This window comes from Arachis stenosperma, chromosome 6 (genome assembly GCF_014773155.1).
Source record: "Arachis stenosperma cultivar V10309 chromosome 6, arast.V10309.gnm1.PFL2, whole genome shotgun sequence".
In the NCBI taxonomy this organism is placed as follows: domain Eukaryota; kingdom Viridiplantae; phylum Streptophyta; class Magnoliopsida; order Fabales; family Fabaceae; genus Arachis; species Arachis stenosperma.
In genome coordinates, this window is record NC_080382.1 from 2,724,314 (window position 1) to 2,791,263 (window position 66,950).

Consider the following 66,950-nt stretch of genomic DNA (forward strand, 5'->3'; position numbering starts at 1 on the left):
AAAAAATTATTGTTTTGGTAGATTTAGTTTTTAAATGAGAAAACAAACTTAATTACATCAGTGAAATCTTGACGGTGAGTGATAATTTTAATTAATGTATATGTGTCATTCTAGAATGATGATTGTTGTAAGGAGTTATTATTGTTTCTCAATGATGTGAAGGTGAATTACTCACTTGTGGTTTAGAAGGACCAGAGAATCTCTTTTGGTTAGGAACTTAGGATGCGTAATAGTTTGACATTTATTTAGTTATTCCATCTTTGCGTATAGAAATTGGCTTGGAATGTTGTTGTTCCACGGCAACATCATTAGCCAGATGCCCTTTTCATTGTGTTTAGTTAGATATGTTGGTAATATTTTATAGGGTTTAGTTTAACATAAGGCCATATATGTGTTTTGAAGGCACAAGTTAAAAGTTATCAATTGAGAAAATTTTTGTGAAAAAGATACAATATTTAAGTTGTTAACGTATTTATTATATAGTTGTTAAAATAAAAATTTAAAAACTTTTATTAGTAGTAATCTTTGAGAAAGTCTAAGGGCTAGCACTTAACCAGCAAAAAAAAAATGAGTAATTCTCTATCATTAGATGTCTCACACCATTAAAAACCCTATTGATAGCTACAAATTACAAAATTTGCTGGCCCCTAGCACTCATCGTAATCTTTAATACGTGTCTTTAAACACTTATTAACTAAATCCTATTTTATATTCTCTTATAAATTGATGTGCACTTACTGCAAATATGAGATATTGGTGGTTCATATTTTCTCTAACACTGACAACACAGCATTCTTTTCGCTACAATATCATATAATAAGTTGGAAGTGACATACATATGACTATGAATAACTAGTCTTATTCCTAATTAGGATGTCTTGTCATGTAGTAGTGGTTGCAAAAAATTTCTTCACATTATCTTGGTCCTTATAAAGAGTAGCCATCAATTTATAAACTATTCATAACTCAATGTATTCCATATTTTCAGAACAAGAGATATGATAGTACAAAACAAGTGTCTGATTGTTGAGTTTGGTTATGCAGTGTCACAATGGGCATACCCTATGTTCAACTTGCAAGACAAGGGTACACAACCGGTGCCCGACTTGCAGACAGGAACTCGGAGACATAAGGTGTCTGGCATTGGAGAAGATAGCAGAATCACTTGAACTTCCTTGCAGATACATCTCTCTTGGTTGTCCAGAGATATTTCCATATTACAGCAAACTCAAACATGAGGCTATTTGTAACTTCAGACCATACAACTGCCCTTATGCCGGCTCAGACTGCTCTATCGTCGGAGACATCCCCTACCTTGTCGCTCATTTAAGAGATGATCACAGGGTTGATATGCATTCTGGCTGCACCTTCAACCATCGCTATGTCAAGTCTAATCCCATGGAAGTAGAAAATGCTACTTGGATGCTAACAGTAAGAATAAAATTTTCCACCATATGTTGTTCTACTTCCACTCTTATTCCAATTGATATGGTTGACTCCAAATTTTTTTTTTCATGTCAGGTGTTCCACTGTTTTGGCCAGTATTTCTGTCTCCATTTTGAAGCATTCCAGCTGGGTATGGCTCCAGTTTACATGGCATTCCTCCGGTTCATGGGAGACGAAAGAGAGGCCCGTAACTACAGCTACAGCCTGGAGGTAGGAGGAAACGGACGCAAGCTAACCTTCGAGGGGAGTCCAAGAAGCATCAGAGATAGCCACAAGAAAGTCCGAGACAGCCACGATGGCCTCATTATATACCGTCACATGGCGCTCTTCTTCTCGGGCGGGGACAGGAAAGAGTTGAAGCTGAGAGTGACAGGAAGAATATGGAAAGAGCAGCAGAACCCTGATGGTGGAGTGTGCATTCCCAATCTTTGTACCTAAAGTTCATTGTATTGTATTGTATTGTATCTCTCTAACCTTGCTTTCTAGATGTAGATAATTTTTGAAGTAATCTATGCTTGGAGGTGGTGGCTTTCAACTCAAAATAAATAACCAAGTATATGATCCTACGTGTAACATATGCTAAATTAGTCCCTTGAGACAGTTTTGGTCATTACAAAAGAAAGCAAAATCAAATATGGCACTGCTCATAGGATTTATGAATTAAATTCTGCTACTCATCTCCGTTCTTAAAATGTTTCATATGTTATTCTTGGATAGCTTAATGTTTCAAAGATTTAGTAATATGCTCAAGGTTAGTGTGAACGGAAAGGGTTCAACATATGTTTTATAAGAACAAGAGTTCAAAACATTCATGTGTTATACTTATATATGAAATACGTGACAATTAAAATATATCACATAATATTTTTTCATTTTAATTAAAATGCGATCTTTTTCTACTAAAATTAAGAAGTTTTTTCCTTTCTCCACTTTATCTATCTTTATTTTATATTATCAAATGAAAAAAAAAAACTAGCAACAAAACTTCAATGACTGGCCTTCCGATCGATAGTTTATTATTATTATTTTTTGTTTTTGATGATTCGATCGATAGTTTATTAGAACTTACAATTCCACAACAATTCCACAATATTATGTCGTACAAAAATACTACTGAGTCTAAAAGCCTTGATCTTAATAGATTGAGCAAAATGTGCACCTGCTCGTTTTAGCAATTTCAACTTTTCAAATTGGATTAGGAACAAAGAAATGAGATCAAATAGTATACAATTTTCATCTTTGTTGCTTCTCCCTTTGGTAAGAATTATTAATGGCTTTAATAAATTCGAAGCATTAAAATCCTAATGGAAGGGGACAAGAAAAGAATGGTACCATAAAGAGAACGCAGCGGAAACATAAAAAATAGATAAGGGTTTCCTACTAAACCTCTTAAAAACCCGTTCTTAGCAATCTAGATCACTGGAAGGATTTTCCCTACTAGACCTTCAAAGAACCTGTCCTTGACAACGAATTTATTAAAGCCATTAATTAATTCTTATCACCCTTGGTCTATATTATGCAGTAGACTTTAAACTGAAAAAGGTTGCACCAAACAAGCACACAACAAACTCAGTGCATCATACAACCTTGCCAATAAAGACAGTGTAACCCTTTTTCTGAAATTTAGAGGGAGGAGGCACATTAAATATTCAAGGAGGAGAAGCTTAGTCTCTCTATATATGGCAAATCAATGATAATTTATAAGGCCTCCAGTGCCAGTAGAAGGCACTGAAGAAAAAATTCTAATTAAATTCTATTCGCTCAAGTTGATGCACAATAATAATACAGTGTGCTGACTAAGCAGGTGCTATACTAGATGCTGCATCAGAGCAACTAGTATGTGAAATGAATGATACAGTTTTTTGACAAAAAATGGCAACATAATCAATCCCTTAAGTCCCAACAACACAAGCTTGACAACAGAAACAGGCAACTAAGAAGCCAAGTAGAGCACCAGCAATAACTTGGGATGGAGTGTGTCCTAGAAGTTCCTTCAGCTTCCTTTCACTAATTGGATGCCCTTTGAACAAGTCTGCTACAATCATATTTAGCACCTGTCAGATTACCACGAACAGAACAAATGACAACAGGTTAGAAATCACCTTGATCCTAAGGAACAACAACAATAAAAGTAAAAATGCATAGGACTTTGCAGTTAAAATGAGACAGAGACAGTTTTAATATCTTAGAATTTGACGGGGAAAAACCGCAATAATGGATGTCTAAAACTCAAAAGTCGGTGTTGTAGAACAAACATGGAATGCAAAACATGAAAGATACACATAATGATTCATAACCTAACTACTAACTAGTCACTTAAAATGGAAAGGTCAAAAGAGGTGAATTACAAGAGCTGCCTATTGGCAGAGAAATATGTTTGGTGTCGAAATAAGTAAACTGCAAGTGCAACCTATGACAGAGAGGCAAAGCTAAATTTGGTTGCATAACAAGGAGTCTTGAGGGAGAAAAAACTGGATAGTATCCAGTGGAAGATCTCACCTTTCATTACATTCTCTCTCTCATTTATTTTTGGTCCCACTTATAGAATTAAAGGTGAGAGATTACACTTTATGCTCTCCAGTAACAAAAAAAATGGAGAGGATCCATTTCCGAGTCTTGAGGGGAATTTCCATTTGATCTAAGCGTATGGCGGAATACCATTATCTGCACACAAATATGTTGTTTCTTTAAGCACCTTAACAAGAATGTACTTTCCTACGTTTGTTTATAGGGATAGGACACAAGAAACATAAAATCGTGTTTGACAGATGAGACATAAACAGAGACATTGTGTTCAGAGACACCGAATTAGTATAGAAGCCTGCTACACATACAAGCCTTTTTGGCTTACAAGTTATACAAGTTGCTCCAAGTCCAAGAAAAAAACACGCACTCCTTCAACAACACTTTCACTCTTCGTCTTCTTCCTCAATCAAAACGCAAACCATCAAGAAAAAAACTCGCGCCCCTTCCATAACATGTTCACTCTTCCTCTTCTTCCTCAATCAAAACGCAAACCATCAAGATTCAAGGGACATTCAAAACAAACTACTACGATTTTGCAGAAACGTTCCAACTCCTCGCGAAGAGTAGAAGAAATCAAGAAGAAAAGATACAAATCTCCATAAAAAATCACTAGAAAAAAGAAAGAAACATTATTCAACGTAATGTTTTACTGTTCTTCTAGATTTTTCTTCTAGATTGTCTCTGTCATGTGCCACATCCTTGACCAGCAAAACATTAAAAGATTTCAAGAAGAAATAGACTGTGTCCCTCTGTTTTGGGTAACATTAAAAGATTTCAAGAAAAAATATACTGTCTCCCTCTGTTTTGGGTTTATTTCTTAAATCCTTTGGGTGTATTTCTGTAATCCTTTCTATAACCGTTTGGGTGTATTTCTGTAACCGTTTAGGTGTATTTATGTAATCGTTTGGGTGTATTTCTGAAGTTCCATTATCTTCAAAACGATTTCAAAGCTTGATTTCAGAAACCATGAAAATCGAAAATAAACGAAGCAAAGAGAGAACGCATGAAGGAGATCCAACAAATTTGACAAGAAACTCGAAAAAAGAAACGAAATCTTTTGAAAAATAAAAGTTATATATTTGTGCGTTAATTGATTTGAATTGATTTAAAATTCTGTTAAAAAGGCACGTAACAAGCAGCGCGTTTAATGGGTGAATTTCGTTCAGACTTATAAAGCTTGTAAATGCAAAACACTTGTATGTAGAGATTAATCCATTAGTATATTTTGTATCCATCAAGGACTCAGAGACAGTAAAAAGAGACAAAACTTATTTTTTATTTTTCTTTCATTATTCTTGTTAATTTTTTATAATTATACTTTTTTATTATTATATTTTTCTTCTCAAAATTTTTAAATGAAAAAAAATGATAATAAATTAGATTTTCATAATTTATTCTATTTTATCACCAAACAAAATACAAAAACACTAAATTCTGGGTCTTTTATATTGTCTTGTTCTCAATGTCTTATCTTGTCCTAATCACAGAAACAAGCGACAGCCTAAAGATTCATTTCAGTACAATTCGCTTAGTACAATCACCCGGCAGCCTAAAGGTTCATTTCAGTACAATTCGCTTAGTACAATCACCCGGTAATCAGAAACTAACTAAAGAACTAAAACTCCTAGTTGCCAAGCAAAATAAGTTTCAGATTTAAGATTGTGTTAGAAAACAGCCCAGTTGAACCAACCTAATACTTTATTCCCGATTTCTCATTGAATGAACATCATATAGCTCTAAGTGAACTTAACATTGTTTGCATTACACCCTATATAACCACACTTAAAAAAAAAAAAAAAAAAAAACAACTTTTTAGCTACCAAAGCTAACTTTGCACTCTGCAAACAGTCCTCTTTTCCCGACAAGTTCCATTTTTTCTTTTTTAATTTCTTGTAATCAAATATTTGACAAACAAAGCAAGCACAACTGAAAGTACGAGGTGCAATAAATGCATCTAAATGAAAACAATCTGAGACAGAGAAGAACAAGGGATTACCTCAGCTTGCATGCCAGCATGTCTCCTGACACCAATTGCATCATACATGACAATAAGGCTGAAGCCCAAACACACCGGAAAGAGCGAGTCAGCGACGCCATGACAGAGAGCAACGGAGGTGGTGAGGGCAGTGCAAAGCGCAGAGTGCGAGGACGGCATCCCCCCAGAAGCAAACAAGAGCTTCAAGTCCCACGTCCTCTCCACGAAGAAGTTCAAGAAAACCTTCATCGACTGCGCTATGAGCCACGCCAACAGCCCCGAAACGAAGGTTGGATTCGCCGCCAATGTCGCCACAAAGGGACTTATCCGAAGCTTAGCATTGGCTGTGACGCTCAACAGAGCCACCCCCAACCCTCCTCTGTTCTGAAGGTAGCAACCGTTCCACTCTTCCATTGCTTTGTCTGCATCAGTTGTGCAAGCTTGGAAGATGGAAAGCCACTTGTGGGTGTGCAAAGATGCCACCTTTTTTATCGTTTGCAGCACCCAGATAGGGGTTCTTGGGGAATTCCATGGAGGAGATGTGTAGGAAGAAGAAAGACAAGTGGTGGTGGGTCTGAAGTTGAAGAATGAAAAGGTGGTAGATGGGGAAAGTGGGGTAATTGCGATTGGGGTGCAAGTGAATGAAGTCAGCGAGAGAAGAGAATCCATGGAAGGGGTTTAAGTTCAGTCAGCATTTCAAAAGAAACAAGCATCGAGAGTGAATGAAGGAAGGAATTATTAATGGGATAGATAAGAAGGAATGTAACAGAAAGTTAGAAAGACAGAGGTAGGGCAGATAGAGAAAATTAGGGAACCAGTGACATCTTGTCTTGTTTCTCATTTACATATTCATTTCCCATAAAACAGGTATCATCATAATTTTAAAGCATATTCGATTACTCTCTCGAACGTTTCTAAAAGGATGAAGAATAATGGAGCTGCGGGGAATCGAACCCCGTGCCTCTCGCATGCAAAGCGAGCGCTCTACCATATGAGCTACAACCCCTGTTTGAAATAAAATTTTTAAATTCCATTAATGTGTTTTTAGTTTTGAGTGTAAATCACACCAACTAGGTCACTTAAAAAATAACTGTAATTTTTAACGATTAATTCCATCCGATATTCTACTCTTCTATTAATATTTTTATCCGAAACTAACGGATTTTACTTACTTGTCACAATAGCTGATAATATGTTAAGAAACTATTTTAAAAAAACAAAATGTCTTCTATTGTCTTAATAATACGTTACAGTAAAATAGAACAAATAAATTTTAAAAAAATTAAGAGATATTTAAATTTTTAACTAATTTAAACATAGACACATAAATCTATAATTACAAGCATACAAGTAACGAAAGTAATTGTGTGTTTACATTTACATAATTTACTATATACTATAATATAATCTATCATTTCATTATGTAAACCATCTTATTCCTAATAAATATAATACTAAGGTTTTTGGTAACTTATCCTTTTTTTTGGAAACTAAATAAATTGAGGTACATTCTAAGTAAACGATATTTTTCAAACATAATTTTGTCAAAAATTACTTTTACTATGTTATTTATTTATTGGCGTTTAGGGGTTGAGAACTACTAACATTGTAATAATGAAAACAATAAGATAATTTCTTAAATTATAAATACTTTTTCTTAAACAAAGTAAAGTTACATCTAAAGATTTGGGTAATCTTTACAACCAAATGTAATAATTTTTTGAAGGAAAAAAAAAGGTAACTTTAACAATTATAGCTAGCTACTAATTAAAAATAAGAGTCATTTTTATAGGTATAAATATATAATAAGTCATTTTTAATAATATGCACATTTGGGATCTCTGAAGCAGCATCAAATATGAAAGTAGCAACTTTGAAGAGTTGATCGACAAGGGGATCTAATTGATCATATAACAAAAGTTTTATTCATAACTAGGGTAAAGTGGTAAAGAGTATGAACTATGCATAACTAGGAGGTTTATTGTCAAGTATCTATATATTGGTCTCCAGGACACCAAAATGTTCAGTTTCCAACATATTTATAAGATCACTTTCTAGAATTCCCAAACTTTCTTCATCCACTTCTGAATTCAGAGACTATGTTTTGGACTGAGTGCGAAGGGTGATGCATCTTCCATTTTCAGATACTCTGAAATAGCATTTTTAACACAAGGAATTGCTTCCAGAGCCTCACAAGGAAACTAAATTGATGGCTCAGACTTGAACATTTCCTGTTCAGAAAATAGAACAAGTTATTCTCTGTGAATTTCAAAGATGTTGATATGAACAGTTAAAGTCTTTGCTAATGAATGCCCTTTTCCCTATATGTCTATGGCCTGCTAAACGGTGAAGATTGGACTATAACCTTTTGTTGTGCTATAAAAATCATACCAAATGAGGCAATACTTTTACCCAAACAAATCAGATATTATTTAATATGGCTGAGTATGTACAGTAAACTCAAACTTACAAGAAAGAAATAACGTAAATATTCCAAAAATACAACTTACAGACTTGTTTAATTTTATGAAGATGTTCACAGTTCAAAATACAAAGTGATTATGTAAGTGTGTTACACGTAGTGTTGTTACCAGGCAAATTTCAGGGGTTTCAAAATAAAGATGTAATCCGAAATTCATAACAAGTTACAACAACAAATATTAAAAATAAGGGTCACTTTTATAGGTATAAATGTATAATAAATTATTTTTAACAGTATGCACATTTTGGATCTCTGAAGCAGCATCAAATATGAAAGTAATGCAACCTTGAAGAGTTGATCAACAAGGGCTCTAATTGATTATACAGTAGAAGATTTATTCATAACTAGGGTAAAGTGGTAAAGAGTATGAACTATGCATAACTTGGAGGTTTATTGTCAAGTATCTATATATTGGCCTCCAGGGCACCAAAAATGTTCAGTTTCCAACATGTTCATAAGATCACTTTTTGGAATTCCCAAACTTTCTTCATCCACTTCTGAATTCAGAGACATGTTTTGGACTGAGTGCGGAGGGTGATGACAGAACATACATCCTCCACTTTCAGATACTCTGAAATAGCATTTTCAACACAAGGTATTGCTTCTAGAGCCTCGTAAGGAAACTGCATTAATGGCTCAGGCTTGAACATTTTCTGTTCAAAAAACAGAACAAGTTATTCTCCGTGAATTTCAAAGATATGGATATGAACAGTTAAAGTCTTTGCTAATGAATGCCCTTTTCCCCATATGTCTATGGCCTATTAAACGGTGAAGATTGGACTATAAGCTTCTGTTGTGCAATAAAAATCATACCAAATGAGGCAATACTTTTACCCAAACAAATCGGATATTATTTAATTTGGCTAAGTATGTACAGTAAACTCAAGCTTACAAGAAGAAAATAACGTAAATATTCCAAAACACAACTTACAGACTTGTTTAATTTCATGAAGATGTTCACAATTCAAAATACAAAGTGATTATGTAAGTGTGTTGCACGTAGTGTTGTTAACGTGCAATTTTCAGAGGTTTCAAAATAAGGATGTCATCCGAAATTCATAACAAGTTACAACAACAATTATTGAAATAAGGGTCATTTTTATAGGTATAAATGTAAAATAAGTCATTTTTAACAGTATGCACATTTTGGATCTCTGAAGCAGCATCAAATATGAAAGTAATGCAACCTTGAAGAGTTGATCAACAAGGGCATCTAATTGATCATACAGCAGAAGTTTTATTCATAACTAGGGTAAAGTGGTAAAGAGTATAAACTATGCATAACTAGGAGGTTTATTGTTAAATATCTATATACTGACCTCCAGGCCACCAAAATGTTCAGTTCCTAACATATTTATAAGATCACTTTCTGGAATTCCCAAACTTTCTTCATCCACTTCTGAATTCAGAGACATATTTTGGACTGAGTGCGAACGGTGATGCATCCTCCATTTTCAGATAATCTGAAATAGCATTTTCAACACGAGATATTGCTTTAAGAGCCATGTAAGAAAACTACATTGATGGCTCAGGCTTGAACATTTCATGTTCAGAAAATAGAACAAGTTATCTTCTGTGAATTTCAAAGATTTGGATATGAACAGTTAAATTCTTTGTTAATAAATGCCCTTTTCACTAAATGTCTATGGCCTGCTAAACGATAAAGATTGGACTATAAGCTTCTATTGTGCTATAAAAAACATCCCAAATGAGGCAATACTTTTCCCCAAACGAATCGGATATTATTTAATTTGGCTGAGTATGTACAGTAAACTCAAGCTTACAAGCAGGAAAAAACATAAATATTCCAAAAGACAACTTACAGACTTGTTTAATTTTATGAAGATGTTAACAGTTCAAAATACAAAGCGATTATGTAAATATGTTGCACGTAGTGTTGTTACCAAGCAATTTTTAGGGTTTTCAAAATAAGGATGTAATCCGAAATTCATAATAAGTTACAACAAACAAATATTAAAAATAAGGGTCATTTTTATAGGTATAAATGTATAATAAGTCATTTTTAACAGTATGTACATTTTGGATCTCTGAAGCAGCATCAAGTATGAAAGTAATGTAACCTTGAAGAGTTGATCAACAAGGTTATCTAATTGATAATACAACTGAAGTTTTAATCATAACTAGGGTAAAGTGGTAGAGAGTATGAACTATGCATAACTAGGAGGTTTATTGTCAAGTATCTATATATTGGCCTCCAGGCGACCAAAATGTTCACTTTCCAACATATTTATAAGATCACTTCCTGGAATTCCCAAACTTTCTTCATCCACCTCTGAATTCAGAGACTTGTTTTGGACTAAGTGCGAAGGGTGATGCATCTTCCATTTTCAAATACTCTAAAATAGAATTTTCAATACGAGGTATTGCTTCCAGAGCCTCATAAGAAAACTACATTGATGGCTCAGGCTTGAACATTTTCTGTTCAGAAAACAGAACAAGTTATTCTCCGTGAATTTCAAAGATGCCGATATGAACAGTTAAAGTCTTTGCTAATGAATGCCCTTTTCCCTATATGTCTATGGCCTGTTAAACGGTGAAGATTGGACTATAAGCTTCTGTTGTGCTATAAAAATCATACCAAATGAGCCAATACTTTTACCCAAACGAATCGGATATTATTTAATTTGGCTGAGAATGTACAGTAAACTCAAGCTTATAAGAAAGAAATAACGTAAATATTCCAAAGCACAAGTTACAGACTTGTTTAATTTTATGAAGATGTTCACAGTTCAAATACAAAGTGATTATGTAAGTGTGTTGCACGTAGTGTTGTTACCAGGCAATTTTCAGGGGTTTCAAAATAAAGATGTAATCCAAAATTCATAACAATTTACAACAAATATTAAAAAAAAGGGTCATTTTTATAGGTATAAATGTATAATAAATTATTTTTAACAGTATGCACATTTTGGATCTCTAAAGCAGCATCAAATATGAAAGTAATGCAACCTTGAAGAGTTGATCAACAAGGGCATCTAATTGATCATACAGCAGAAGTTTTATTCATAACTAGGGTAAAGCGGTAAAGAGTATGAACTATGCATAACTCAGAGGTTTATTGTCAAGTATCTATATATTGGCCTCCAGGGCAACAAAACGTTCAATTTCCAAACTTTCTTCATCCACTTCTGAAATCAGAGACATGTTTTGGACTAAGTGCGGAGGGTGATGATAGAACATGCATCCTCCACTTTCAGATACACTGAAATAGCATTTTCAACACGAGGTATTACTTCCAGAGCCTCATAAGGAAACTGCATTAATGGCTCTGGCTTGAACATTTTCTATTCAAAAAACAGAACAAGTTATTCTCCGTGAATTTCAAAGATGTGGATATGAACAGTTAAAGTCTTTGCTAATGAATGCCCTTTTCCTAAATGTCTATGGCCTGTTAAACGGTGAAGATTGGACTATAAGCTTCTGTTGTGCTATAAAAATCATACCAAATGAGGCAATACTTTTACCCAAACGAATCAGATATTATTTAATTTGGCTAAGCATGTACAGTAAACTCAAGCTTACAAGAAGAAAATAACGTAAATATTCCAAAACACAACTTACAGACTTGTTTAATTTCATGAGGATGTTTACAGTTCAAAATACAAAGTGATTATGTAAGTGTGTTGCACGTAAAGTTGTTACCAGACAATTTTTAGGGGTTTTAAAATAAAGATGTAATCCGAAATTCAAAACAAGTTACAAGAACAAATAATAAAAATAAGGGTCATTTTTATAGGTATAAATGTATAATAAGTCATTTTTAATAGTATGCACATTTTGGATCTCTAAAGCAGCATCAAATATGAAAGTAATGCAACCTTGAAGAGTTAATCAACAACGGCATCTAATTGATCATACAGCAGAAGTTTTATTCATTACTAGAGTAAAATGGTAAAAAGTATGAACTATGCATAACTAGGAGGTTTATGGTCAAGTATCTATATATTGGCCTCTAGGGTACCAAAATGTTCAGTTTCCAACATATTTATAAGGTCACTTTCTAGAATTCACAAACTTTCTTCATCCACTTCTAAATTCATAGAAATGTTTTGTACTAAGTGTGAAGAGTGACGATAGAACATGCATCCACCACTTTCAGATACTTTGAAATAGCATTTTCAACACGAGGTATTACTTCCAGAGCCTCATAAGGAAACTGCATTGATGGCTTAGGCTTGAACATTTCCTGTTCAGGAAATAGAACAAGTTTTCTCCGTGAATTTCAAAGATGTGAATATGAACAGTTAAAGTCTTTGCTAATGAATGCCCTTTTTTTCAAAATGTATATGGCATGTTAAACGGTAAAGATTGGACTATAAGCTTCTGTTGTTCTATAAAAATCATACCAAATGAGGCAATACTTTTACCCAAACGAATCAGATATTATTTAATTTGGCTAAGTATGTACAGTAAACTTAAGCTTACAAGAAGAAAATAACGTAAATATTCCAAAACACAACTTACAGACTTGTTTAATTTCATGAAGATGTTTACACTTCAAAATACAAAGTGATTATGTAAGTGTGTTGCACGTAGTGTTGTTACCAGGAAATTTTCAGGGGTTTCAAAATAAGGATGTAATCTGAAACTCATAACAAGTTACAACAACAAATATTAAAAATAAGGGTCAATTTTTTTGGTATAAACGTATTATAAGTCAATTTTAACAATATGCACATTTTGGATCTCTGAAGCAGCATCAAATATGAAAGTAATGCAACCTTGAAGAGTTTATCAACAAGAGCATCTAATTGATCATATAGCAGAAATTTTATGCATAACTAGGGTAAAGTGGTAAAGTGTATGAACTATGCATAACTTGGAGGTTTATTATCAAGTATCTATATATTGGCTTCTAAGGCTTCAAAATGTTTAGGTTTCAACATATTTATAAGATCACTTTCTGGAATTCCCAAACTTTCTTCATCCACTTCTGAATTCAGAGACATGTTTTGGACTGAGTGCAAAGGGTGACGATAGAACATGCATCCTCCACTTTCAGATACTCTGAAATAGCATTTTCAACATGAGGTATTGCTTCCATAGCCTTGTAAAGAAACTGCATTGATGGTTCAGGCTTGAACATTTCTTGTTAAGAAAACAGAACAAGTTATTCTCCTTGAATTTCAAAGATGTGGATATGAACAGTTAAAGCCTTTGCTAATGAATGCCCTTTTCCCTAAATCTCTATGGCCTGTTAAACGGCTAAGATTAGACTATAAGCCTTTGTTGTGCTATCAAAAATCATACTAAATGAGGCAATACTTTTACCCAAATGAATTGGATATTATTTAATTTGACTGAGTATGTACAGTAAACTCTAGCTTACAAGAAGGAAATAACGTAAATATTCCAAAACACAACTTATAGACTTATTTAATTTCATGAAGATGTTCACAGTTGAAAATACAAAGTGATTATGTAAGTGTATTGCACGTAATGTTGTTACTAGGAAATTTTCAGGGGTTTCATGATAAGGATGTAATCCGAAATTTATAACAAGTTACAACAACAAATATTAAAAATAAGGGTCATTTTGATAGGTATAAATGTATAATAAGTCATTTTTAACAGTATGTACATTTTGGATCTCTGAAGCAGCATCAAATCTGAAAGTAATGCAACCTTGAAGAGTTTATCAACAAGGGCATCTAATCGATCATACAGCAGAAGTTATATTCATAACTAGGGTAAAGCGGTAAAGAGTATGAACTATGCATAACTAGGAGGTTTATTGTCCAAGTATCTATATAATGGCCTCCAGGGCAACTAAATGTTCAGTTTCCAATACATTTATAAGATCACTTTTGGAATTCCCAAACTGTCTTCATCCACTTCTGAATTCAGAGACATGTTTTGGACTGAGTGTGGAGGGTGATGACAGAACATGCATCCTCCACTTTCAGATACTCTGAAATAAAATTTTCAACGCGAGGTATTTCTTCTAGAGCCTCGTAAGGAAACTGCATTGATGGCTGAGGATTGAACATTTCCTATTCAGAAAATAGAACAAGTTATTCTCCGTGAATTTCAAAGATGTGGATATGAACAGTTAAAGTCTTTGCTAATGAACCCCTCTTCCCTAATTGTCTATGGCCTGTTAAACAGTGAAGATTTGACTACAAGCTTCTTCTGTTGTGCTATAAAAATCATACCAAATAAGGCAATACTTTTATTCAAACGAATCGGATATTATTTAATTTGACTGAGTATGTACAGTAAACTCAAGCGTAAAAGAAGGAAATAACGTAAATATTCCAAAACATAACTTACACACTTGTTTAATTTCATGAAGATGTTCACAGTTCAAAATACAAAGTGATTATGTAACTGTGTTGCACCCAGTGTCATTACCAGGCAATTTTTAAGGGTTTTAAAATAAGGATGTAATCCAAAATTCATAACAAGTTACAACAACAAATATTAAAAATAAATGTCATTTTTATAGGTATAAATGTATAATAAGTCATTTTTAACAGTATGCACATTTTGGATCTCTGAAGGAGCATCAAATATGAAAGTAATGCAACCTAGATGAGTGGAACAACAAAGGCAACTAATTGATCATACAACAGAAGTTTTATTCATAACTAGGATAAAGTGGTAAAGAGTATGAACTTTGCATAACTAGGAGGTTTGTTGTCAAGTATCTATATATTGGCCTCTAGGGCACCAAAATGTTCAGTTTCCAACATATTTATAAGATCACTTTTTGGAATTCCCAAACTTTCTTCATCCACTTCTGTTTGGACTGGGTGGAAAAGGTGACGATAGAACATGCATTCTCTACTTTAAGATACTCTGAAATAGCATTTTCAAAGTCTTTGCTAATGAATGCCATTCTCCATAAATGTCTATGGCCTGTTAAACGATGAAGATTGGACTATAAGCTTCTGTTGTGCTATAAAAATCATACCAAATGAGGCAATAGTTTTACCCAAAAGAATTGGATATTATTTAATTTGACTGAGTATGTACAGTAAACTCAAACATACAAGAAGGAAATAACGTAAATATTCCAAAACACAAGTTACAGACATGTTTAATTTCATGAAGATGTTCACAGTTCAAAATACAAAGTGATTATGTAAGTGTGTTGCACGTAATGTTGTTACCAGGCAATTTTTAAGGGTTTTAAAATAAGGATGTAATCCGAAATTCATAACATGATACAACAATAAATATTAAAAATAAGGGTCATTTTTATAAGTATAAATGTATAATAACTCATTTTAACAGCATGCACATTTTGGATCTCTGAAGCAGCATCAAATATAAAAGTAATGCAACCTTCAAAAGTTGATCAACAAGGGTATCTAATGGATCATACAGCAGAAGTTTTATTCATAACTAGGGTAAAGTGGTAAAGAGTATGAACAATGCATAACTAAGAGGTTTATTGTCAAGTATCTATATATTGGCCTCTAGGGCACCAAAATGTTCAATTTCCAAGATATTTATAAGATCACTTTCTGGAATTCCCAAACTTTCTTCATCCACTTTTGAATTCAGAGACATGTTTTGGACTGAGTGCGAAGGGTGACGACAGAACATGCATCCTCCACTTTCAGATACTCTGAAATAGCATTCTCAACACAAGGTATTACTTCCAGACCCTCATAAGGAAACTACATTGATGGCTCAGGCTTAAACATTTCCTGCTCAAAAAACAGAACAAGTTATTCTCTGTGAATTTCAAAGATGTGGATATGAATAGTTAAAGTCTTTGCTATGAATGTCCCTTTCCCTAAATGTCTATGGCCTGTTAAACGGTGAAGATTGGACTATAAGCTTCTGTTGTGCTATAAAAATCATACTAAATGAGGCAATATTTTTTTCCAAACAAATCGAATATTATTTAATTTGACTGAATATGTACAGTAAATTCAAGCTTACAAGAAGAAAATAACGTAAATATTCTAAAACAACTTACAGACTTGTTTAATTTCATGAAGATGTTCACAGTTTAAAATACAAAATAATTATGTAAATGTGTTGGACGTATAGTATTGTTACCAGGCAATTTTCAGAAGTTCTAAAATAAGGATGTAATCCGAAATTCATAATTACAACAACAAATATTAAAAATAAGCATCTCTCTCCAATAGTGCATCTAGCTCAGGTGTGCCCTTATCACTACAATCAATTCTTTTGGTCTCTTGTGAACAGTAAATATCACTAGGGTCTGATTTGGATAAACAACTTAAATAAGTTCTTTTGGAAAAATAGCTTAAAGTATAAGGATTTTTATTAATAGGAGCTTATAATTAAGTTATTTTTTATGTGAATTTTTAGTTATAAAAGTACTTATTTTAAAGTTGTAGCGTTTGGATAAATAAGTCAAAAGATACAATTTTTTTACACAAAAAATGGATATTAAAACAATGATGATAACAAATACTTTTCAATATTGAATGTTGATTTTTAATATCCTAATTACTAAGATTACAATCGTTCAGATAATTAATTCTTTATTTGTTCTCTTATTAGTTTTATTTTTTAGGTAGAAATTAAACTGGTTCTTCTACTTCATCTTTACCCGTAACGGTGTTCTTAGGTGGTAACTAGTAATAAAATTTTAATTCACAATAATCTTGATGGCAATGTCAAAGAAATGATTGTGTAGTTAGTGTTTGCTGTTTTATTGTGTATGATATGGTTGGTAAAAATAAAAAATAAGTGTAAAATGTGTGTCAATATATATTTTGTTGTTGTTTTTTATTTTTTTTACTCCTATTAGAACTCCCTCCTCTTTTACTGGGATCAAGAACTTGTTATAACTAACTATAAAATAATAGCAAGTTATATAAAAATAAAATCACATGTGAAAAAAATAAAATTAAAACTATGATTTTATACCACACACAATATTAAATACAAATTTAATAATAAAATAGAGTAGTAAAATGGTAAAAAAATTGGAAGAAATATATGCAATAGGTGGTTCAGATGAAACATTTTTTTAAAATGGTAGTCGAGGGTCAATACTTTCAATAGATAAATCATTACGTGAAAATGATGGTAGAAGGCCAATGCTTCTGTTACTTCCCAACCGGCCTCTGAAACTTTAGCCATAACAAGAATCACATAGCTATTTTAGGAAATTTAGTATCAACTTTGGAGCAAAAATTTCTACAGCCCTGGCGTCCATCATGACGCCTCAGCATCTTGCTGAAGTGCAATCAAATCATTCAAAAAGCACAATCACTTAGAATTGCACATAGATATAGTTTGAGAGCAAAAACTATGGCACCGATGATATAATCCACACAAGGAGCAAGATGATTCACTATTGCTCATCAAAATATACAAGCTTCTAAGTTTCAGAGAGGCTCAACTCACCTGGGGATTCCGATTCTCATAGCTTCCGCAGCTGAATGACGAGGAGCGATCTTGATCTCGAGGTGGAGACTGAACAGTAGCTGAATCTTCGAGATCGAGAAATTTAAGATGGATTTTGTGAGGTAGCACGGAGGAGAGGAAGGTGGAGAGAGCGGCTGCGACCGGTTCAACATGGTGGGAGACAGGGAGCCTGGATCAAATCAGAGGATGTCGTGCACGGCGGATATAGGCGGTGCGTGGAGGCAAGGGACGGGAGGTGGAGGAACTGTTGCCACGGAGGGAGAGAAAATAGTCGTTGTTGTTCAGAAAGCAAGTTCGCATTATTCCGGCGAGAGGATCATCCTCCGCAGTAATGATCTTGGCCATTCGCCTTCCGGTCTGGTGATCACACGGCAACGGAAAACAATTAGAACGGAAAAGAAAAACAAAGAATTCTAAAGAAATCACACCTCACAAGAATGCTGAGTTCTTGATGCGTCAATCTCAAACGCATTACCACAGTCAGGGCAAATGTACAGGGACGTGAGAGGTTTATGCGCTGTTATTCCAAAAGCATCCTTCATCGTGAATTTTTTGTTTTAATGAACACAAACGAATCAGAATGTATTTGAAATGGAATTTCAAATTGACGGGGAGTGAAAGAATTAAATAATAAGTATAGTTCTCATAATGTAGCAAAATGTTGAATTAATTTCTCTTCATGATCAGACATCACTGAGAAAATAATGTATAGTTTTCATAGTAGAAGAATTAAATATGAAATTATACAATTTTATCATAATAAATATTTTTGAGAAATGCTTTTTAATATATTAAATTATATACCTTAATAAATATAAAAGACTACCTATGTATATTTATATCTTAATAAGTTGCTATGCAAAGCAATATAAGAATGAAATAAACTCTTGCTAATCAATTGATGAACTCTTAGGTTTTTATTGTTAAGCCAATTATTGTAAGCGCTAACTAAGAATTTAAAAATAATTAATAATTAAAGTTATAACTTGAGAGAAACATTTTATAGTAAAAAGTGGTATAATGAATATGAAAAAGACTATAAATAATATACAAAGTAATAAAAAAGAAAATAAGTACAGGAAACTAATAAAATATTTATACAATGTGTACAATAGAGGTTTAGGAATGTCCGATTCAGTATTAGAGATATAACCATTAGTATTATTTTTTGGGATGAGTGATTTCATGGCATGGTATCAGAGCTCTAAATTCAAAAGGTCAAGATTTCGATTTTGGTGAACCCCAAAAGAGAAATACCCAGATAGTTATTTTGGATAGTATGGGTGATGTTCATTTTTTAACTCATATTGGACCAAATAAATAGTTTATTGTATACATTATACAAATATTTCATTGACTCTCTAGCGAGACTAAAAGAAATGAAGCAAACTTTTGCTAGACAATTGGTGAACTATTAAATTTTAATCGCTAAATTAACTACTGTAAATGCTAATCAAAGATTCAGAAAAAATTAAAAGTTGAAATCATAACTTGTGAGAAATATATTATAATAAAAAATGGTATAATAAAAGTGACTTCGACAAAAAAATATATAAAATAATAAAAAAATAATACACATTCTTATTCTAAAAAAACCCTTAAATTTTTATCTCTAAATTAATTCCTGTAAACGCTAATGATATTTATTTTTTAGATTATTTAATTATTAATAATATACCATAAGACTATAAGAGTTAAAAATAACATGTTAATATTAACAATTTTTTTAGTTAATATTATTAATAGTTTTCTCCTTTTCTTTAAAGAAAAATGTATAATACCCTTAAATTTTATTTTTTTATAATTCTTTCTTCTAAAAGATATTTTTCTTTCTTTTTTTACCTGTATCATTGTTGATTGATATTATTGGGTAAACCATTTTAACTCAAAAAACTTAAAGCATAAAAATAAAAAAAAATGAATTAGAACTTTATTAATAACGAAGATGATCATGGCAACAGCAATAAGAAAAATAAATCAATGGACAAAGTGAAATTTATCATAGTCTACTTTGACTTACGTAGCTTATTTTATAATTTTTTAAAATGTATAATTTGACGTCTTAAAATCATCAAAAAACGTAAAAAAAAATTATATTTTTATTTATGTGTAATTTATATTTAATTCAAAACTCTTAAAATGATATAATACAATATCTAAAGGAAATAGTGAAAAAAATTACTCTTATAAATTACTTTTGTATTAGATATTTGTGAATAAAATGTAAAACATGAAATAGCAAGTTGATATAATATATTCAAAATTAATATTTAATTTTAAAAGTGCTTACCTAACTTATTAAAAATAATTAAAAATTAATATTTAACTTTAAAAGTATAAAAATAAATAATTATTAAATATTTAAAATTTGTCATGAAAAGTAAATAAGACAAAAGTTAAAAACTAAATTATAAGTACTATAAATTCACCCTAATATATTTTAAGAACAAAATAAATTATTATTTTCATTATTGAAAAGAGAGGTCTTAAAAGTTATAGACTTGTAGTACCTATGTAATTTATATATTTTTTGTTTTTTTTTTTAATCATAAAAAAAATGTGTAACATTTATCGGAAAAAATGAATTGCAAAAGAGAAGAAAGTCACATTTTTTCACCCCAAAAATATGCGCATAAAAATCTATAAATATATGATCTACACCCTCAGCAAAAATCAATTTCTTTACTATGAAAATGAATAACACCAAAACAATCTCAAACATATTAGTCATCATAAAAGAAATGTCTAGCATACTTTGAGAAATCATTTTTATTACATGGCCTTAAAAATTCAAATCCATGGTTATGTAAAACAAAGGGAAGGATATTAAAAAAAAAATAGATAACAAAGGAGTAGATATTAGATATTTTAAATTCTACTTGATTATTAAACAAAGCCACCAACAAAATAGCAATTATCTAGTCTATAACTCTAAGATTATCTGCATATGCATCAATTACATTAATATATAAGGAAGAGAATAGATCAACCAACTAAAGATAAAGAACAGCCACAAAAAAGCATAATTGAGCCTAAAAAATTCTAAAGCTAATACCATTTCTTGTCTTGCCAGACATAAGCTTTAAAATTTTTGAGACATGAAACTATGAAATTCAGAATTTTAAAATAAATAGATCATGACAACAAATCAATTTAATATAAAAGATAGATGCCTATATCCTATAAATCTTCTTAAATATCAAGGCTCTTGAATTTTGATTCCAGTTCATTGGGGTCAGCATCTTCTTAAGAATCCTCATCAATGTCTTCTCCTTCAGGATCTCATCCAAAGTACATATCCAGCATATTAGATGAATTTTTAAATATATTCTTCAAGTTCTGTATCCCTTCATTAGATATGAAGTTAGCATTAATGTTTATGAAAAAACAAAAAAAAAAGTCAATCATTTGTATATGAATCAAGTGAGAGAATATACTACACCAACTTAAAAAGCTTAAGGCACTAAATAGATGAATTTCTCATCTCATAAATTCTCAGTCTTTCACACATTATCTCATTCAATATAAGACTAACTATCCTTCACACTTGCTACTTAGCAATATTTACCCAACAGAAAAACAACTTGTTTTTGTTGTCTCCTATCAAATGATCAACAATTCTTTCAACATGTTATTACAAACAGAAAACCAAAACTGATTGTTGAAATACATTTTGAAACAAAATGGAAGAATACTACAAACTAAATCAAGAAAGTCATAATTATTTGTTGAAAAGATAGTTGAAGAGTACCTTTTTCTGATAAAGCTTTGATGCAAATGTTTCGTGAGTCGGCTTAGGAAACATATTGCAAGCAAACAATTATTGAAGGATATAATGCATGACAAAGATATGTAAATCTAGCACCTTGTAAGCTCTAAATAAAATGGCTATTTCTTGCCATTGCAACTATGAAACTCTAGAACAATAAACAATGTAAATAATAAATAATTAACCCAGAGAGAAAGTGAATGAAAACACTTCTTCATACCAAGCTTCATCGGTCACCAAACCCAACAGCAGCATAGGTTACAATTAACCAAGCAGTTAATACCTCCTTTTTCAATTTCAAAACAGCAACCTTATGGTGCAACCGTTGGGACAACACCCTGACCTTCTTGCACGATATAAAGAAAAGCATTAGACATCACATGTAATCACCAATAACAACAACATAATACTGTGATAACAACATATAAAACTAAAATAACAGAGCTTCAAATAGCAAAAACACCTAATAATGAAAATAAGCCAAAGCATATGAAAGCAAGGCAGCAAAACAAATCCCCTTGCATAATTTAATGTCATCATTCAATTTGGTTGCCTGAAATAATAAAGCAATATAAGAAAATTAAAATGTTAACCAGTTGAGCAATATTTAGATATCCATAGCTAAAATTGAAATATAAGAGAAACTAACAAATGACTCTACATTGATGTATAAATTGAGCAAGCTATTACCTTTGCCAGTTCAAAATCAGCAAGGTTGACAGATCCTTGTGTATCCACCACTATATTTAAACATTTAATATCCTTTTAGATTAGGAAAACTCAAAAGTATGAATGTAAAACTCAAAGTGAGATCAACCTTACTTCTATATAAAAGGAAAAATGATGGACAATTTCTAGTGTAACCCCTGCAATATTGAAGAAATTTAAAATAATAAAGATGAGTAACCTGCTTCTCCATACAAAGAAAAAATTATGGCCAATTTTACTGTAGCCCTACAAAATTACCAAGAAGTGACCAACATCAGTGATAAAAAATGTAAATGAGAAAAGTAATATGAAGGAAAATGTACATAATATTTTATTCAAGAAATATATTATCTACAAAATTATAAAAAAAGTCAAGTTTCTTATATATATTTGATAGAGCTGAAATATGTTTGTCTATATACGTCAATCACAATTTTAAAGGAGAGGGCATACCTTAAACTTTTTAGCTCAAAAAGGAACCTTCACATGCCAAAGTCAGAAAGGAGAGGCACCGTGCAAAGGCGGAAGAGGACTTTGAGGAGTAATGATATACTGTCTCAAAGATGGGAAATGTTTGAATGTTTGATATTTATTGAATATAAAGTAGTTGAAATTTGGAAAGAGAGGCGAAAATAGCCGTATATCATTAATATTTTATCATTAATTATTATATATAATTTTTACTTTTCACCTTATTATAATCACTTTTTAATTTAGATATAAAAGGAGAAATAATATAAGACACAGTTATAGAGTGTAGGAGTATTTTATGTAGCTGTGGTGTCAGAAGTTAAAATATAATTTTTTGGTATCAAATCGAACCCTCCGATTTACGTTTAAAAAATTAAAAAAGTTTAGGGTACACAAATCTAACTCTCAAATTGTGTACTCTAAATTTTTAAAATATTTTAAACACCCATTTCCCAGTTTTAAAAAATACAAAATATTATAATATTAAGACATATAACTTATCTCATTTCCATATTTATATTTTTTAGCCTATTATAATTTAAGTTAACATTACTAGTAAAAAATTAATTTTAAATAGCCCTAATTTGTATTTTATAACATAATTAAAGTACAATTCATTCTTTTTTATTTTGTGATTAATCAACATTTTTTAAATTTTTTTGTTGAGTCTTCTGTATTTTATGATTGATAAATTTTCTCTATAAAACACAAATTTGTGATGAATTATTACAATCATAATTAATTAAAAAATAAAAAAAATTATAAAAAAATAAAATAAAAGATAAAAAATAGAGTAAAAATTTATTTTAAAACTAAAAATTTGTATCTTATTATATAATCAATTTTGTTACTCACTTCAACTTCATTATCCATTTGTATCCAAAAAATTATATAATGTCACACTTATTTCAAAAAAGATGAAACTCTTCTAATACACGGTATAATATATAATTTAAGAATAATAAGATAAAAAAACATCTAAAATTTTATAATAGTATATAAAATTTTCAATGATGATAATACAAATAATTTAAATCTACCAAATGAATTCAATAGTTATCCTTTGCACATCTTATTTAAATTTAAATTTTAAAATTTAATTTGTATCTTCTTCTTTTTTTCTAATATAAATTATTTTTGACGAAAAATAGGAAAGAAAATCTATTAGACTAAAAAAATATTCTATCAAAGAATTATTATAAGGAGATTTATAATTAGAGAAGAAAATAATAAAACATTAATAATAATAAAGAAAAAGAAATGAAGCTCGTATTAAAGAATGTTAGAAAAGAAATAATAAAGTTCGTATTAATAATAATAATGCTGAAGAATGATATTGATGCTTTAGACTTCTATCATCCGCCTTTGGTCATCGTTTTTTTTTTATTTAAATTATCAAGTCATACAAAAATAAAGAACAATTCAAGAAAACGAAAATAGCAAGATCAATAATAACTATACAAATCAAAATAGGTTTAATTACTCTGTTGGTCCCTATTTTTTTTAATTGGGTCCCTCCACCATTTTTTTTTTCAATTAGGTCATTCTTAGCAATAATTGGCTTACTTTTATAGGAACTCTACTAAAAATAATTGGTGCAGGGACCCAAATAAAAGAAAAAAAAAGTGTAGGGACCAATTAAAAAAAATTTGGTGCAATGACTCAATTAAAAGGAAAAAAAGTACAGGACCTAATTAAAAAGTTCGTAAAATTATAGGGACCAACAGAATAATTAAATCATCAAAATACAAAGAAAAAATAAACTATTATATGATAAAATTAACATGAGTATATTTCATCATTAAATAAACAAAGATAACGCAAAATAAAATTACACGTAAAGAGAAAAAAAGTTAAAATATACAAAGTGATAAAAAGATTATTTTAACAATTTTATTCTGTCATATATATATATATAAGACTACAAAATAATGAACTTCTAACTAAATTAAATTGTATTTATTATTATTAGAAAAGGTAAGAGAGAAAGCAGTAGAAAAAAGTTTGTGTATATTCAAGTTGTGTAAAATGATACAATATAAAAGGGGAGATTTGTAGGTACTAAGAGAATCAAAATAATAAAGACATAATATCTTATAATAAATATTCAGATATGTTAAATAATGGTAATTGGTCTAATTGATCTTAATTATACTCTAACATTCCTTCTCGAACTCAAGTGATAACTTGAGTTTGAAACAACTAAATAAAAAAATGCGATAGAACGGGTGCAAACGGAACTGCCTGAAGAAAGTGTAGACAGAACTGTCGGAAGAAAGCGCAAACGAAACTGCCAGAAGGAAGCGCAGACGGAACTGTCACAAGAAAACGCATAAGAAACTTTCCAGAAGGAAGTGCAAACAAACGTCGGAAGGGAACGCAGATGAAACTGCCGGAAGAGAACGCAGACAGAACTACCGTAAGAGTGGCCAACTGTCGAAACTGCTGAAAGATGGCGAACTGCTGGAAAACTGTTGAAAAGTGACAAAGTGCGAAAAAATGACAAACTATCGGAAGGTGACGAAAAATATATGGTTTCTCCATGAAAATAAGTAAGTAGTGGATGAGCTAATTGGTGAGGTCAGAAAAGCATCAAAGCATTGACAAAAGAAAAGGAAAGAAATGGTACGAAAAAAAAGTATGAAAAGTATTGTGATTTCACCAAAAGAAAATCAACTTATCCTCCTCAAGGAGGATACCATGGCTCTGATACCATGTTAGAAAGGGGAGAAGAAGCAATAGGAAAAATGTTTGTGAGTATTCAAGTTGTGTAGAAAGATATAATATAGAAGGGTATTTATAGGTGATAAGAAAATCAAAATAATAAAAACGTAATATCTTATAATAAATATTATATGTTGAATAATGCAAATTGATCTTAATTACACTATAAGAGTTATACTCAATTAATTGATATACATAATATTAAATTATGTGATACTTAAATATCTAATCAAATTAATTAGTTGATATAATTAACTCATCGTAATAAATTGTATTTAATGAGTTAAAAGAAATATAAATTAGGAAACACTCTCAAAAGCATGCCATGTCAACTTTATCATTAAGTGCAAAAACTCAATTTTTATATAATAGAACTAGTGTATGTTCCCGTGTCCTACACGCGGGATAATACATAAAATTATATAAATTTTTTATTAAATTTAAATAAAAAATATACATAGTAATTATTATTATAAATATTTTATAACTTAAAAATATTAAAAATAATTAATATTTATTTTAATCAATTTAAATTTATTGAATGGTCATCTCATTTGCCTGTTTAAGCAAGTATTTGGAGTTTGAATCTCGCCTTGTGTGTATCACATTCCATTAGTTAGCGTCAGACCCTTAATAAATAGAGCATCAATATGCGGTGGATTAATTCTCGACTTGCCAAGTTAGGAAATTCATAGAAAAAAATTGTATTTGTCTTTAAAATATATTAATTTTTCATTAATAAAAATACTTATGAATTTTTGTCTTTGTTGAAATTTACTTGGGACAATTTTATTTATTGCTATCGTATTCATTCTTGAAATCAAAATAATATGATCAACATTATTACTTGTTAAAACTTCACATTTTATGAAATCTATATATGTCTATATATATATATATGTCTAATTGTAAAAAATTTACTATTTTTTATATGATTAGATTAGACATATTTATATTCAATTTATTTGATTATTTAATTAAAATTAATTATATTAAAAGATTATATTAAGATTATGGTAGATTAATTATATTATTATTCATTAATTATATTAAAAGATTAAGATTATGATAGATTATCATTATTTTATTATTTTTTATTTTTTAATATTAATTTAGATGTTTAGCTTCTTTTTATTATCATTTTTTATTCTCTTATTCTATGTGTTTATTCCCATAAATCTTGCTAAATTAAATAAAGTACTGTATATCTTCTTTTTATTCTTTTTTTATATACACATAAAATTTATTAAATTATTTCTCTTCCATCTAATAATTTTGTTTCTCTTCTATTTATATTTCTTTCCTTCAATATTTTATTGGTTCTTATTTTTCTAAATTTTATTTTAATTTATGTATTTGTTCTTACTATACCTAATTTTTTATTTATGTGTAGTATACATTCTTATATATGTTATAGAAATATGATTTGATTCCATTAACTTGCCAAATTTTTTTGAAAAATCTAAAGCTAAAGCACAAAAATATATTTACAGGTATTTTACTTTAATTTTTTAATAATTCAAATAATTTAGATTGAAGATAAAAAATATATATAATCAAATTATATCATATAACATAACATTTTTATAAGTTTCTTTTATAAGAGATTTAATACAAAAATATTTATCATCATCTGTTTAACGTAACAATTTAAATTTAGGAGAATTGTTCCAAAAAATACTTTTTTTGAATTATTTATTGTTAATATCAGGTCAATTTCATAACATTCAATAATAACATAAATGATTATATTTGAACCACAAATTTAACCTAAAATAAAATATAGAAATTGATGAGAACAAAATATTAAGACAAAAAATGATTAGAAGCGTAAAAATAGAAAAAAATATCAAATTTAAATAATGTCAAAAAGAATCTAATATATAAAGATGTGAATTGTAAAAATAGAGGGATACATATATAAAGAAGAATAGCATGCATGCATAAACGTTTTTTCACTATCTCATAATTTGCTCCAGTTATACGATGAATTCAGCGGCAGTCAGCAGCTCCAAAAGTTTGCATCGGTGCACCTCGAACACATGACCTGATTTCTTAAGCTGCAAGTATGCCGAGCACATTGTCGTCCAATTCCATTAACAACGGTAATGCCTAAATTACGACATTTTCGAGTTATAAACAAATAATCAACGAAATACTATTTATCCATACCTTCTCATTTATCCATAAAAGAAATTTTACATAAAAAAAAAGAGTTAAAATAGCAAAAGCAATAAAAATGATGATTCTTATCATTTTGTTTGGTCGTCTATATATAGAAGACCAGAAAATTATCATTATCTAACAAAATTAATTTGTATTTATTGCATTTAATTTGAATAAGTAAGAAATTATCATATTTTAGTTTAGTATTTAATTCACATTATTTGAATTTGACTTAATACATATAATTTAATTTGATTTAATTATTAGTTAAAAATATCCCAATTGCTTATTTTATTTATAGATTTATTATTTTTATTATTAATAATTTAATCAAATCAATTAATTAATATACATAATTTATACCTAATTTGATTTAATAAATTAAAAAATACTACCAGAATATTAAAAGAAATAAATTAGGAAATACTATTAAAATAAATTGATATAAATTATAATTATTATGTAATATTTAAATATCTAATCAAATCAATTAGTTGATATAATTAATCTCATAATAAATTATATTTAATGAGTTAAAAGAAATAAATCGAGAAACACTCTCAGAAGCATGACACGTCAGCTCCATCATTAAGTGTAGAAATCCGATTTTTATATAATAGAATCAAATAGACGTTAATTCATATATAGTATATAAATAAATTTAATTAGAATAAATAACAATTTATTTATTTTATTTTAGACTTTATAAATGAAAAGACTATTTCACTAATATAATGAATTATAATTAATGTAGTATAATTAATTAAGTAATATAAATTATAATAAATTATATTAAGAAAATAAATATTTAAATATCTAATTAAATCAATTTGTTAATATAATTAATTCAGTGCAATAAATTGTATTGAATGAGTTAAAACAATTAAATCGGGAAACACTCTCCGAAGCATGCCACGTCAACTTCATCATTAAGTGCAGACATTCGATTTTTATATAATAGAATAGATAGCTAGATAGAATAGATAAATACTTGTGACCTTCTTATTTATGACATATTCGAATCTGTTAGACTTCTTAGGGGACTATTTTCTTGAGCGTCAGTCATGACTCATTTTGGGTTGTGACATTATATATAAATATATGTTAATTATGTTAACTGTACATCAAAATTAACTATAAATGTAAAATATACATCAATCATAATGTATACTAAAATTAGTTATTAGTGTAGAATACACATTTAAAAAAAAATTAAATTACATATATATTTATACATAAATATATAATTTTTTATTTTGTGATAAATTTTTAGTATATATATAATATTTTTATACATATATAATAAATAATATAATAACTAATTTTAATATGTATATAATATTTTTAAATATATTTATATATATTATTTTATATATTTTAATATATATCATTTTTCTTTTGTATATATTTTATATTGATCATTAATTTAAGGCTTTTTTACTTAAATAAAATAAAAGAAGGAAGAAATTACTTGATTCTCCTGAATGACATTCTGAAACGTGATTACCTTGTTTCTACTATTATATAAATAAATCGTTCTAGAGGGCTGGGGTTATATAATATGTTAGTCTTGCCACCCTAGGACGATTTATGCATGCAAGGTCTTTTCGAATGAAGATAAATCGTGCCAGGGCTCAGGGGGTTAGGTATGGACATAAATTGTCCCTGGCTAGTGTGAGTCACGTGTTGGTAGGCTTAAACCCACTAGGGAGACACGATTTATGTGCAAAAGTGGAACATGTTCAGCCTGGCGCGATTTACGTTCATTTATAAGACCCCCAACAACCTGCAACGATTAATGCACAAAGGAGCTAACCCTAAGGAGGCTGCAACGATTTAAGCTCGTTTGGACCTTTAGACCTTGCGGCGATTCATGAAGTGGACCACCAGCCTCGATTTGCTTCGTTGCCGAAAGCTTTGGGAGAGAGGATGGGTGAGGAAGACAGCCAGCAGCGGAGGGGTGGCAGTGAGCTCAGGTGGGCGACATTCTCCAGCGGTGGTGCGGCGGCGGGGAGGACGGAGCAGCCACTGTCTGATGTAATGAGGCAGAGAGCGGCGAGGTGTGTCAGGATGGCCATCAACCAGGGAGATATGTACCGCTTGAATGGCATTGCGCATGTCGCCGGATTTATCGATCAAGAGGTTAGTTATCGGAGCACATATTTAGTTGACTTGGTTGATGTTATAGTTCTTTTGTTAGTTACATTGGTATGTTGACGAGTTAAATATAGTTTGAATATGGATGTTAGAACATTAGGTCTCAACATGTTGTAGGATGCGTGGTATAGTGATCTCATAGGGTCTTGGTTGGTGCACAGAATGTTAGACTCAAGTTTTTTAATGTCCGAGGAAAATTTGTTTACAATCAATTTTTGTTTTTGATATTATACATGCGATAAAGTTATGCCTGTGATGTTAATCTAGTGATATTTTTATGACCGACATATTATTGCTGACTTTTGTGGGTGCTGAGCTTGGTGCACGATCACCCTACAGGATGTGGCATAATAATTTGGCCTCCCTATTGACAGTTATGTAGTGAGTGAATGTCTGAGTGATTTTGAGCAATTGATGGAGGGGAGGAAGCCTGCCTGGGTGTGGTTTGGAGAGTTATTCGGTGAACTTCTACCAGATGATTGTATCAATGATTTCATGGTTTCGTTTGCGTGGTTTCAGAACAAGTTCAGAGCGTTGCCCCCTAATGCATCAGAGCATACAATACAGATCTATGCACGCGGTTACATTATGATGCTGTTGTCGACGACGCTTTTTGTGGACAAGTCCGGTGCTAGGGTTTATTTGCGGTGGCTTCCGTATGTTGCAAATTTCGACGGGCTCAACAAGTACAGCTGGGTTTCGACCACTCTATCATGGTTGTACAGGTGTTTGTGCAGGGTTGCTAACTGGAATACCTTCACCGAGACTGATGCATTTGCCATGATCAACGATAGAATCGATGCACACATGACATGATAATCAAGCTGCTTGTGATCTGTCGATATCTCTGTTGCCAGACATGTGTGTGGTCTGTTGTAATTTCTAACTTCCCAGTACCCTTTCCTCTGCCACATAGTCACACGTATTCGCCAGTTACATCCATTCTCGAACTGTACACACTTTCCATGATACTTCAATTGGTCAGACTAAAAAACTTTATACTCTACACCTCGACGAATATTATAATTCTTGACTGTCAGTACAACTTCTTATTTGGTGACGAATTGTTGCCCAATTTCAAACTCATCCATCCCAATCATAATAGGCCTGTCTCCGTGGATAGTAGGGTGCTACTGATATGGAAATGCAGGTTGGGTCATTGCATCAATATCCAACGTTGAGAAGTGGCAAGGGTACTGCTGTGTCTGGCTGCTTGACTGGTTTACTGGATCTCCAGCATGTATTGTGTCTTCCTCGCCATCGCTTTTATCACCAATAATCGCTGGCTCCGAATCTGGCCTATCATCGCTTATAGCCTCTGCAAATGGATCTCTCTTTCTTACCTCCATGAATGCTAGTGCACCGTCTACTACAGGTGCTGCTCCCATTGCAACTGCAAGCTCTCCAAAGGTACGCCCGTCACCTAAGTCAGCTGATTGAGCGGGCAAATCAGCCGCAAATGATGGAGATAAAACAAAGGGAGTCACCGGTTGCCTGGTTGGAATGGTGTTGGAACTCCCTTCCATCGCGCCAGTCTACAGATTCGGAGCAGGTCCACTAGAACTACCCTCTACATCAATCATTCTGGTAAATAGCTCCATAGCATCCAAGTCGGGAAATATTGCTTGGTTGTGAAATATAACTCGCATGTCGTCATCGCCAAGCATCCCGTACTTTCCAAACTTGACATAACCTTGCCTCAGTGAGATAGGAATTCGAAAAAATAATTGCTTTACATGTTTCTTTCCATATTTTCCTGCCTTTTGTAATATACTACCTTGTAACTCCATCAATGTCGTTTATGGATTTATGAATACACCAATCTGTTTTTTATTAGAAAACGTGACACCATCACTTGTGTTTTCATCGATCTTCCCTCGGTGATGAACTAACAAAGTTATTGTATCACTCATCTCTCAAATATGAATCAACTTCAATGTGCTTTTGTTGGCACCATACTCGTTTATTTATAGAGAATTTGTCATTATAAATCGTTCTAGCCTTGTTAGGTTACTATATTCAACGTTAATCGCGTCAAGATTTTGAGGATTAGTGGAAATGAGCGTAAATCACTCCAGGGTGCTGGGGTGTCTCTATTGCACGTAAATCATGCCTCCCTGGTGAGGATAACCCTACCAACACATGACTCCTACTAGCCTAGGACGATTTAAGTCCAAACCTAACCCTACGAGCCCTAGCACGATTTATGCCTCATTTAAAGTGCCCATGTATGCATAAATTGTCCTAGGATAATAAGACTAACATATTATATAAAACCCAACCCCCTAGAATGATTTATATAATAGTAAAAATAGGATATTCACATTTCAAAATATAATTTAGGGAGATCCAATAATTTCTTCCTCCCTTTATTTTATTTAAGAAAAAAACCTTAATTTAATAATTAACTTTTAGTATTTATAAAGAAAATTGATATACATAAAGGGTTAATTTTTTTGGTGACTACATAAACGGTCAAAGGGTCAGTTTAAACTTGTTTTTAAAAAAAATATTTATTTATTTATTTTTTTAAAATATTTATTTTTAATAGAAAAAACTATTTTACATTTAAATAAACTTTTTTATAAAAAAATTTAAGTATTAAAAATATTTTTTTTTTGTTTTTTTTAAGCAAGGTATGATTAGTTAAAAAAAAGTAAATAATTTATTTTTTTAAATAAAAGTATTTTTAAAAAAGATGTTTTTAAATAAGTTTAAAATTAAATAAAAATACTTTATTAAAAAAATATTTTTTTAACTAAAAAAACCAATCTAAACCATCACTAATTACTTTAACTTTGTGTAATATTTGAACGAAACAAAGTCATATTTGTACAATTATACTACACATTCAAGTTTTTTTGGTAACCAAATTTAATCAAGTTGGTCCAAACACCCAACAAAAATAAATTTCATTAGTGGAGTGTAAATACACGCTCCAACTATGTGAAACAGTTCATGCGTTCCTCTCCTCCTCATTCTTCTTCTTCTTCGCTTTTCTCCTCTTCCTTCTTCTTTGCGTTCCTCCTCCTTCTTCTTCTTCGGATTCCTTCTTCTTCTTTGCGCGTTTCCTTCTCATCGTCGTTCTTTTATTGTTGTTGCTGCGTTTTTCTTTTTCTTCCCTTCTTTCTAGTGATTTTGCGTCATTATGTATTTCTTTTTCTTCTTTGTTTATTTTTTTTTATTTTTATTCTTGTTAACATAGTAAATGAGAAGGTAAAAAAAAAAGAAAAAAATGAAGAAAAGAAGAAGAAGATGATAATGATGAGAAAAGAAGAGGAGGAGCTTTGAGTTATTATTAAATAATTTTGTGTCTTTTGTATTTAAATAAGGTGAACTTTTTTGGTCTTGTTTGTTTTGAATTGAGTTTGTTTGTGTATCTAAGTAATTTCGGTGCATTTTGAAATTGAATTTCGGTGCATTTTAGATTTAAATAAGGTGCATTTTTTTATCTGAATTTGTTTTGAATTGAGTTTATTTTTACGTTGTTATTATTAAGTAATGCAGTACATTCTGAATTTAATAAGATGTACTTTTACTCTGAACATGTTTTAAACTGAGTTTATTGGTGTGTCGTCATCATTAAGGAATTTTGATACATTCTGGATTATTTGAACTGTTATACATATAAAAAGAAGATAATGACGATGACAATAACAATAATAAAAGAAAAAAAATGAGAGAAAAAGAGGAGAATAAAAAGTAGTAGCAACTTATTTTTCAAATGTGTTAAAAGTCATTCAAATTTTTTGGCACAAATTGCTTGTCAATATCATAGAGAAACTAAAAAAACACCGAAAACTGTTTCTGATTAAACCAAAATGTTTTTTCAAATATATCGAAACTAGGAACAAAAACAAATTCAATGAAAAAAATTAAAAAAAAATTCCAAAATTCTACGTTATATTCAAATTCAAATTTTTAACCATAAACACTAATTTTCTCAGACAAAAACAAAATTATTTAATTACAGGAGTATCAAATACTAATAAACTAGTTTAACTGACAATGTAAACTTGTTAATTCTCTTCGAAAACAAAATATCAGTTTAAATCTAATTTCACAGCTTGTTTTAAAAAATAATTGATCTAAATATTCAAATCAGATCAAAGAGCATTGATCGTGAACGAAGAGAATGTAGAGAACGAAAAAAACACATAGAATGCAAAAAGAAAAACGAAATCTACATAGAAAAGACAGTAATATATAGTTATGCATCAAGTCAAAAGGTTGTTAGAGATAATAACGCGTAAAACTGAATTAAGTTATAATAACTTGGTTGGACTTAGGCCCAATTTAGGTAACCAACTTAATTAAGCTCTTTTTGATAAAATAACTTAAACAATAAATGATTCTGTTAAAAGTAACTTATAAATAAGTTATTTTGTGTTTGAATTTTTAACTCTAAAATTGCTTATTTTATAGAAATGTGATGAAAAATAGAAGTATTATGAGAGAAGTTATTTTTTTTAACTTCTTTATAAGCTCCTAAATAACTTCTTAAAAAGTTGTAATTTAGTTTTAAAAGTTGAACCAGACATTAACACTACTACTTTTCATAAGTTAAAAGTAAAAAACGTTACTTCTACCGTTTCCAAACGGCCCTTAGTTGATTAAATCATTTGGGCACAGAAGTTTATAATTTATTGTATTGTATTTGATATTTCTTGTAACAGTTATAATACATCAAATGTCATAGCAATCAGAATTCAGAAACTAGTGACGCCCTTTTTTTCTCGAAAAAAATACCTTAATTAGTAATTAATAATGAGAAAAAGAAAAATACAAAAAGAATAAAAGCGGGGTGGTGTAAAGTATAGTAGTGCTGCTAGTGCATAGGGGGAGAGAATACCGATTGTAAGTGGCGCCAAAAATATTTACAAATGGCGGTCTCCTCAAAAATTGGGATTGGATCGGATTGGAGTCTTCCTCTTTCCAAACTCGTCAACCTCCCTTCCTTTAATTCATTCTTTGTACATCTCTCTCTCTCTCTCTGTCTCTCTCTCTCTCTGCAAATTGAAGGTTGAACAAAGATGATAATAAAGCGCAATTTGAAAACCGGAATCCATAACCTCAAACGATGTAGTAAGCTAACAGAATCCAAGAAGCGCAAGCTCGATCAAGTTTACACTCAACCCACTCCAACGCCACCTGCTGAGCTCAATCATGATCCAGTGCGCTCACCCCCACGCCGCACTAGGATTCTTCCCTCCAGATTCAGCGATTCTGTTCTTGACACCTGGACACATCACTGTGATTCGGACTACCACCACTCTCTCAATTCAGTTAAGACGGTTAAAACAAGCGTTAACGGAATCCGTTCTACTCTCCTCAAAACTGAGATTAACTGCAGAAAGAGGAAGGACGTGTACAAGCTCGACGAATTTGTGTTGGGTGACATAGTTTGGGCAAAATGCGGCAAGAGCTACCCGCCTTGGCCTGCTCTCGTTATTGATCCTCTCTTGCAAGCTCCCAAATCCGTCCTCAGCCGCTGCATTCCCGGCGCGATTTGCGTTATGTTCTTTGGCTATTCCAAAAGCGGAAAGCAGCGGGTAATGTTTCTCCGTAGTGTCTTACTCTCTGATTCTGAATTTGAGTCCTTCGGATTTAAAGCAATTGTCATGTGTATAGGATTATGCATGGGCGAAGCAGGGAATGTTATTCCCCTTCTTGGAGTTCATGGATAGGTGTGTTGGTGTTTGTTAAACATTGTTGGATTTGGATGCAGTTCGTTTCTTGTAAAAAACATTTGCCATTTACTCATTGAAATTTGTCTGCATTTAGATTCCAGGGGCAGACTCAGTTGTACAAGAGCAAGACAAGTGAGTTTCAAATGGCTATGGAGGAGGCCATGTTAGCGGAAGATGGAATTCTGGACACACAATTGCTACCCGAGCAAATTGGCGAGCATTTGAAAGGTGCAGGTTCCAATGCTGAGCAAGACCATTACAGCCAATGCCAGGTGATATTAATTTCTTCCATTTTGTGCTGCATATCTCCATGACTAATTATGAGACCATGTTTCAAAGCTTCATTTAGTAGTATTGTGATAATTGATGACTGAGTCTACTCCGCATTAGTCAAAATCAATCTTAGTAGTTCTGTTTCTGTAGGATGCGGTATCCTGTGCTGGGTGCGGTTTGATGTTGCGGGTTAAACCCAAGAAGAAGATGAAGGATTCACCTCTACCTTATTGTAAACACTGTGATAAGGTTCTTCCGTTCGCTCATTTGACATGTTTTTACTTTCTTGACTATATTAATTTATGACAGCCAACTAATTTTCAATGTTTTTGGTTGTCTCCTCACAGTTACAAAAATCAAAACAATATTGCGGCATTTGCAAGAAGATTTGGCACCACTCGGATGGTGGGAATTGGGTGAGATTATCTGCCTTCTAATTTTGCTTCTGTTTGAATTAGAGTATTTTATTTTCAATAATTAATCCAAATTTTGACAATTAGGTATGCTGTGATGGTTGTAATGTTTGGGTGCATGCTGAATGTGACAAAATTTCCAGCAAACTTCTCAAGGTATCATATCATGGTTAACTTAGCGCCTTTTGTCTCTTTCACTTCTGTCTTGCTGGTTGGTTGGTTTCCCAACTCCTTACTTCACAAATATTTGGAAGATAACTGATTGATTTCTGGATGCAGGATTTGGAAAATATGGATTACTATTGCCCAGACTGCAAGGGAAAGTTCAATTATAAATTAACAGCACCGCAAATCTACAAGTCAAAAATAAAGTATGCAATTATTATTTGTTGCTCCCTTCACTCATTTGTTTATGGTCATTCAGTGTTTTAGGAATAATGTTATTTGGGACAGATCAACAGAGAGTAGCAAAAAACCTGCAATACCTGAAGAGCTAGCGGTGGTATGCAATGACATGAAAGGAATTTACCTTCCAAAGCTTCATTTGTAAGCCCCCAGCAGTTTTTTATCTTAGCTAATCTAAGCGACTTCCAAAATTCATTGAATTTCATGTTATTGTTTTTTATTGCAGGGTTATGTGCAAGTGCAGCTCTTGCGGTACAAGAAAGTATAATCTTCCTGAATGGGAACGACATTCAGGATGCAAAGCCAAAAAATGGAAACATACTGTGAAAGTGGAAAGCACAATGCTACCGCTAATAAAATGGGTTTGTACCAGTTATGCTACTTTTTTTTTTTGGTTTTTTTTTTTTTTTGTGGTTGACATTTAATGTTTTTCCAGATCACCAAACACAATTCACGAGCTGGAGCTCGCCTGGATCAGCAGCAGTTGATTTCCTTCTTGCAAGGTAAATGTTTATTTCATGCGGACTTCTATATAATGAAGCCTTCAAGTGTCATGGTTAGTTACGGTCATGTATTTTGCCTTTAATAAAGACAAAAATTTACTTCACTTTACCTTATTTTCACAGAGCAGTACGAGCCAGTTTATGCAAAATGGACTACAGAAAGATGTGCCATTTGTAGATGGGTTGAAGACTGGGATGACAACAAAATTATTATCTGTAACAGGTGTTTTCATCATAGTTGATATTCTTTACCAGCACTCTCATGATTGTTTTCTTACTTAGGAGAATTGAAGGGAAGAAAACTGAATTATTCTGTTCACGTGTTCATTGTGCAGGTGCCAAATTGCTGTCCATCAAGAATGCTACGGGGCAAAGAATGTTAAGGATTTTACTTCTTGGGTTTGTAGAGTCTGTGAAACTCCTGACATTGAGAGAGAGTGTTGCCTCTGTCCAGTTAAAGGCATGTCAATTACCATTTTATTTTCTTCTTTCCAAAATCAGACAATTTTCATTCCTATTTGAAATTCACCAAGAGATGCTTTTTATTTTGTGCTTGTTTGGGTGTTATTATTTTGATAAATTGAAAAAAGATTATTTTTATTTTTTATTTTTTAGTGTATTTGACAAATTTCTAGTAATAAAAGTAAAAGCACTAAAAAAATAAAAAAAAATCTTTTGTGAGAAGCTGTAATTTATATTTTTTTTTAAAAGATTTTTTTTTGCTTAAAAAAAGATGTTTTTTATGTAATAAATAAATAAATAAATACTTTTATATCGTTATATCCAAACATAATTGATAGATAAAAAGATCTTTTTGTATAAGATATTCAAACATAAAATTATTTTTACTTTTTCATAAGATCTTCAAAAAAAAAGATAACTAAAAAAAAAGACATTTTCTTAGAAGCTCACCCAAACAAGGCCTTTATCTTATAAGCTTCATGTAATGTTCATTATGATTGTGTATGAAGTCTTAAATTGTGCCCATAATGAGATTTTTGTTTTGCAAATTTTATATGTGATGATCAACTTCGCCATCCAACGCTAATAAATAAGCTTTTATGATATTGTTGGAAACATTCTGCAGGTGGTGCTCTTAAGCCAACCGACGTGGACATGTTGTGGGTTCACGTAACATGTGCTTGGTTTCAGCAGGAAGTTCTTTTCAGAAACCACGAGGCGATGGAACCAGCCGTTGGAATCCTTAAAATTCCTCCTGAATCCTTTCTTAAGGTAAAATATTGGAGTATAGGGTAAAAGAGGTTGTTATTGAATATTTGAATTATTTTACTCTCTTATTTTTCTGTGCTCTTAGTATCAGACTTTCAGTACTGAAGTGCTTGTTGTCTTCTTTGGATGCAGACTTGCGTGATATGTAAACAAATGCATGGTTCGTGTACAAGTTGTTGCAAGTGTGCAACATATTTTCATGTTATGTGCGCGTCGAGAATGGGATATAGCATGGAAGTAGGTTTCAGGGTTCTTTTATTTGGCAAGAATGGGATATGGAATTATACTATATGTTAATAACTTGATGTTGTTAAAATTGACAGTTGCATTCTGTTGAGAAGAATGGGAAACAAAAAACACAGAAGCTAATTTATTGTAAATTTCACAGGTTTGAGATTTATTCACTAAATTACACATAGTATTTGTTACTAACATGTAGTTTTCGTTTTTGAAATACTAATGCTTTTTACCTTGATTTTGTTGCAGGGTGCCAAAGCCAGAGGCCGTACTAGTTGTACATACAGATGAGGGAGTATTCTCTCAAAATAAGGAGGGATGCTATAAGGGATCAAATCTCGTTTCATCATCCAACAATATTGAACTCCTTGTTGATTCATCAAAATCTCATAGTTATGAGGTTGAGCCACTCTCTGCTGCCAGGTGTCGTGTCTATGTAAGGTCTTCCAAGAAGGTAATGATTCAGAACATAATGTTTGACTTATCATAATACTAACATCTAAAGATATTGTCTTGCATTCCATTCATCTTATCTAAATAATACATAAAAGTAATGCAATATTTTTTACATTATATAATTTATTTGATATTGGCAGAGCGATACTGTCCCAGTAATGCACTTGCTTGGGGGTCCAAATCTCCATTCTTTAGATGCTATAGCTAAACTGGCCAGCAACGAGGTAATCTGCAAGCATATTAGATTGGTTGCTCTTGAAATTTAAAAATGTGCTAGCTTTCTTTCTTTTTGGTTTGAGCAAAATGAAAATCTGAAGTCTGAACTTCTTGGATGATAGGATGCTGAAGCATTTTCTTCTCTAAAAGAACGTCTTCACCATTTACAGGTTAGTTAACCTCTCCGTTTGCTAGGGTTCAAGCTTCTTTTCTTTATCCTAATTATTAATTCATACTTCAGAGCCTTATCTTGTGATTTTTGAATGCTTTGTGGTTTCAGAAAACTGAAAGCAGTAGAGTTTGCTTAGGAAAATCGGGTGTCCATGGATGGGGCCTCTTTGCTCGAAGAGAATTACAAGAAGGAGAAATGGTAATTTTCAGGAGAAATGGGGCCTCTCCATTTAAGTGCATAACATATGATTACACGAAGTTTCTTCTCTAACATTCTTTATACGTGTTTTTTCAGGTTGTTGAGTACCGTGGCGAGCATGTTAGGCGCAGTGTTGCTGATCTGAGGGAAGTTAAGTATCGTTTAGAAGGCAAAGATTGTTATGTGAGTTTTCTTCTCCTTCTAAGATATATCTTTATATCTTGTTCATTTGTAATTTTTGCCTTAGTTATTTAAATGATTGATTTTAACTGAAATGAAAATATGCAGCTGTTCAAGATTAGTGAGGACGTGGTAATCGACGCAACTGAAAAGGGCAATATTGCACGTTTGATAAACCATTCTGTAAGTTACTTGTACATTAATTACTTGTGATGCTAACAGAGAGAAGAAACAATGAAAACTTATGTTTAGTGGGGTATTATATGTGAATTATACAGTGCAACCCGAACTGCTATGCAAGGATAATGAGTCTGAATGATCAAGAGAGTCGGATTGTTCTTATTGCCAAGACCGATCTTTCTGCGGGTGAAGAATTAACGTACGGTTTGTTTTGTTGAATGTGCGGAATGAATAACAGCTATTTTCTTACTCTTTCTTTTTATAACTCTGAATGTTGAAACAGGTATGATTACTTGTTCGATCCAGATGACAGGAGTGAACTCAAAGTTCCCTGCCGATGTGGAGCCCCCAATTGTAGAAAGTTTATGAACTAACTTCAGATTGTTTGTGCATGCATGTGGAGCAATTGCAGTTACCTTGGAGGAAATAATACCCTCTACGATTTTGCAATTCTTTTAATTATTTTTCACAAATTCAATGTAGTTTATATAGTTGTGTTGTACAATAATAATAAGGGGAAAGTTTACCAGCCATGAACTGGATTCATTTTTTGTAATTTGCCACATTGTTCTTGTATACTGTATTCAATCCATCTGACAATTGGAAAGCAATATTGATGTATTAACTTGTACAAAGGAAAATGCGATGTTGTGGTCAACAGGGCAAGCATTGATTCTACTTTATCTATTTAGACAGCCTTTGGTTAAATTTGACAATTACGGCGGGAGTCAGATCCAGATACTTGGCTATTGAGGACGATCAATATAGGCATTTTCACAATTACACTTTATAGAGAAATATTTAGCTGGTATGTATGTACTATTTTCTTGTGTATTGCTGTTTTGCTTAGTTTTGATGTCTCATACTCTATTTAATGAAATTCAGTTCTTCCATTAAGGATTAAAGAAAAAAAAGTATTTTAACCAAAAATTCAATTTTTTTAATGCAATATTAGTGTAAATATTTCACAATATAATTACGTAATAATACGTTAGTAAAAATTAAAAAAAATAATTGTCCAAAAAAGCAAAGGTAATTAGCCAACTATTTAAAACATTTTAGAGTTAAATATTCTATACTGTAAGGACATTAAAATTAAACACTAATTTGTATACACGTTGTATTATTGTAAATGCATGCAAGTTAAAATATTTCATAGTAAAAAAAAAAAAATTAAAAAATTTAAATTTTATATTTTTAAAGAGCTATACAGTATATACATAGTTAAAATTTAGCTAATTTGTATTCTACAATACGCTTACTGATCGAATTTTTTTAATAAAACGATTAAACTTCCAATACATTTAATATAAAATAAAAATTTTACATACTTCTGCAGTTCTGCTAATAGTATTATCAAGAACCCAAAAGAATAAATTCGCATGCAAATCATTTATTAGGCCCTGCATTCAGTGTACTTGAACTTGAAGGCCAGCATCAGCCATTTAAATATTAGAAAATTTAGAGTCATCTTAAGGGTAAATTAGAACTGTCCATGACTGTGATGCATTAGACTGGTTTCACATTGAATACACATACACAGCCAGAGTGATTCATAAAAGGAACAGGGGAGAAAAACGAGAATTATTCTGTTCCCAAGTCAAGATACACTCGCCTCTGCCTGCAAAGAAAAACTAGTATAGCTATAAGATACTGTACAAAAAGAGATCAGCTTCTCAGGTTGATGCACCATATAGCGCTGCTCATTTCTTCGCAAGCAGCTTCTTTGGAATTTTCTCCAGTGGAGTGGATTTCAAAAGAAAAAGCCTGGCAGCACGCTCCTGCAAAGTTCCTCCACATTTCAGCCCACGAGATTGCAATTCAGATTTTAACCTTTCCAAGCCAAGAACCTGTTGATACCATAACACAGGAATAAGTCAGATTTCAGAAGGAAATGGACATTGGACAGTTATATTCCAGTTATAGGTTTATAAACTGTTGAAGGTGCAAATGCGGCAGAGAGAGAGAGAGAGAGAGAGAGAGAGAGAGAGAGAGAGAGAGAATGCTTAGCCAAATGAATGGTGAACAACACTTGAGACTCCTAGCTCATGTTCCTTATATAGCAAGTCAACTAACCTACTGCTGCCCAAAATATCTGTAACTAACTACTACCTATTGATAAGTTAGTGCTCCTATAACTAACTCTGCTAACTCAGCTAACACTCTAATTAACAAAACTGCACTAATGGTAACTCTATTTTCATGCTGAAGCACTAATATCAGGTAACGTAAACTTTACCGCAATTCTGAAAGTACATGTTTTACCGTAAGACTTGCATTCAATAAATCAGGAGTATTACTTCCCCAACATCAAAATTCCGAGTAGCATTTCCAAATCAAATGATTAATAATAGATCCATAAAATCAAAATCAAGATGATCATATGTTCTAAAAATATACCTCAAGCTCTGCAGCTGAATTAAAAGCTTCAAAATTCAGAGGCTCCTCCAATGCGGGAATGCTAGTGCTTGGTGAGATTTCTTCATGGACTAACGCTTTATGCTGAAGAGATTCATCAATCTCCATGTCATTCGATTTGCTTGCACCAGCCCCATTTTCTGAGCTTAGATTATCTGAGGCTTGACCAACAGCTCCATTGCAATCCTGATGTCCATTATCTTCAACACTAATCACAGTTATTGACTCTGAACAAGGCATTGTAGCAGCCCCTATCATCTCTTCATATACAACAGGTTCAACAGCATCAATGAGTTTGGCCTCAGTGGCCTCGCCACTCGGGGATCCAACAGCTTCTACTTTGCCTTCTAGTACAGTTTCTCTCTCCTCTTCAGATCCACTTTCACAAGAGCCTGCACCAGAAGAGTCTCCGCTCTGTTTCTTACAAGATACTGAATCCGAACTGCCTTCCGCCTTATTAGTATCCGATTCAGTCTGGCTATTCAACACAATGGATTTCTGATTCCCCCCTTCATCATCACTCTCATCAGAATCGTCACTATCACTTTCATTCAATTTTCTCTTCCCCATCCTAGAAAATTCAAAAAACCATAAATATAAATATCAGATTATCAATAAATAATTTCCTTTTCCAAATCACCAGAATACAAAACCAAAACCAAATCCAAATTCAAAAATCCAAGCATAGTTATCACGCAATCATTCTACACATAAACAAGTAGACAAAAAAGATCCAAAGAAGAAAGTAGGAATTTACTTACCATATCTTCAACTTCTTAGAATCAGCTTTCTCCAGTGCAGCTTCAGAACCCTTTCTCTTACCATTGAGAGACTTCAAAGCCTCCTTCACAGACTCTGCAACCTCGGCGACACAGCGCTCAGACTCTTCCCTATACTTGGCAACATACTTGTGAGCTTCTCCATCGCCAGCACCCTTCTTACCTTTCTTCATCTGCTTCTTCAGGAACTCCTCCGCAACCTTCTCCAGCCGCCGCTCCTCCTCCGCCGCCTTCCACTCCTCCAGCCTCTTCTCCGCGTTCACGTGCCTCAGCCTTCTCCCACTCATGTCCCTGCAAGCGTCAAAATTGTTCGTCTTCTTTTGCCCGGCCTTCGTCGCCGCACCTCGAAGCAGCGATCCGAACCCTCCCTTGCCGCCCTTCAGCCGCAGAAGGAGTCGCACTGTCGGGAAGATGTTGCTGCCATCCGGCGAGCAGATGGCCGATCCTTCATCGTTGAGGTGGCGGAAACCGGTTACGAGGCGTTGGTGGTGCGGCGGGATGCCGGTAAGGTCGAAGAGGCGATCCTTTATGGTTTTGGCGAAGAGGATCGGAGAAGGGAATATTAGGGTTAAGGTTTTCCCGTCCAAGTGCTTCACGAACAGATTGTACATATTACCGCTGTAGTTTCTGTGATCCATCATCTCCATTGCAGAATTGACAGAAGAAGCAATTGGGAACTTGAAGAGACAAGGCAAAAAGAAAAGTTTTGGGGCAAACGGAAATTAGGGTTCGGAAAAAGGACCTATCTCGATTTCCGGGAGAGGGAGAGAAAGAAGAGAATAATAACAATTTTAACCACTCTTAAGTCTTAAGTAGTAACGGACTACTAAATAAAAAGGATGAAACTCGCGGAATTTTAAATGGATCCAAATCCAAATTTTGCCGACATTGTAAACAAAAAAAAGAGAAAAAAAAAATCGTTTTGTGATTAAATTTAGTTATAAAAATAATTTATTTATCCAATATTTTAAATTTTTTCATGTCTTTTTACTGATTTTCATATCACTTATGAATAAGATTGACACCACCATCCATTTCAATTTGGTTGAAGTTTGAGTGGTAATCCCATTTAATATGAATAAAATTAAATTTAAAATTAGATTAATCCTTTCATCCAATTCACATTTTTAATATATAATGTAAACAAGTAGATAGTTAAACATAAGAAGTTTAAACTTTTAAATAGAATTACGATTAATAACGGATGTAAAAAAATTGAGTAGTAAGAATAAAAATATATTAAAATAAATTTTGTTAGACATCAATATCTATGTTAATACTTCTATTCTATGTGTATTATATATAATGAGGATGAGGATATGAAAATTAAAAGAAATTGTCCATAACTTTTTTAGAATACTCTTCACTGTATATAACTTATAAAAATATCTTTTATTTTTATTTTCAAGAGTTGAACTTAATTAAATTATAAACAATTTTTCATTTATAGCAAAAAAAATCTATTGATAAAAAATAACTGTTACAAACAAAATTACTTAGACGTTAAAATAAAAAATTAATAATTAACTAAATTTGTTAGTTTTAGAAAATAAATTATCATTATTTATTAATTTTGTATTGAGTTAATTTATTTATTTATTTATTTTTAATTTTGATATTAAACCAAATTTAATAAGATAAAATAAAATAGGGACAAATCAAGTTATATCCTCAATGTCTTTATGCCTTAATAGAGAGAATATCCCAGCTAGAATAGTCATATGATTGGCCGTAGCGATTCTTCATTGGGTGTGTTCATAGCTAACTAATTATAAATTACAAGAATCACTTCTTTATAAAATTGATAGTCACTCAGTTGGGACTTTGTGAACAATGAAGATGCCAAAATCAGCAAGCACTCATGATGGAGTAGCCATGCTGCTTCTTGTCTCCATTTTTATTCTCCTTTCAAGCTGTGAAGCTGATGGTTTTGAGGCATTAATAATCTCATGCCCCCAGTGATCTAGTGATCTCGGATATCGCCGCTTGCGTGTCCCATCTTGAAGGAAACAGTACAAAGAAGCCGCCTCAATCATGCTGAGACGTCATCAAGAAAATGAGTGATGACACATTGACACCGCAACGCTAAAAGATAGAACAGTTATATGTGAGTGCCTCAAGCAAGAACTGGCCAAGATAGGCAAGTATGATCCTAAAAGTGTAGCTCCGCTTCCCAAACTGTGTGAAGTGTCTGTCACAATTCCTCCTATTGACCTGAAAACAAACTGCTCCAAGTAATGTCTTTTTCTTTAATTCATATTCTTCTAACTGCAACTTAGAACTTCTAACATGATACTTTCTCATAATCTAACTATATATTTCTTCCCCTTTTTTTGGGGTCATGCAGCAGCTGGAAGTATGAGAAGGAAATTTAAAGTTATATGATATGATATGAATATGAGATTGCCAGGACTGTACATCTCAGCCATGAATAAATAAATAAATAAATAAAATGAGTTCTATATATATGAAACCTCTGCCTTGCCAACTGCAAAAAAAATACATTTCTCTTCATTCTTTTCCTTGTATACATGTCTGCTACAATTTATTTTTCAGATCATGGACATTATCGGGCATAATTTTACATGAATTTGTTATTTCATCATGAACAACAAATGAACTATACTTGCCTTAAAAAATTAAAGCAGCATATACACATGTTCACACACAAATGCTGTGTAATGTGGACATGTTTACCAAGTTTTCTTCTGCAAGTAATTTGTATGTATAAGAAATAGTATCTGCATTCAAGTGGTTGGAACTGCGAGGCACAGCCCGGCGCTCTAGTGTTCCTGAGTAGAGAAATCTGGCTCGGCGGGCTTTGGAGGAAGCAGAGGTAGTCTCTGTGGCATTCTCTTGTTGCGTTCGCTGTTTTCTCTCAAGTTTCTCAATGCATTAGCAGCAAACCGTGATGCATATATGGTTGCACCAAGGCTTAGAGAGGATTCATCCTCATTTACAAAGGCACCTTGTAGCCTGTCTTCTGCTTCGCGTAATTGCCTCTCAACCTTCTTTTTCCAGTATCGACGCCATGCTACTTGTATGAAACAGGCAGCCCATGTCTTCCATTGCATCGAATAGTACCTGGTAATTACAACACATTGTTGAATATGCTATGTTATGATTGCTGATGAGTTCATACTCTGATGGGACTATATATAAACAAGCATATTACTACAACAAAGTTTATGGTTTTGAACTATTACTAGTTTCTTGTGGAGTAGACTATGCCACTGTAAGGTAACTGATTATGCATAACCAAAGAGGAAATTAAAGTTAGTCTACCTGAAAGTGTGCTGAAGTTGTTTGTTCTGAAGACGTCGAAATTGGGAAGCAACAAACTTCAAGTCATCGGCCATGAGAGCAAAGGCTTCAACTTCTGATATGGTTTCTACTGTTCTGGTTGAGGTGGGAAGATTTGTGGAGGAGTGAGGATCCAGGGCCCATGTTAACAGCTCCTCGCCACAGAACTGACCTGCCTCAAGAACCGTGTAGTTGAAGAAACCAGTTCTTCCACCGTTTGTTGTCATGGAAGCGAGGTTTCCACGCATGACAAAAAGCATCTCATCAACCGGATCTCCTTCGCGAACAATGTAGCTCTTTTCTGTATACAGGACCGGCTTCAGTCTATCACACATTGCATCCAACAACTGCTCATCCATTTTCTCAAATATTGGCACCTAAAGCAAAACAAAATAACATAACATGTTCATCATCATTAGTTGATTAAAATGCATAATTGAGACATAATTATGGATAATACCCACTTTTTTAACTAAAGCCAAGCAGAGATGACGCTTTATGTCCCTCCTTAGATCTTTAGGGAGGGTGCGAATTAATGCCTCCTCCTCAACACCCCTATTTTGTTGCCATTTGTATTGTTCATACCGTCTAACTCTGTCCCTCAGTCTCTCAGGAAGCATACGATGAGACATCCACCTTTCTGCGTCGCGCCTCTTGACTCTCATCTCCTCAACTCTAACAGTTGTTGATTGCAAATATTTCTGTAAGAATAGTGAACACAGAGCGATATCATATAATGACACATGTAATTTTGTGACTTGTGAGATCCATGTATTTTAATAGTCCTAACCAAGTCATACCTGCATGTTTCCAATAAGTAATGCAAATAAAACCAATCCAGCAATGGCTATGAAGATGGCAAAGAGTATCTCCACAATGTAGGTGCTTGTCTTGAGGTTTTGTCCAACAGAACTGTAAAAAAGAACGAGAGAGTTTATTGCTTTTGGCTTTGTCATGGTCATGTTCTAATCAATTACAAGGTGTTATCTAATTAGCACAAAAAATAAGACTATTCACAAACCTCAAATTGCGTAAACCCCACCAAAAGCAGTAGAAGAACTTCTTAAGAAAATCTGTTTCGGAATTCACCACAGATGATTCTAAAGCATCATTGAATATTCCAAAATCAAAGGCATTTGGGTCTTGGTTTTGATCAGGGTCAATGAAAGGGCAAGTAGTATTTTTACTGAGAAGTGGTATGACAAATTCTCTGTTTGGTCCACAGCCCAGGTATGAATCTTTAAAGTGCCTATCATTTTCCATCACTTTGCGCCAGCATCTTGCCTCTGATTCTACTGAAAGCATATACCAGTTAGCTCCAACAACCTGGTAATAGAAACAACTTTGATTTTGGTGATCATAGAAAACTTAGCATATCATAATTAGCAGATGATAGGTTATCCAAGCAGCTTACATGACTTGCTAGCATATAAAGACCAAGATTAAAAGCAGCTCCAGCCCATGCAGTCTCGGTCAATATACCAGAAGTTCTCATTACTTCTCTGAATAATGGCCATATCCGCAGAAGTCTTGGCACATATTGGACCAATATTACATACTTCAACAAGTCCTTTGCTAAAAACGGTGAGCTTTTCATCTTTGGAGTTACAGCTAAAACCAGCACCTGAAGTGTTAAAACAATATCAAAGTGAACTGGAAAGTCTTTTCATTTTGGCTACACAAAAGGAAATGGACAGTGATGATACCTGCGGAATTGGAATAATAGAGAGGATGTCAATGATGAAGTATGAACTTAAGTATCTTTTCATTATAGCCACTGGATTATTGTTCACCTCACCCCTTCCAAAAACACGAGTAGACGGGGCAATAAACCCTGTTCGAAACTGAAAGATTATGCGAAGAATGTAGAAAAGATCAAAGAATGTTCGAAGAACACTAGTGGTGATTCGCAACGTGCCATCCAAATTCAGACATTTCTTTTTGTCATTGATCACTGGAATGTAAAAGAAGAGCGGATCCACGGAGATTGCCATCACACATGTGATCACAAAAATCTTGTTCCATTTTTCAAGGGTTCGTCCTTGTGGATCAAGAATGTTGCTTCTTCTAGAAGCCAGTTTCTCTTTTGGTCTATCACTTACAGGATGAACAGTTGAAGGTTTCCTCAAGTTCTTGAACTTTTCTGAACCACTCTCCAGTTTTCTTCCAATACTCTTCAAAACAGCACCTACACTTGGCATACCTTTTCTTTCATTATATCCATTATTAATAGAACTCTCTTGCTCCGATGATGTTGACCTCCAGTCTTCAAACCTGAAGATAAATATAAATGTAGCCTGTAAATTCAACATCTGTCGATCACACAACAACTAAGCCTTACCTACTAACTAGGATGGACTGCATATATCAAATGACACCACAGTACCCTGTCATGTATGTATATATCTAAGTTCAGCCCTTTTATATTAGAATTTCTTTATTCAAATGATAATTACATACACCAAAATCAATCATGATCAAGTCTCATTAATTACTAGCAGCTATGCCATTTCATAGTTCCAATTAGAAAAACTAAGATCAATAAAGGGAGTAATGAACTTGGAAATATAGTAAAAAAAAAAAAAAAACCATAAAAAATTAAAAATACATATAGCAACACCGGGCTTTGAGCAAACGTACCGAACAAATTTTGGTTCCCTTGCATTCATAACTTAGCTTCCCAGAAAACACTCTTTTCAGTGAAAGATAAGATTCAACTCTCGAGCCTGCAAAATCAGCAGAAATTTATTATATTTATAGAGACTATTGAGAATGTTGCTTGAAAATGCGAGCTCAAACAGTTACAAAAAGTCAAAAACATAGTCAACTCAATCTCCAAACTCGTTCTCGCCACGCCAACCAACTCCAACAAAGGGTTCATAACTATCAACAAAATATCAGAGTATGACAACATGGAAATTATCAATATCCCCCGTATTGATGAGGAATTTGATGAATGAACTGACATAGAATCAACGAGTCACTCTTACGAACCAAAACGAAGCAGAATCAGAATTAACTTGCAGGCACGAAGGCTGTGTTTGATTTCGGAGAAATCAAGAAAGAGGAAGGTGATAAAAATTCACAAGGCATCAAATCGTTAAAAAAAAAAAAAATTCTGTCAAAGAGTTGACGGAAAAAGGAACGAACGCGAACCTCAATTCTCAAACATGCGAAAACCGTTAGAAAAGAAGAAATGGTTTCCCAAGCCAAAGTTTGAAGTTTCCGTTATCCGTTCGGGAAAACCATATAGTAAGAAGAAAAAAAAAAACGTTACATGCAGACTGAATGTTGAAGAGTAGTTTGAGTTTCAGTTTTGTTGGCGTTGGTGAGGGAGGGAAGAATGTTGTATAAGCTTGGAACTATGACTGAGTCGACCATGTAATTAAGAAAAGTCAGCACTCAGCACGAAACAACCATGTTATTTCTTTTTTCCTAATTAAATTGTTAAATTAGTTAGGAATTAATTATATTATGACCTGTGGACTAGGGTATTTGAAGGTAGTAGCACACTTTAGAATTTGGAATTTAGAATGTTCATAATCATGTCTCTACACGGTACGGATTTTCGAACATATGGGAAGTGCTTTCCTGCAACTAACTCACGAATCACGATGCTAGGTTTTTTTTTCGTCCAGATATATCTATTTATAAATATATTAAAAAAAAAGTCAAGGAGTCAACATTTTTATTAAAGAAAAAATTTATAAGTCTGTATTTTTATTAAAATTTGACCAATATTTAACTATTAAAAAAAATGAATAACTTTATATGGATAAAATTTTTTGCCATTAAAATATCAATAATGACTAATTGATGTCTACAAATTACAAAATTTCTTAGTTCCTAATATTCTTTTTTATTAAAATTTGATCATCATTTAACTATAAAAAAAGAATAATTTCACACTATTAAATAAAATTTTATAGCATTAAAAATATTAATAATAACTAATTGTACAAATCATAAAATTTACGGATCACTAACACTCCTTTACATTTATAATTCAGATCGTTCATTGAAAATTTTTATATTTTGGTGCAATTTATGACGAGTACTAAAATTAAAAAAACAATTAATAATTAAAAATATAAGATATTTTCACTTCTATTTTAATTGATGACACCTTTTTTCTATAAATTCATATAAATATATTGCAAAACATTCATGTGTAAAATAATATTATAAAAAATAAAAATGATATTATTATTTTTTAATTAAAATATTCTTTTTCATATTATTAGAATTTAAGTACTAATTAATTTCTGCAATTTTAGTTTTTTTTATTTTTTATTTTTAGAATAATTACAGAAAAATTTTAATTAAATAATTTTTTATTATAAAATATTTTTAATTTTTTTTAGTTTAAAATTTAAACTTTAAAATTAAAATAAAAAAAAGAAGAGTATTAGGGATTTGGAGAGAGTTAATTAAATGGGATTCGGTTAGGATAAAGAAACATAGAGATAATGTTCCTTGTGTTTCTTCCGGGGACGCCACTTCTAGACATCAAGTGGAAGAGAATGAAGGTTGGATGGTGCGGAATTTAAAGTTTATAAATTAATTGGTAAGTGCATTAGGTCGTACTAAGTAATATTTTAAGTGAGTGAGAATTGATCTCACAATGATTGATGGATCAAGTAACAATGGTTGATTCACTTAGTTAGATAAGTAGAAAATGGTATTTTGAAAATTTAATTGCATTAAACAGTAAATTCAAATAATTAGAAGGCAAACAGTAAACTTGGCATGAAAGCTAAAAAAAAAAAAAAGTTAAAGTTTTAGAATTGTTTATTTTCCGAATTTCTATTTTTTACTAACTATTTTAATTATGCAAGATTCAATTCATGACAAATTATATTTGACTAAACCCTAATTCCTTTGTAATTTAGTCTCTTCTAACTTAGTAACCGTCAATTCCTTAGTAACTTAATTTCGATTAGAGGTTTAAGTCCAATTCTAGTTTATTAACCACAAAAGCCTAATTACCCAAATATAAGAGAATTATATATCACGTATCCTGTTAAGTCCAGATAATTAGCGTTTAGAAAAAATTGTTTTTAAGCTGTTGTTCAAGTAAATAAACTACTTTTCCAAGATTTAACAATAACTCAATTAGAACAAGGGTTATTCTTTCGATATATCCTAATTCTTAACATGAAGAACGAAAATGAATCCTTGAAATTGGAATCAATACATTAATCAAAATAGAATGACAATAGTATTAATCCATAAAATAAACAGAGCTCTTAACCTTAACAGGAGATGTTTAGTTGCTCATAGAGAAAGTAAACTCTAGCAAAGAAGAAGAAATCCTAGACAAAATATCTCTTCTCCTTTTATATCTAATCCTAATTAATGTAAATATATTTTCTAAAATTCAATAATATCCTTTTTAATTGTAAAATATAATAAAGATTTTAATAAAAATCATTGAAAAATTACGTTGCTGGCTTTTTTTTAGACGTGGGACCACCCTAAATGAAGCTGGCTCCAAACTTGGGTTGGACTAAGTTTGGCGCCACCCTATCCGCGAATGAGTGCGTCCATATATTGATCCTGACACTAAACTAGGAATTCCCAAGTTTGGCGCTACCATGCCAGCAACGAATGGAGGCCTTGTGATGATCATGGCACCAAACTTGGAGATTGTCAAGTTTGGCACCACCTTCTTGGATTGCTCAGGCTCCGTTTCTTCCTTCTAAACTTTGTCAAATTCGCTCGAACGCTACCTAAAATAAACTGAATTGCACACAACTCAAAGTAGTATTCATAGTGGCTTAAAATACTTAAATCTTGATTAAACTTAACAAATTGAAATGTAAATTCACTAGGAAAAGATAAGAAAGATACTCACACATCACAACACCAAAATTGAATTGTTGCTTGTCCTCAAACAACCGAGAATAATGTAAACCTTAAATGTAAATTTAAATGAGAGCTGAGTGTTCAATTAAGCTCCTGCCTATCTCAAAGTGGGATTAATAACACTGAAACCTTGAATAGTTTCGGCATCTCACTATCATTTGAATTTTAGGAATGTCAATGTCATTCGAAATTAGAATCTGGATAATATTATGAATTTTATTGCCTTTTTACTTCGGATTAATCTTTGAACATAACATTTTTATTTTCTTTTCTTTGGTGCTTTGCACCTTGAGCCTAAACATGACTTTAAATGTTTTGTCTCAAGCTTTACTTGACACAAAAATACCACAATCACTTAACTGGAAAACTCTTTGAGTTATAATTTCTCTTTCAATTGTTTCCAGACAATGGTGCTCAAAGCCTTTAGCATACTCTGTATTTGCACTTGGTCTTGACTCTTAGTGCTCTGTCTCAAGGATTACTTGACACATTCACACCACAAGCATATGGCTAGAAAATAACTCTTTGAAATTTTAATCATATTTGACCTTCCTAGCCATTGATACTCAAAGCTTTGGACCTTGCCTTTTATTTTCTTTTACTTTTTGCTGTTTCTTTTACTTCAAGGATTAATTTCTTGTTTAATTTAAAAAATTCATAATAGTTCTCTAAATTCTTGTTCTTTATACATCAATACCCTTTAATCCAAGCTCAAATATGCACTATTCATATTATGCATTTAAAGTCACAGATAACACCACCACATTTAAATAAGACTACTCTTAAATATAAACTCAATTTTTCATGCAATACATCACTTCTTTTATTTTTTTATTTTTAGATTCAAGATTAGTGAGTGATACATGAGACATATTTTCAAATTAAAAACAAACAATGGAATCAAATTAAAACCTAAGAATTGAAAATACTAAAGATCATGCAGGCAATCAAAGCAACAGAAAATAGGAATATAGTATAATAGAAACGGAAAGAAAATAGGAAGTGCAAAAGGAACTAAACCACCTCAATCGTCCCGGTGGAGATCTCTCTCCTCAGACTGCGGTCCATATGGTCCTCTCAGATGTCCAAAGTCATGCCTCAGCTGAAAAAGCTCATGGCGCTGAGTATTTTGCTCTGCCGCCAACTGATGGAGAAGAGTATTGTGAGTGTCCTATATTGTTCTCATCTAATCGAGAGAGGAAGTAAGCTGCTCCCAGCAGCTATCCTGTGTCATCCTCATCTGTTCAAGAGAGAATGTGAGCTGCTGCCAGTACTTCTAAGACAAAAAATACTGTTTCTAAAGTAGGGGAGGCTGGTCCTACTAAGCCTCCTCTCTAACTTGCTCTCCTCTGTGGACCCTCTGATACTCCTTAACATATTCCATAGTCTTTTTGGTGATAGATCTCTCTACTGGAATAGAAAAATTATTTTTCACCTTCATTCTAGCGGCTTCACAGAGGTGGTAGATAAGATGTGGGAAGTCTAGTCTAGCATGTGTTGAGGAGTTGGAAGCAATGCTATTGATTTGCTGTGCAATGATGTCTTCTACCTCCACCTCTTCTCCATTCATAATGCAATGAATCATAATACCTTGGTCCATAGTGCATTCAAACTGGTTGCTAGTAGGCATGATAGACCTTCGGATGAAGTCTAGCCATCCTCTAGCCAAAGGAAGAAGGTCACTGCTCTTAAGTTGGTACAGGTTTTTCTTCCAAACCTATTCTCCACTGGACCCTTAGAATGCATATATCAGCAAGTATTTGGTCTAATTGCTAATCTCGGTTCACCCTCTCGCTATAGCACTCTGCCATAGATCAGGGGATGGCAAATGGAGGGTTTGTCAGATACTTTTTGGACTGAAGTCAAGGAATTTTTTTCTCACATAATTTTGGTGGTTCTTCTCATTAACTCCAACGATATCTTTATAGGTGACCTAAAGGTTGTCATAAAATTTTTGAACCATCAATTGTTTAACTTCTGTGTGTGGGTTGCACAAAAATTGCCACTCTCACCTCTAAATCTAGAATTGAATTTTAGATACTCGTCTGGTTGAAGTGCAATTTTTACTTTTAGAATCATAGTCTTTTTAGAAGTGACCTCATAAAAATATTTCTCATATAATTTGGAACGGAATCTCCTTTAATAATAAGAATCAGTGGTTGGTTCTTTTTCTTTCCTCTTTTTTGAGGTCTCAGTATTTTTCGGTGTCATGAAATTAAAAAGAGAATAAATGAAGCGACAATATTAAATTTAAATGTTTGCTCGTCTCCAAACAAAATAAAATAAAAAAAAGAAAGAAGGAAAAAGAGATGAAGGCAATGTGAAAGAGAAGGGGAATGGGGGTGTCATTTTTTTAAAGGAGGAATTCGATAAATGTGGCATTTTTTTAAAGGCCTATGGCATTCTTTATTTAGAAGAACTTAGAAGTTAGAACTATGGCTGACGGAAATAAGAGTCAAGTCAACACAAAACAACTATCATTTATTCTAATTAAATGGTAGTTATTTTATAACTAGAATGAGATTGCACAATATGCGGATGATAAATTAATAATAGTATATAATATATTTTTAAGAGTATTATATTATTTAAAGATTAATTAAAATATATACAAATTAATATGAAATTTGATGTATTTTTTGTTTAAAATATTTTATAATACAAAATTTTTTTATATTGAAATTGTATAGAGTCATATCTTTATTTATTATTTTTATTTTTATATTTGTTTTAATTAACAAATTTAGTCTTTTTATATGATATTTCTCTTTTTTTTTTTTATTTTTGATTATTATTGAAATTATTTTTTTCCTATCATATATTCTTGTGGAGACATGTTTTTACTGAACTGTTGACTCGTATAAATTTTTTGATTTATTATCTTTTTTGTTTCATCTTTGTATATATGTTCTTCATTAAAGATGTGTCTTAGATTTGTTTATGTTTCTTTCTCTTTAATTTCTTGACTTGTATGTCATCTAGGTCTGATGATATTAGTGATAGTGAAGTTGGCTCCTATAATCAATGAAGAATTTAAATGAGCATATAAATGATGTTTTGAATAAATAAAATTTTTGTTGTATTATCTATTTCATTTGTTGTAATAGGAGTTGAGTTTGGTATTTTTTATTGGAACAAATGTCTTAGTAATAGTGTATTGTTAATATCATAATTAAAATAATTTATTTTGACTTCAAATATAAGTGTAAAGTTGTATAAATTTTTCAATTAAGATGGTGTTTGAGTGTTATTGTTATCTTGGAGTGTAATTAGATTTAAGGTAATTGTGCCTAATAATTTTTTTACTTTTCTATTAAATAGCACAAAAGTTATTGTAGCACTTTGATATAAAACTTTTAATTTAATTTTAAATATATAATAATTATTGAGTTAGTAATTTATAATTTGATGAAACTTTTTATGATAGGTATAATTTAATAGAATATGACAAAAATTTTTATAATTTAAATTTGTAATATTTTCTTATGTTGTAGCACAAAAACTTATTTTTTTTATATCTTTTGTGAGTTTTTTTTTACGTCTATTTATTTTTCTTCTCCTAGTGCATACAGTTTTCTTTTATGATATTTATAATAGTAAGAATAAAAATTTTTAGAATATTTATTGTGTGTATATAATATATTGAATAAACTATTTTTAATAAGAATAATTTAAATAGCATAAATAAAAATACATGTTAATAATATTTTATGTTGTAGCACAAAAATTTTATTTTTTGTATTTTTGTAGATTTTTCTTTAATACTATTTATTTTTCTTCTCTTAATAATACATATTATTTTTTAATAACATCTATAATAGTATGATTAGAATATGTATTCTCTCTCTGTGTGTATATATATATTGAATAAGTTATTTTTAATAAAATTAATTTAAATAGCATAAAATAAAAATATCTGTTAATATTTTTTTAACTCACTTTATAAGATAATATCTCTAGTGATACAAACTCAAAATAATAATAAAAAATAATCAAAATTAATTCTTTAATTTAAATAGTATATTTAAATAAGTATAATTATAAAGATATTAAAATATAATTATATGTAAAGTAATAAGAGTATTTTTTTTCATAAATTTGTTTCAAAAATACAATAAATATTTTAATTTTGTACCTAATCATCTAATAGAATTATTTTTAAATAAATAGGCTCTTCTTCATTTGTTGGTGTAAATATTTTTCGTAGGCAAATTACGAAGTGTGAAATAAAATAATATCGGTAAGAGTCTTATGTATGATATATAAGTATGTTAAATAGTATTAAATTTAAATAACTTGTAACTTAAAATTTGTTTTGATAATATTATTATGACACTTTTAATGTAGATGTTTATTGTATTTAATTAATATTTTATATTTTTATTGAATAATAATATGTAATAAATTAATTAATTATAGGAGTTATAGTTTTAATTATTTTTCAATTTTTAATTTTTTAAAATATGATTGGTTGATTCCTAAAATTTGCCAACTAAGTAAATGTGCTGACTAGGTATCATTAGAAAAATAAAGATAAATTAAATCTAATGTATAATAAAGACTTTCACATCAATTTTTATATAATAAAAATATATTTTTAATTACCATATCCCAACGTCTCAACAGGCGTCTTTTTTTATGATATTTGAAGATAGCAGCAGACTTTGAAACGTTCAATACACAAATATATTATATGCAGACATACAAAAATTCTTCGAAATTTCCACCATCTACAAATAGAAAAGGGAGTTCGTGATTCAAAAACCTCTAATATTTTATTGTAATTGCATCTACAACAAAGTGAAGTTATCTACAATGAGAAACTATTTAAGTTCAGTACATTCTCATCTGTTGTTGAGTCAAATCAACCGTAACATTGACAACGATCCAACCAATATGTATGTATAAATATTAAATACAACAACTAAATCCTAAACATAGTCCCAAACTATTCCATATAGCAATTTCCCAAAGAATCCAAATGATTGATCCTAATTTAATGCAACCTGACCATTTTAATGTGAAACACAACTGGCCTCGCCTTCTCTTAAGCTCTCTCCTCATCTGACTGAGAGCCTTGGGGCTCAGAAGTAACAAAGAATTCATCCACTGAAATAAAAAAACAAAGCTACCTCTGTTATAATCAATTTATCAAACATGAGGCACAACTTTAGAAGATGAAGAGTGAAGTAATATAACAGAAACCAGATGCAAAACAAAGTTAGAGAAACATTCATCGATACACTTTTTTACTGCATTGACTACTGTTTTTTTTTTTTTTGGTATTTCTGATATGTTAAATTTTTAGGTAATTATTTAAATTATATTCACAAGTTATTCTATTCTTCATGGATTTTTCAGCCCTCTAATTTACCTGATTCTTGAAACTGAGTTCTTTATAAATTATTTCATATTCCAGTTTTATAGTTTGGTTTTATTTATACGTTAGCCTCTTGAACCAGGTTTCACAGAAGTCTATATTCTGTATCTAGGTTGCAAGTAAAAACATGTAGTCTGAAGTCTTCATGACTATCAACATTATGTGGCAGTTCAGAAATTAGCAGATCCCCTTCATTGTAATGTTTTTCAAAACCTCGAAAGATAAAGGAAAAGAGAAGCATTTATGCATTATGCCATTACCATTACCTATGTCCTTTTGATCCGAAGATTCAAGCAAAATATCTGAATCAGACTGCATAAATGGTGAACCAGGATAGTTTCCTAGAGCTTCTAGATCTGCAAACAAAGACAATACATAAAAAGCATGAAGATATCCACAAAAGGTAAACCTGGAAAAACCTTAGAATAGAACTTAAAAAGGTTCCATACTTGTTATAACTCTTAAACTAACATTTTGCTTGAGACCTCCAACAAGCTTAACTTTGACGTGATAGCAATAGTAATATCTATCTAACGATTGATCAGACAGTAAAATAAGCCATTACCTCCCAAGTTCGACAAATCTGCTGTTAAATCAGATAGGCTAAAATTCCACTGAATTTGATCTAGAGATCTGGAAACTCCATTGACATTATCTGGTGCAAGTTGCAGTCCTACAGAACTTGCCACATCTGATGTAAATGCCGTATCAAGAGCAGCTGCATCTGTGCACATTCCTGATATGTCTGATGCAGAGAAGGGGAAACGGCCACTGGATGCTACTGATGCGGGGCTCAGTGGCATTTCTGACATGGACGACCTAGCACCATTCGGTGCAATAGCAATAGGCATATCCATATCAGGTGTACTGTGGTTCATCACCATACTTAAGAAGGACAAAAACAGCTCTCATTTGCAAAAATTATATCAAGGAAATTACTAAAATAGAGGAATAGGAACATGCTGCTCAATTTTCCACCAATTTAACTACCATTTAAGCACAAGAAGACCATGATACTCCAAGCATAATGCACAAAGAGGAGAAACACTTAAAAGAGCCACAACTAAGTCATTGAGCCATTATGCTTTTATTTGGCCTAATTTCCTTAAAGCTCAAGCTATTAGTTAAAGGCATATGATTTGTTTTATATCTTTATAAGTAATAAATTTAGATGGAGGAAATTTTTCACAGGATGTTGTGCGGTATACTACAATAGAAAACTTATAATGCCAGCAAGATAATTATATAGAACAAAAGCTTTAGAAACAAGGTATGAGTCAAGCCACCAAACACAGTATAAATTGACTAACAGTGATTTATTGATCTTCAATAAACTAGAGTACAAATAAAAAGTAAAAACCCTTATGGATTGATTAAATAAGAAAAGAAGCACGTGGAGTTGATTGAGTTCTCACCCATTAGCAGAATTTGTCCTAATTGAATGATAGTTGCTTGGTGCAGGGACTCCATTAACAACATGACCTGATATGGCACCACCCATGGAGTCAAGATGTGGTTGGCCAGCTGCAGGAAGGGGAGGCTGCTGTAGTACTGGGTATCCCATAGGGAGGTTGTTGACTGCACTGCACGCAAATGGCATTGAAGATCGAACAACGAAGAGAAAGAGACGAGAAAAGAACTGAGAAAATCAATTGTACTTGGAAAATTATCAAAATATTCTTAATTTCAAAGCTAAAACACCCTTAACACATCAATACATCCATAAGACGCAAGATTTACCGGACATTGGATGTACTCCATTTTGTATAGGAGCCAATGGAGCCTTTGCAGGTAAAGAAGACTTCATCAGATGATATTGATGCTCAAGCAAATGATTGAACATAAGTATTTGCTTTTTCAATTTTAGCCTGATATAATAGGTCCTAAAGAAATCAGCATTCTCTTCTTCCAGCTTCTGCCATACTGAATACGTGGTGGAAAAATCAAACAGAAAATTTGAACATTACATCAATAACTTAGGTAACAGATAACCATTCTGTTCAAATAAAATTTGAATAACTCATACAATCAACTATTTGTATTACTAAAAGGATGAAAAATATATTGCATGATAGAGAATTTCAAGATGGATACCTAGAGTTGTAAATCCAGGATCTATCTTTGCTCTGGTCAAAAGTGTTTTCACAACTTCATCTTTATTCATATATAATTGTAGGCACCTTTCTATCAAATTCTGCACCTGTAAACAAATTTTGTTCAAGATTTGATTCTATTTTTTCAAATTAGCTTCCTGACAAGCTAGTAGGATTTGCTTACAAGCTCAATGTCTTGGCGTGAAACTTTCTTGCTGTCATTAGCTGTAGCAGATGCTGATCCTGAATCCGTAACGGCAGCATCAGTTGTGTGATTGTTCGGTTGTCGTTCACTTTGGAAGTCGTGAGAAGCATGTGTTGAGGATTGCAATTCTTGCATTCTCTGCAATTCAGTTCACGAAATCCACAGAATTGGAGTTAATAGAGATCTCAAATTCAATTCACCTCTCTCACAAAACACGGAGATTGTCTTAACAAATTCTGAACGGAAGTGAGTGAGGAGGTTTAACAGATACTATTTCCAATTCTATGGAGAGTTGCGCTTCCTGAAATTACAGTTAAAGCAGTTTCAGTGGATGAATTACTACTAACACTAATTAATTAGTGTTAATGATGTTCAAAGCAAAGGTTAATTGAACTAACAAAGAGAGTGGGCGGGAGGAAGAAGATATTTTATTTGACTGAGAAAGTGATGTGAAGGTTACGTTTCGGTGGGAGTCGGAGAGACGTTATAATAAAATGAAAGTGAAATTAAGGCCTCAGGCGTCGGTTATAGCTGTCGCCTTTACAAACACCATCACCACTCACCAACCTTTGTTTATTCCGCCTCAGATATGTCAAGTTAATAAATTACTCTCTATTATGACTAATTAAATTACTACTTGTTTATACCCTGAATACCATACACCAATTTAAGCTTATGTAGAAAGAATACCAACTTGCCTCGATCAAATACTACGATTGCTAACTTAAGTTGGGTTGGTACATCGATTAATTCATTAATCCACTTAAGTAAATGTTGATAATTTAAATTTTGTTTTTTGCATACAGCAATCTATTATCAATGACTAACTCTTAAATAGAGTTTCAATTCTGGCATATTAGTTTTTGATCCGTCGAATTAGGAGTTACTATGAGAAAAAAAATACTTCGACTGCTACGGTATGGGTATTGTGTGGTCCAAGTCCAATCCTGCATGCATTGAGATTCTTCAACCGCGTTGCGTTCTAGATATCCTAGTCAGATTCAGAGAGGAGAAATAAATGACGAGAAAGTTTAGGAGACTAATATTTTTGTTGAAATCTGGTCAGCACTTAATCATCAAAAAGAAAAATGGTTAATTCTACACTATTAGATATCGTTTCATACCATTAAAATATTAATTATGACTAATTAATGACTAAATATTACAAATTCTGCTAACCCTAACACTCCTCTTTAACAAAAAAAAAAGTAGTTTTGACAATAACACATATCTAATATCTTTTGGTGAATATTCCAACGTTGAAGAGCTCGTGAGTCCTCCTATCCTAAGCCGGTTCACAAGCCACGCGTGCGCTCATTCACACTGCAGTTAAACTTAGCATCAATAATGTAGTCTGCAAATTTATATTTATCATTTCTATTATTTTCTTTTATTATATTTTCTAGCTATTTACTGCATATGTTTATTAATTAACTACATATCTGAAATTACGTAGGGCATAGGTTTGATTCATTGATTGTGCTTTAATTGCGTGTTGTGCTTCTTCATTTGTGTTGCCAATATCATATTATTCATATGGTTAATTTCATCTATGGTCTACGGATATAAAATTTCAACATGTTTGCCTTGATTGAATCTTGTTCGCTGTCTTTTTAAGTTTCCTCATTTCTCAATATCTTCACTGAGTACTGGTTCTGATGAGCTAACTTCGAGAAAAACGCTTGGTTTATAATTCTCTCCAATTTAAACTAATTAATTAACGGCTGCAATATAAAAGAAGGTTTAACTACACTGCATTTGTTTACAGAGACAAGACACTGATATATACAATCGCGTTTGACAGAGAAGAAATTGACAAAGACAATGTGTCTAGAGACACTGAATTAGTATATTTTGTATCTATCTTGACATGAAAGACACAGAGACACTAACAAGAGACACAACTTATTTTTTATTTTTGATTTCATTATTCTTAATCATTTTTTATAATTATATTTTTTATTATTATATTTTTTATCTCAAATTTTTTTAATGAAAAAAAATGAGAATAAATTGGATTTTCATAATTTGTTTTAGTTTATCACCAAATACAATATAAAAACACAAAATTTTGTGTCTCTATCCATCACTGTCTTCTCCTGACTTGTTCGTCTTGTCCTGTTCTCAAAAACAAAAACAAACGCAGCCAAAAGGACAGGCAGTTTGATATTGCCAATAGAAGCTTTTGGTTCGCATGAGTGAGACTGATAAGGCCATTAGGGGACCTTGGTGCACACATATTACGATTTAGAATTTAGGATTTAGTCGACTGAGTTTCTCTATATCATATCATATCATTGAATAGTTTTCATGCCATCCACTATTCTCTTGCTCTTATACACCAAAGATGAGAAAAATCAACGGAAATATCTTATTGTACTTTCTACAGAAAATTATTTTCCCTTCACAGTGTTAGTCAGAGATGTTGTAGCAGAATCTCGTTAGATGTCTAGAAATGTACATTAACATGCCATGATGTCTACACTAATTATTTTCGATGACTTATTCAATGACTAGTAGATATCCTAAATTAGACCCCTGTCACTATCTCCTTTGTCATCAAATTACACCTCTCCAAGTTCTGTTCATGGTTCCATGAGTGTGGAGATGGTGTAGTCAGCAATGGCCAAAGCTCATTAATCCTCTGCTTCCTCATTTGGCGGACGATATTCTTCGAATGCTGTCTCAACACTCCATTGACAACTTTGAGGTAGTTGCTGGAGTCATGGTCCCTTAGAATTGTGCCTTCTGAACCATATGCTGTTGGATCACTAAGCGTCTCAATGGGGTGTGGTTGATTGAGAAAAGTTCTAAGAACACTTGGAGTGTATCCACATCTAGCACTGTCCAGGGCATAGAAGGCACTTCCTGAAGGTAGCAAAGGATGAGGAGGAGATGTTCTCTCATCAGGTTGGAGAATGAATATTTTACCCAATGGTGAGTACAACAACTTCTGAGAATTCCAGAGAAAACAAATGGTTAGTATGATTCAACAGTTTAGTCCTTCATAATATTCACCATGAGTCTATGATTGATGCTTACATTTTTTATGAGACAAGGATGCGAGCGAAACGTGCTGTTTAGGCGCTTAAGGACAAGGGCTACATGGTTAGGATAGTTGCATGAGAAGGCCCTGGGAACTATATCTCTATGCATCATTACACAATGGATATGGCTCTCATCCAATCCTAGATGATCAAGCAATTTATGGCCTCCACAGAATACAAAAGGCGACCCAAAAGTCACGACCGGTCGAAGAGTTGAGGGACTGACAACCTTCCTGCTCAAAAGCATCAAATGAACCAGAAGAGAGAGACTTCCCCCAAGGGAATGGCCAGTGAATTGAAGCTTAGCGCGATCTCCATGTCTCTTCAAGTGAGCCTTTATTTCTGGCAAAAATTGCTCATATATTCCTTTTGCTGCTTCATAAATTCCTCTATGAACAAGTACATCTGTGTCCTGTGTAAAAGAGTAGTACTTTACTATGAGTGCTTTGGTACTTTTCTTGCAAAATAACATCTGAAACTAAGGACTCTTATTCTTACCTCAAATTTGGTTGGCTCAAAGAAAAGATTTGCTTGCCAAGATGCCAAGGAGTCTGAACCCTACAACATAAATCAAAGAAAAGAAATGTTTAAAGTTAGGCTTCAAATTTGAAGATTGTGTAGCATAATGACATAACTTGTGTATCAAGAATAACTAAGGTGACTGTTACCTGAATTACAAAGTATCTAGTGTAAGTGTTGGAATCATCACAAATAAACCATTCACAAGGTGAGGAATGAAGTGACTGAAGATCCTTGGCTGCTTCCTGCTTCTCCTTCTCACAAGCAGCTACCACAGCCGTCATTGTTGATGCTGCAACATAAGCTGCAACCTCTGATGTATAAGCCCGGGAAGCGCCTTCCGCCTCAAATCCTTCTGAATTTTCCCTTCCATTAGAATCCAGAATGTCACTCTGCGGCTGCTGTCGCTTGGCAGTAAGGGACAAGAGGTCCTTAGCGCGCAATTGGACATAAGAGGCGGCCGAGGTAGCAATATCATAAGCAAGCCGGATTTGATGCCTCTCTTTGTTATCTTTTCCTTTTACTGATCCATCTTGAGAGGCTACAGAGTCATTGATAGGTATGCGAGTCGAGTCCTTATCCAATCTCTCTTTCAACTTTTCCACTTCAGCTTTCTTCTCTAAAGAAGATGTTATGAATTGAAGGCTGTAGTATCTTCTCAAGTCCTTAGCCTGCAAATCATTTAGTAAGTGTCATTTATTTGTCTTCAACTTTATTTACATGCAAATCAAGAGCAAGAAACAGATCTAAAATCTTATTACTAAATCACCATACAGCTTGTGCTTACCTTGATTTCTGGAATCACATAAGCCATGTTGCATAGGAAAGCAAGCTTAGAGTATAATTTGGTATCAGACCATGACACTTGAGACAGAAATTTTGTGAACGAGTCGTGATCATAAGTTCCTTCTTGCCCATCTTCTACATAATCCACCACACAACCTTCATCACAGTCACATTCATCATTACTATTATTGTCACATATCATATCCGGATCCATCTCCTCTTTTGGTATTCTATTTCTCCAATTTTTCTTAATCTCCATAAGCCTCTCTATCCAATTAGTCCTGTTTATTTTCTCATCTTCACCACATTCCACAGCACTTTCCTCAAAATGTGAGCTGTGATCCTTCTCCCCCATATTCATTTCCTTGCTTGTTTCCGGATCAAACAAGAAAGACCGCAGCGAATTCGGTAAAATGGAGCCTGAAAATTGAAATGGCGAGATCCCCATTGACTTGTTGCTCTTTTGCTTTGGCTGCAGAGATGTAGCTTGTATGGGATTGACAGCACAACACAGGTGGGTATCAGAATAAGACCTCTGCATAATGGAACGTGTGGAAAGTTCTATGCCGGAACTTGATCGGCGAAGACCGTTATGCTTTGTTGTTCTTATGTCCATTGTGGCAGATGAAGCCGGAGAAGTAGCCATGCCAACTGCACTAAAGGCCATGGCTTTTTGGTTATTTCTTTATGTCAGTGAGTAAGGTCCTTCTTCTTCACTCACTCTACTTGGTTCTCTGCAAATTACAACTCATCAGTACCTCAAAATCTTTTTATACAATTCATTTTTTGTCCTTGGAACAAGTCTGATGCATGTATATAGATTTTATAAGTGCAAAAAGAAAAAAAAAAGAACAAGTTTCTTGTTTCCAACGACAGTAAAATTCAATCAATGAACGCAACTAAAAGACTAAGGAATAGACAAATATTGCATACTAGTGCCAATGCTAGGAGACATTTATTATTTACATAGTTAATTTCGAGATTGTTGCAAATTTATGAAGCTCGTTAAATTCGAAATTAAGAATTGAAAAATTCACTACCTATGTGTGTGTCGCATGTGGCTATAAAGGTATCAGTTGTGAGAACTGAGCAGTTTATGGAATTAGAAGAACACAAAGAAAAGCATTGTAATTAGTAGGAGGGATAAAGAAAAAGGAGCAAGAAATGCTACAATTGGTTTCTTTCTTTGGAAAGAGAAAGGACATGGCTTATTAATTTATTTAGTAAATGTTACGTCTGAGATTCTGGGTTTATTTTCTTGGAATTGTCGCATATATATTAAAAAGATCTAACTTTAAGTTTCAACCGACATGTTAGGAGGGGGAAATGCGAAAAAGACTCGTTCCAACCTAGAAAGTTACCATAAAACAGCACCAAACTACATAAATATCAAAGGAAATAAAAGCACTACAGATGAATTGGTGCCTCGGAATTTCCGAAGTAATATTTTACAATACAATGTATTCCTCTAGAGTTAGGCTGAGTTCTCAACAAAATTAAATGAATAAATAAACAAACTAATTTGTTAACCTTCACAGTTTGACATCAAGTTGATATTTGTTGGGCATTATTACTACAACAATATTTTTGGAGGAGAAATGTTAGAACATCGAGTATTCTTCTTTTCGAACAACTAAAAACAGTTTGTTAACTTATGTTAGAGCAATTATACATATTTTTTTAAAAATATTGGGTTAACAATGGTGTTTTTTTAAATTGTGATCTACTGTGATATTTTTTTAAAATGTGGGATGATTTAATTTATGGAGTACAAATTAGACCGTCCAATTTTTAAGAGGTACTGAAATCGGACAGTCCGATTTGTGTTTAAAAAATAAAAAAATTTTGGAGTACACAAATTGGACGGTCTAATTTGTGTACTCCAATTTTTTTTAATTTTTTAAACACAAATCAGTGGATCCGTTTTGTGTATCCCAAAAGTCTGATTTATGTACTTTTCATAATTTTAAAAAACACTGAAAATGACCATATTAAGGTATAATACTCCTCCTACTTCCATATCCAAATTTTTTAGTCGCAATTATAGTGTGAGCTTTATTATTTTTTGGTTAACTTTATTTAATTGCTTTTTGGAAATCACAAACTGTTTTAGAAGTTACTATTAATTAAATTAACTTTTAAGCTTAAACTAGAAAGTATCTACAAAAGTTACCACTTAAATTCAATGCAGTCATCAGTTACAGGGTTCGCAAAGAATCAAGCAAAATTTACGCCGCAAGAAGTGTCCAAAAATAAATGGCAACGAGTTATTACTTATTAGTAAAACACTTTTTAATTCTAAAATTTTTTGCATGCTTATTTGCAATATTTGGAAAACCAATTCCTAGTTTCCTAATTCCTATAGATTCGGTACAGAGCAAATTTGATATATATTAGCCAATTTTTTCTTTAGTAATAGGAAAATGATATGACCTTATTAGATAATAATTTAAAAATAATAATAATGAGCAGCAATTTTTTCCAAAAGAAATCTAGCAGCATTAACAATGAATAAAGACAGTTTTTTTTAACTCATAAAAGAGAATGTGCACACATGCATGAATCGATGAAAGAGACCCAAACAATAAACT

At 32.2% G+C, this 66,950-nt stretch overlaps 7 protein-coding genes and 1 non-coding gene across 10 annotated transcripts in view; 2 read left to right on the top strand and 6 right to left on the bottom strand.

The window, feature by feature from the left end:
* Positions 1–2,138, top strand: part of LOC130932445 (E3 ubiquitin-protein ligase SINAT3-like) — a 3,384-nt gene extending 1,246 nt beyond the window's left edge. Inside the window, exons 2-3 of the mRNA XM_057861770.1 lie at positions 1,045–1,431; positions 1,522–2,138. Of these exons, the coding sequence (XP_057717753.1) occupies positions 1,045–1,431; positions 1,522–1,884 (750 nt within the window). The 3' untranslated portion in view covers positions 1,885–2,138. The remainder of the gene's footprint in view (positions 1–1,044; positions 1,432–1,521) is intronic.
* Positions 2,139–3,068: 930 nt separating this feature from the next.
* Positions 3,069–6,772, bottom strand: LOC130935942 (uncharacterized). Its single transcript, XM_057865878.1, has 2 exons — positions 5,969–6,772; positions 3,069–3,500 (listed from the first exon to the last, which is right to left on the bottom strand). The coding sequence occupies exons 1-2, from the start codon at positions 6,614–6,616 to the stop codon at positions 3,339–3,341; spliced, it is 810 nt and encodes a 269-aa protein (XP_057721861.1). The 5' UTR covers positions 6,617–6,772; the 3' UTR covers positions 3,069–3,338.
* Positions 6,773–6,880: 108 nt separating this feature from the next.
* On the bottom strand, positions 6,881–6,953 carry TRNAA-UGC (transfer RNA alanine (anticodon UGC)). The gene has a single exon. It is a non-coding gene; the product is annotated as a tRNA-Ala (tRNA).
* A 27,888-nt stretch (positions 6,954–34,841) lies between these two features.
* Positions 34,842–40,724, top strand: LOC130932747 (histone-lysine N-methyltransferase ATX3-like). Its single transcript, XM_057862156.1, has 23 exons — positions 34,842–35,360; positions 35,440–35,495; positions 35,593–35,770; positions 35,922–36,020; positions 36,119–36,187; positions 36,272–36,340; positions 36,464–36,555; positions 36,638–36,730; positions 36,816–36,951; positions 37,026–37,092; positions 37,216–37,315; positions 37,428–37,552; positions 38,180–38,325; positions 38,455–38,559; positions 38,646–38,710; positions 38,809–39,013; positions 39,156–39,239; positions 39,354–39,401; positions 39,512–39,601; positions 39,698–39,784; positions 39,890–39,964; positions 40,060–40,160; positions 40,245–40,724. Exons 1-23 carry the CDS (start codon positions 34,842–34,844, stop codon positions 40,333–40,335), a joined length of 2,700 nt encoding a protein of 899 aa, XP_057718139.1. The 3' UTR covers positions 40,336–40,724.
* A 655-nt stretch (positions 40,725–41,379) lies between these two features.
* On the bottom strand, positions 41,380–43,965 carry LOC130935397 (uncharacterized). Its single transcript, XM_057865128.1, has 3 exons — positions 43,141–43,965; positions 42,362–42,950; positions 41,380–41,811 (listed from the first exon to the last, which is right to left on the bottom strand). The coding sequence occupies exons 1-3, from the start codon at positions 43,803–43,805 to the stop codon at positions 41,665–41,667; spliced, it is 1,401 nt and encodes a 466-aa protein (XP_057721111.1). The 5' UTR covers positions 43,806–43,965; the 3' UTR covers positions 41,380–41,664.
* Positions 43,966–45,579: 1,614 nt separating this feature from the next.
* On the bottom strand, positions 45,580–49,959 carry LOC130933483 (cyclic nucleotide-gated ion channel 1). 2 transcript variants are annotated; one of them, XM_057863120.1, is made up of 9 exons: positions 49,941–49,959; positions 49,102–49,187; positions 48,168–48,735; positions 47,876–48,085; positions 47,483–47,787; positions 47,262–47,373; positions 46,926–47,162; positions 46,444–46,838; positions 45,580–46,242 (listed from the first exon to the last, which is right to left on the bottom strand). In XM_057863120.1, exons 2-9 carry the CDS (start codon positions 49,128–49,130, stop codon positions 45,942–45,944), a joined length of 2,157 nt encoding a protein of 718 aa, XP_057719103.1. In that variant the 5' UTR covers positions 49,131–49,187; positions 49,941–49,959; the 3' UTR covers positions 45,580–45,941. The 2 variants fall into 2 exon arrangements, with proteins under 2 accessions (XP_057719103.1, XP_057719102.1); XM_057863119.1 differs by lacking the exon at positions 49,941–49,959 and adding an exon at positions 49,618–49,858.
* Positions 49,960–57,082: 7,123 nt separating this feature from the next.
* On the bottom strand, positions 57,083–60,607 carry LOC130932925 (uncharacterized). Of its 2 annotated transcripts, none has more exons than XM_057862388.1 (8): positions 60,406–60,607; positions 59,987–60,308; positions 59,804–59,909; positions 59,450–59,632; positions 59,125–59,287; positions 58,275–58,528; positions 57,976–58,065; positions 57,083–57,438 (listed from the first exon to the last, which is right to left on the bottom strand). In XM_057862388.1, the coding sequence occupies exons 2-8, from the start codon at positions 60,140–60,142 to the stop codon at positions 57,377–57,379; spliced, it is 1,014 nt and encodes a 337-aa protein (XP_057718371.1). In that variant the 5' UTR covers positions 60,143–60,308; positions 60,406–60,607; the 3' UTR covers positions 57,083–57,376. The 2 variants fall into 2 exon arrangements, with proteins under 2 accessions (XP_057718371.1, XP_057718372.1); XM_057862389.1 differs by having other exon boundaries at positions 60,468–60,591.
* A 1,930-nt stretch (positions 60,608–62,537) lies between these two features.
* LOC130933203 (phospholipase A1 PLIP1, chloroplastic) lies at positions 62,538–65,154 on the bottom strand. Its single transcript, XM_057862753.1, is given in 7 exon segments — positions 62,538–62,960; positions 63,050–63,466; positions 63,553–63,612; positions 63,723–63,851; positions 63,853–63,906; positions 63,909–64,244; positions 64,361–65,154. Coding segments are annotated over 7 exon segments (2,085 nt in total). The 5' UTR covers positions 65,027–65,154.
* Positions 65,155–66,950: the final 1,796 nt, after the last annotated feature.

Bases quoted from the DNA above. Each gene is read 5' to 3' on its own strand.
- LOC130932925 (XM_057862388.1), bottom strand. From the start codon at position 60,142: ATGCAAGAATTGCAATCCTCAACACATGCTTCTCACGACTTCCAAAGT. The intron at 59,288-59,449 runs GTAAATCTTGCG...CGTGCAGTGCAG, and splicing joins TGGAGTACATCCAATGTCCG to TCAACAACCTCCCTATGGGA. The intron at 57,439-57,975 runs GTAATGGTAATG...TTTTTATTTCAG, and splicing joins TTCGGATCAAAAGGACATAG to TGGATGAATTCTTTGTTACT.
- LOC130932747 (XM_057862156.1), top strand. From the start codon at position 34,842: ATGATAATAAAGCGCAATTTGAAAACCGGAATCCATAACCTCAAACGA. The intron at 36,188-36,271 runs GTGAGATTATCT...TTTGACAATTAG, and splicing joins ACTCGGATGGTGGGAATTGG to GTATGCTGTGATGGTTGTAA. The intron at 37,553-38,179 runs GCATGTCAATTA...AACATTCTGCAG, and splicing joins TTGCCTCTGTCCAGTTAAAG to GTGGTGCTCTTAAGCCAACC.
- LOC130933483 (XM_057863120.1), bottom strand. From the start codon at position 49,130: ATGAATGCAAGGGAACCAAAATTTGTTCG. The intron at 47,788-47,875 runs GTAAGCTGCTTG...TTCTATTACCAG, and splicing joins TTTATATGCTAGCAAGTCAT to GTTGTTGGAGCTAACTGGTA. The intron at 46,243-46,443 runs GTAGACTAACTT...TGTAATTACCAG, and splicing joins CAACTTCAGCACACTTTCAG to GTACTATTCGATGCAATGGA.
- LOC130935942 (XM_057865878.1), bottom strand. From the start codon at position 6,616: ATGGATTCTCTTCTCTCGCTGACTTCATTCACTTGCACCCCAATCGCA. The intron at 3,501-5,968 runs GTAATCCCTTGT...GTAATCTGACAG, and splicing joins ATGCTGGCATGCAAGCTGAG to GTGCTAAATATGATTGTAGC.
- LOC130935397 (XM_057865128.1), bottom strand. From the start codon at position 43,805: ATGGAGATGATGGATCACAGAAACTACAGCGGTAATATGTACAATCTG. The intron at 42,951-43,140 runs GTAAGTAAATTC...TGAATTTTCTAG, and splicing joins TCTAAGAAGTTGAAGATATG to GATGGGGAAGAGAAAATTGA. The intron at 41,812-42,361 runs GTATATTTTTAG...TGGTATCAACAG, and splicing joins ATTCAGCTGCAGAGCTTGAG to GTTCTTGGCTTGGAAAGGTT.